This window comes from Brachypodium distachyon, chromosome 1 (genome assembly GCF_000005505.3).
Source record: "Brachypodium distachyon strain Bd21 chromosome 1, Brachypodium_distachyon_v3.0, whole genome shotgun sequence".
NCBI classification, from domain to species: Eukaryota; Viridiplantae; Streptophyta; class Magnoliopsida; order Poales; family Poaceae; genus Brachypodium; species Brachypodium distachyon.
Window position 1 is genome coordinate 74085725 of NC_016131.3, and position 66247 is coordinate 74151971.

General features: G+C 47.4%; 12 protein-coding genes across 17 annotated transcripts in view; 7 read left to right on the forward strand and 5 right to left on the reverse strand.

The window, feature by feature from the left end:
• Positions 1-209: 209 nt before the first annotated feature.
• On the reverse strand, positions 210-3637 carry LOC100826699 (molybdate-anion transporter). Its single transcript, XM_003558932.4, has 8 exons — positions 3264-3637; positions 2987-3131; positions 2715-2883; positions 1632-1902; positions 1281-1543; positions 982-1197; positions 744-858; positions 210-637 (listed from the first exon to the last, which is right to left on the reverse strand). Exons 1-8 carry the CDS (start codon positions 3412-3414, stop codon positions 594-596), a joined length of 1374 nt encoding a protein of 457 aa, XP_003558980.1. The 5' UTR covers positions 3415-3637; the 3' UTR covers positions 210-593.
• A 9084-nt stretch (positions 3638-12721) lies between these two features.
• On the forward strand, positions 12722-15570 carry LOC100823654 (putative F-box/FBD/LRR-repeat protein At3g49030). Of its 3 annotated transcripts, none has more exons than XM_024461389.1 (5): positions 12722-12963; positions 13468-13580; positions 13680-14486; positions 14602-14760; positions 14857-15570. In XM_024461389.1, exons 2-5 carry the CDS (start codon positions 13485-13487, stop codon positions 15187-15189), a joined length of 1395 nt encoding a protein of 464 aa, XP_024317157.1. In that variant the 5' UTR covers positions 12722-12963; positions 13468-13484; the 3' UTR covers positions 15190-15570. The 3 variants fall into 3 exon arrangements, with proteins under 3 accessions (XP_024317157.1, XP_024317155.1, XP_003562194.2); XM_024461387.1 differs by having other exon boundaries at positions 13472-13580; XM_003562146.2 differs by having other exon boundaries at positions 13475-13580.
• A 509-nt stretch (positions 15571-16079) lies between these two features.
• LOC100823956 (cytochrome P450 84A1) lies at positions 16080-18177 on the forward strand. The gene is made up of 2 exons (XM_003562147.4): positions 16080-17193; positions 17352-18177. The coding sequence occupies exons 1-2, from the start codon at positions 16213-16215 to the stop codon at positions 17985-17987; spliced, it is 1617 nt and encodes a 538-aa protein (XP_003562195.1). The 5' UTR covers positions 16080-16212; the 3' UTR covers positions 17988-18177.
• A 964-nt stretch (positions 18178-19141) lies between these two features.
• Positions 19142-23086, reverse strand: LOC100824264 (trihelix transcription factor GTL1). Its single transcript, XM_010231997.3, has 3 exons — positions 22166-23086; positions 20201-21620; positions 19142-20074 (listed from the first exon to the last, which is right to left on the reverse strand). The coding sequence occupies exons 1-3, from the start codon at positions 22498-22500 to the stop codon at positions 19700-19702; spliced, it is 2130 nt and encodes a 709-aa protein (XP_010230299.1). The 5' UTR covers positions 22501-23086; the 3' UTR covers positions 19142-19699.
• A 6989-nt stretch (positions 23087-30075) lies between these two features.
• LOC104581897 (stress response protein NST1) lies at positions 30076-34128 on the reverse strand. The gene is made up of 4 exons (XM_010231009.2): positions 33851-34128; positions 30711-31893; positions 30545-30628; positions 30076-30443 (listed from the first exon to the last, which is right to left on the reverse strand). Exons 2-4 carry the CDS (start codon positions 31756-31758, stop codon positions 30355-30357), a joined length of 1221 nt encoding a protein of 406 aa, XP_010229311.1. The 5' UTR covers positions 31759-31893; positions 33851-34128; the 3' UTR covers positions 30076-30354.
• A 507-nt stretch (positions 34129-34635) lies between these two features.
• Positions 34636-38965, reverse strand: LOC100824568 (heat shock 70 kDa protein, mitochondrial). Its single transcript, XM_014897171.2, has 6 exons — positions 38701-38965; positions 37670-37743; positions 37489-37567; positions 36843-37412; positions 36111-36731; positions 34636-35599 (listed from the first exon to the last, which is right to left on the reverse strand). The coding sequence occupies exons 1-6, from the start codon at positions 38761-38763 to the stop codon at positions 34973-34975; spliced, it is 2034 nt and encodes a 677-aa protein (XP_014752657.1). The 5' UTR covers positions 38764-38965; the 3' UTR covers positions 34636-34972.
• Positions 38966-40198: 1233 nt separating this feature from the next.
• On the forward strand, positions 40199-47259 carry LOC100827718 (protein HLB1). The gene is made up of 14 exons (XM_003558936.4): positions 40199-40673; positions 42752-42871; positions 42963-43032; positions 43210-43320; positions 43553-43636; positions 43784-43834; positions 44359-44388; positions 44485-44547; positions 44670-44735; positions 44878-44994; positions 45622-45657; positions 46270-46389; positions 46460-46630; positions 46830-47259. The coding sequence occupies exons 1-14, from the start codon at positions 40348-40350 to the stop codon at positions 46938-46940; spliced, it is 1476 nt and encodes a 491-aa protein (XP_003558984.1). The 5' UTR covers positions 40199-40347; the 3' UTR covers positions 46941-47259.
• Positions 47260-48800: 1541 nt separating this feature from the next.
• Positions 48801-50018, forward strand: LOC100828029. The gene has a single exon (XM_003558937.4). It carries the CDS (start codon positions 49211-49213, stop codon positions 49766-49768), a length of 558 nt encoding a protein of 185 aa, XP_003558985.1. The 5' UTR covers positions 48801-49210; the 3' UTR covers positions 49769-50018.
• Positions 50019-52843: 2825 nt separating this feature from the next.
• On the forward strand, positions 52844-58627 carry LOC100824880 (kinesin-like protein KIN-14E). Of its 3 annotated transcripts, none has more exons than XM_014897250.2 (20): positions 52844-53221; positions 53485-53783; positions 53870-54041; positions 54120-54193; positions 54282-54459; positions 54546-54655; positions 54742-54841; positions 54923-55009; positions 55097-55273; positions 55447-55720; positions 55805-55966; positions 56059-56274; positions 56356-56393; positions 56500-56663; positions 56756-56881; positions 56996-57121; positions 57201-57272; positions 57479-57541; positions 57629-57691; positions 57779-58627. In XM_014897250.2, exons 1-20 carry the CDS (start codon positions 52972-52974, stop codon positions 58322-58324), a joined length of 3297 nt encoding a protein of 1098 aa, XP_014752736.1. In that variant the 5' UTR covers positions 52844-52971; the 3' UTR covers positions 58325-58627. The 3 variants fall into 3 exon arrangements, with proteins under 3 accessions (XP_014752736.1, XP_014752739.1, XP_010229314.2); XM_014897253.2 differs by having other exon boundaries at positions 54123-54193; XM_010231012.3 differs by having other exon boundaries at positions 52844-53218.
• Positions 58628-59606: 979 nt separating this feature from the next.
• Positions 59607-60801, forward strand: LOC100825178. Its single transcript, XM_010231013.3, has one exon. It carries the CDS (start codon positions 59855-59857, stop codon positions 60611-60613), a length of 759 nt encoding a protein of 252 aa, XP_010229315.1. The 5' UTR covers positions 59607-59854; the 3' UTR covers positions 60614-60801.
• A 479-nt stretch (positions 60802-61280) lies between these two features.
• Positions 61281-63765, reverse strand: LOC100828332 (probable RNA-binding protein EIF1AD). The gene is made up of 4 exons (XM_003558938.4): positions 63509-63765; positions 63341-63416; positions 63116-63242; positions 61281-61783 (listed from the first exon to the last, which is right to left on the reverse strand). The coding sequence occupies exons 1-4, from the start codon at positions 63623-63625 to the stop codon at positions 61609-61611; spliced, it is 495 nt and encodes a 164-aa protein (XP_003558986.1). The 5' UTR covers positions 63626-63765; the 3' UTR covers positions 61281-61608.
• Positions 63766-64957: 1192 nt separating this feature from the next.
• LOC100828637 (germinal center kinase 3) overlaps positions 64958-66247 on the forward strand; it is a 9500-nt gene continuing 8210 nt past the window's right edge. The window contains exons 1-3 of one of the 2 annotated variants that reach the window (XM_003558939.4): positions 64958-65327; positions 65898-66152; positions 66224-66247. The exon at positions 66224-66247 is cut by the window's right edge and continues 101 nt beyond it. In XM_003558939.4, coding sequence (XP_003558987.1) covers positions 65097-65327; positions 65898-66152; positions 66224-66247 — 510 coding nt within the window. In that variant the 5' untranslated portion in view covers positions 64958-65096. The remainder of the gene's footprint in view (positions 65328-65897; positions 66153-66223) is intronic. The other variant, XM_010231014.3, reaches the window with a different exon arrangement.

The window sequence follows — 66247 nt, forward strand, 5'->3', positions numbered from 1 at the left end:
GGGTGTTCAGCCTCAAGGACGGCACGTTGGAGAAGATACAAGGGCTAATGCAGCGCCACCGGAGCTGGCCGCCGCCGGCGTGGTTCACGCCTTCCATTTGATGATGCTTTTGAGTTCGCATTGGAATTTTTGCACTCTATTCCAATGACAGTTCACTCTGGAATTTTGTACTACTGCCGTTTCAGATGCTTTGAATTCAGTGCAAAAAATGAGACAGGGCAGAAATTCATTGTAGACCAATCAGATGTTTGTTATCTGATGTAATACAATTTCAATGAATATATCGATAGCATTTGAAACACAGATAATGCCATGCTGATGAATGGACAACAGGAATAGCCTATAACAACTAATTCACCAATCTCTCTTATCTTGGCCCTATAACTCAGATGCTTTGCTTGTATCGCCTTTCGTGCCTTAGCCAATAATCAATCTACACTAGATAAACAAAGTTACAATGAAAAACAACTGGTTTCTACTCCTCCAGGCTTTTCGTACTTCCATCTTATTCAGTAGCCGGGTGGAGAAGAAGACTCAGGAGTACGGATGGCGTCTTTGTTCGTCTCTGACTTGCTCTTGATTCTGTTGGCCTTTTAAGGATTTAGGGGCTCATCTTCCACGGTCATCTCTTGTGCTTCTGCAAGTACAGTTAGCAGTTACGGAAACTGTGAATTGATATGTCCACCAGAAAGAGCAATGCTGGTTTCATCTTTGCTGATGGAAATAGAAGAAAGAGAACATACTTGTTGATAGTTTGTGTAGGTCAGCAACAACCATTAGACGTCTCTGCAGGATTGCTGCGATGAAGAGGAAGATGGAGCACATGCCAAACATGACGGTGATAGGGAACGCGTTCACCTGCAAGGTGACATTTATAATTATTAGTAGTTCTTAACTGAAACCTCTTGTGTTATTCTTGCCAAGAGCTTTTGACAGATCAGAACGAATGGATTTGGGTAGAAGAAGAATATTTTTACTTACATTGTACAGTACCACACAGACAAATAAGTTCAGTGGTATGCGGAAGAAATTCATGATCGTGCTTCTTGCCTCCTCAGGAATATATTGTGATCTCATTTTCATGATAGATGGCCAGAAAATGCCAACACATGATTCAAAGGTACAGAAACCAAGCAGCTGTAGAGAACCCCCAAATGAGATGCCGCCTCCTTTTACTGAAGAAGGTGACACTAGAATCTGTCGCAGATTAGTTAGAAAAATAATATCAGCAATCTTATAAGGTACAGAAACAAATGAAAAGTAGCACTCTGTGGTCTTACGCTGGTGGCAACGGGGAGGAAAAGGGTGACGGCTGATACTGAGAACACTATCTGCATATAACCTTCAACCTTCATTTTCCGGGCTAATAGACGTGAAGCAATGGAGCTACCCAACATAGATGACAGCATGAACGTAGCAAATATAAAGCCATGAGGGATGTCTTCCTCGTTTGGGCTCAATGCTGGAGTCCATAAGAAGACAAAAGTGTACATCGAGCCTTCAAACAACGACTGTATGGCTCCTAGCAACGCAATTTTTTCATCTGTAGAGTTATGGATAATGTTAGAATGCCAGTGCTAAGTTAGGTAAGTATCTGATTGTTTTGCAGTCTGATGATGTGCTAGGTATACCTGAAGCAATTGCTTTAGCTGCAACCTTGAACTGAGCCATCAAGTCCTTGCTTTCAGATGAATCTCCATAGTTTTCACTCCATGAGGACATTATGATAGCCATGCCAATTGCAAGGAAGCATGCAGCAGCATCGAAAGGAGCCACAGGACCAAAGCCCAAGTTGTCAGCAAGCAGGTTTGCAAACAGCCCAGCTATAATAGCAATTAGACCATTTCCCAGAAATATAGCCTTGGAGAATGTGATCGACAACCATTGCGGGTCATAGCCTCTCTGTGAAAACAAACATCAAGGTGAGCATTCACATTGCCGGTATCAATACAAGGTATACTAATGCATAATTTGCAGATGACACGGACCAGTTATTAGTTAGTATTAATCAATAGTACAGCTCCATGCCTCAATCATGAGCAGAAGAAGAACACTAAAATTTTGTGTCACATGCTGCAGATACTCTGCTGGATCCTTGGATTCTTTGGGATAATTGCGTATGTACTAGATTAATACTGACAGGCGACAGCACACGGACGAATAAAAGGACAAATCCCTGTAAGACAATCCTAAAGAGCTTTATTAAAACTGGGCCATGCTTGTTAAATGGCCACCCATCTGGCTACGGCAAGTTGGCAACCACCTGACCTGATCCACCGACACAACAAGGACCAGTGATGAAACAAAAATAAACAAAACATGGTGGATTTGAGCAAGATTTCAGTCTTTTTCAGATCCTGACAGAGTGACGTTTAACTGGGGTACTGTCTTGCTCATACACATGATCTCTAATTCTCCAACACATAATGTTCCTTTTTTATATATGTGCTTGTAGCATGAGCAGTCAAACATCCAACACACTCTAATACTTTATTCACTAATCACTAGGAATAAAGGGATAAGCAGCATTACTTAAATAAGGTCAACACATTCCAAAGATGCATGCTTTGTACGCATTCTAGATACAGGGGAGCAAACTAAAAGGAGAATTCCAGCTTTGGATTGAAGTTAAAGGCAGCCCAGCTCAAAAAGCATCACCATCAGTTGGACTGAGAGAGAGAGACACTAGTGGCAAGCAGATCTGGGTTGGTTACCTTGTTGTGCTCAGCGACGAGCCATGACTCGAAGGCGGAGAAGAGCAGCGAGGTGGCGATGCCGCCGAGCACGCGGCCGACCATGAGGACCCTGTACTCGGGGGAGTGCTTGGTGATGCAGCTGAGGATGTAGGTGATGCAGTAGGTGATGCACGCCCTCTTGCGGCCCCTGCATTCGTTTCCATGAACCAATTGGGAAACCGGGGGCATTAATTCCAGGAGGAAGGAAACGAACGCGTGTGGGGGTGATGGAAGATGAAGAGAGAGCGTACTGCTTGTCGGCGAGGGAGCCGACGATGGTGCCGAAGAGCATGGAGGATCCGAAGCCGGCGATGAAGAGGCGGCCGATGTCGCCCTTGTCGAAGCCGTACTGGCTGTAGAGGTAGTAGACGTAGGGCCCTTGCAGCCAGTCCCCGGCTGCATCACCATCAACAAACAATCCGTTCAAAGAAACCCACAGCATTGATATTCCAGATCTGAACAGCGCTGACGGAATTCAGGACAATCAAGGAGGGGGATTTTGTGGGGAGGGAGAAGAGGAAGGCGTACACATCATGAGGGAGTAGACGAGGACGTAGTTGTTCTTGAAGGCGTTGAAGGCGGTGGTGGTGGCGACCCTGTCCTTGCCGCTCTTGCCGAGCTCCAGCCCCGCCACCACGGCCGCCAGCGCCCCGAACACCACGTAGTAGAACACCTCCATGGCGGCCACCCTCCAGAGGCCCGGACCCAGAGGCAGCAGAGAGAGAGGGGATCGTGGCCTTGAGGTGGGGGAGAAGAGCAGTCCGCGATTCGGCCGGCGCGGGGTGGTGTGCCGCCGGGCGGAGGCGTGTGGATTTATACGCGCGTGCTCTTCTTGTTGGGGGGAATTCGGGCGCTTCCCTCTTGCCGTTGCCGGGACCCGGGGGTGGTGCGGTGCGCGTGGAGAAATCCTGGGCCGGTCTGGCCTCTGGGCAGCGGGGAGTTGAGTGGAGAGTGGAGTGGTGCGGGTCGCAGTGAGCAGAGGCCGAGTGTTGGCGCGCCGAACCTTCTCCGGCCGGGTCGCACTCTCTCTTCTCTCATGCTGCGAGCGGGCCCCGTCGAATTTACTCATTTAATAACTCTCTGGTAGTGGTAGGGACTTGCTCCCTCGGTCCGCGAAAAGTGCACGCACGGGGTTTTCCAAAAAAAATTAAGCAACCTGCGACGAGCCAAGTGCATGAAAAAATGTTATTAGGTTTGATTTTCGTCTAACAAGAAAAAATTGTTTTTTCTTAACTTTAAAATGCTTTGGAAAAAAATACATTCTTTTGTGGACAAATTTGAAACCCAAACATACACTTATTTTGCGTCCGGAATGATGATATTCGAGACAGAGTTGGGGTAGCACCGATTGCAGAGAAGCTTGTTCAGCATCGTTTAAGATGGTTTGGGCATATCCAGCACAGGCCTCTAGATGCTCCAGTGCATAGCGGATGGCTAAAGCGTGCTGGAAATGTCAAGAGAGGTCGGGGTAGACCAAACTTGACATGGGAGGAGTCCGTAAAGAGAGATCTGAAGGGCTGGAATATCACCAAAGAACTAGCCATGAACAGGGCTGCATGGAAGCTTGCTATCCATGTGCCAGAACCATGAGTTGGTTGCGAGTTTTTATGGGTTTCACCTCTAGCCTACCCCAACTTGTTTGGGACTAAAGGCTTTGTTGTTGTTGTTGTTGTTGTTGTTTAAAATGCTTTGGAAAAAAATATACATTCTTTTGTGGACAAAGTTGAAACCCAAACATACACTTATTTGTGAATGGAGGGAGTAAAGCCAGACTAGTCTGGTGCTAATGAGTGGCGACAGCCGGTGCTCTCCGGCCACCTCCCCTAGGTGTTCCATCTCGATCCAAATTTGGGGAATTCTATTTTCTTTTTCTCCAGTCTGCAGCTCAAGCGTTCAAAATTTATTGTTCTTTGTTTGGGTAAAACAAGCAATGGGCGATTTTTGAGAGGGAAAACATGAGGATTCCATCTCATGGGTACGGGGAGGGCAAAATACGGGTTAACCCAAACCCTCCCCTGAGCTGGATTTACCATTTCCCCCAGCTGTTTGGAGGGTTTTTTTGTTGTTTAGGAAACTTGCATTACTCTATCCGACATTATGAGTCGAGAAGAAGTACAACTGATATTTACAAAAAGAGGTGCAAATGTGAGCATAGGTGTTTTTTTTAGTTGTCGGCGGCAAAAACATGGCCTCTCGTGTCGGTGGTTTTGCGTTTCCGACTTCGGCAACGCCTGACAGTCTCAGATCGGAAACTTATAAGAAGATGCTTACCAAGCACCACTGAGACGTGGAGGAAGGTAGAAGGTCTAGTTGTTGTCGTCTCCAATGTGATGATGCGTCGCCGCTCAAAAACAAAACTTTAGGAAAGCAAGAACATGTTTACAAACACCAAGCATAGTCTTCCCTCCGTCTCGACGCTATACCAGCTGCTGAAGCCGGAGAAGGGTAGAGGGACCATGGTGAATGTTGTGTTTAAGGTTGTGTTGTGAGTTTTGACACAACGCTGGTCACAAAGTTTTCGGTAAAATTGTCAAGAGCACGTGAGGGTAGCAAAACAGAAAGAAAGAAAAAAAGTTTTCCTAGGCGGCCAAAAACCTCAACAACCTATCAATTATTCTCTCGGTCCAAAAAATACAAGCACAAGTCCTGATATGAGAAATCCAAAAAAGACAAAATAATCCTTGATCTCCCGTTACAAGTCCCTATGCCAAAACTTAAATTGATTCTTACTTGTATTTATACTCAATGTTGGACTATATATAGTTGGGAGTGAAGCTTACAGAAGTTCTTTCAATCCTCCCAAATATGTTCTTGCATTTATTTTTTCTTAATCGAAAGAATACCGAGTTAATGGCAAATTTCTGGCACGAGAAACTTAGTCGCTAGCCAAACATACGTACCGGCTACATGCATGTTCCAGCTCGGGGATGGAAATTGCTATGGATCGATATGAGCCGCCGGATCCGACGACGGTCAATCCGCGGGATCTCGAGTCGACCATGCATTTTGCCCCGGCCCGTACGCGCGTCGACGCACACCCAAACCCTGCTTCGCCGAACCACTTGATTAATCCACACCCAGCATATCCTAGCCTAAGCTACGCGTCGGTCGGTCGGTCTGTCGGCCGTTCAGTTGTGCTCTAGCGAACGCACGGATGGACCACTCGATAGTCGATCCAGATGTACAGCGCACAACGCCGTGAAAATTTGAGCATGCCGACGAATCCAAATGAATGGAAAATACTTGGTTACTGATATTCTTGATGGCGATTGGCATGCAAGATGCAACGACTCTGCAGGTCAATTTAATTCAATTATTATTCCCTGCAGCGATGCATGATATGCTAGGTTGGTCCTAGAACTACTCCTCTCCTAGCAAAGATCATTATAATCCAAGACATGGAAAATAATTAAACTTTGGGCCTGCATCGATCTTAATTCGGCCGGGCTGAGTATATATGTGTCTCTGCATACATTGATACATAAATGCATCGTCTTCCGTGGAAAGAGTAGAATTTTTTTATTTTTTTTGATATAGGGTGTGCTGCTCGCTAGCGACGTACGGATGGACCACCCGGTCCATTATTCGATCTACAAACTCAATTAACACAGTACTGCATGCCATTGGACTGGCACTGTGAAAATGCTTTGGCTACTGTATACGGATGGATGGATCTCTGATGTTCTGGATGGCGATTGGCATTGATTCAAGTTGGCCATGCATTGCAACGACTCGATCTGCAAGCACGGGATCGATCCAGATCGATTGTTAATTATCAATCCAGGGGATCAGAATATGGAAAATTAAGCTGTGGACACATCACACATGCTCGTGAAAAAACTTCGATTAAACGCGCGTGTCAAAAGGAGCGCCCGTGCGTGAGTTGTACGTGTCAACTACTACTAGCAGCAATGTATATGTGCTGTATTCAGTATTCTAGAATAGCTAGTAGATCTGGACTGCCTGAAACGTGTCTTTGCATGCACCGTGTTAATTCGGTGAAAGAGTTGAATTGGAGGTTGGTTGGATCAGTTCTTGATTAAAAAAAAGGTATATACTTGTGACAAAAGTATATAGTACAAAAAAAAATACTTGTGATCACATCAGTGACAAAAGTATATACAAATAAAAATACTTGCGATCACATCTAATTCTACATTGCATGCATACTGACTGGCGAACAACAAGCGGTAACATTAATTGGGGGATCTAAAAGGTGCCCGGAAGGAAAACCCACGACGCACAAGCAAAGATCTCAAATGCTCTGTTCGGAGGGCTTGTCGTCTGCGATCTCAGGTTGAACACTTCGCCCGTGTCCACGAAATAAATCCCGTCCTCCTCCCCCGCTTTGCTTGCGGGGATAGACTTGCTGAAGCGCGTGGCCGCCTAGCCCTCCCGACACGGGCACCCACGGGCACCCACCTCCCGCCTCGAAAACCTCCACCTTGCTGGTGATCATATTGGTGTCGCCGACGGACAGTCCTACCTGACGCTTCACCATAAGCAGTTTCCCGCGTGACTCAACCAGGTACCATAGAGTCGCCATGAAATCTTCGTGGTCGCATGAAACATCATAATCAATGCCATCATCAACTATGTACTCCTTGACGTCATCTTCGTCCTCATCAACGGTGATCCGTGAACCAGAATCGGAATCGCTATCCTCCTCTTCGCCCTCAGCGTTGTTCGGATGCACGGCGACGCACTTGGTACCGTCAATAGTGGGTGCGCCGTGGCTATCAAAGGTGATGCCGAAGGAGTAGAGCTCCTCGGCCTGCGTGATCCCATAGAGCCTGCCTCCGAGGAACGCGAGGTCGATGATGCTGACAAAGAAACCAGCTTCCTGTGTCGGTTCAGGTAACCACACGCCTTTCCCTGGCCGGACAAGAATCATCGGGCGGCTATAGCTGTTGGTCCTGAGAGCGACGAGGCCGTCGGGGAGCGACATGTCCATGAGCGCCTTGCGGACCTCAAACTCCGCGGAAACATCGGCCAGGACTGCGTCGAGCTCAGGGAGCTGCACGACTGCATCCGAGGAGAGATTAAATAAGGAGTAGACGCGCTTCTTGTCGCCCTGCTTGGTTTCATCAATGGAGTCGCAAGCTAGCCAGTTGTCGGTGGAGCCGATGCAGCGAAGCCCTCGGTGAAAGGGGAGAACTCGTGGCAGGCGCTTTCGAAGGGTTTCAACAAGAACCCCAACGGGAAGACAACCCTGGGCAGAGAGTACGGAGAGGGCACCAAACGCCACGAGTAACACACCGCCCGGAAGCTGGCGCAGTCCGTCGGGTCGCCTTTGAGGCGGGCGATGATGTCGCGTAGGAGGTCTTCCGGGAGTTCCGACCACGGCGGAACGGACGCCATGATGCTCGGTATCTGATTTTGATGCTTCTCCAAGGGTAGATCGATGCTTCCTGGTGGAACCTGTGCACCGGGAACTACGTATATAAAGTAGCGCGGGTTGGACCCGTCTCGGAACTCGAGTCCCGTTCCGTATCGATGTAATGTCGTATATTACGTTGTATCGACGGCCGATCGGCCGGCCACGCGTTGTGTCTTGCCCAGCCCATCCACCGTTCCACGCACGCAGGCTGCCACGTGGCCCCGAACTGGGATTAATTGGAAAAAGAAAATGGTTTTGCTATATAGATTGCCTGATTTTTAGGTGGAGATAAGTTGATTTATAAGCCGTTGGATATGTTTCATGCTTTAAAATTTGGAATGGATAATGAAAAGAAAGGTAATACATACTAACAAACGGTTTTGATTTATCAACTTAGATCTAAACCATTTGCTTAAAAATCAAACAACTTAGATATAGTCACACCCAAAAGAAAAACGAGGCCCGACCCGGGAACTACTCTCTCCGTCTCATATTAAGTGACTTTCTATTACATGTATCTAGACGTTTTTTAAGCATAGTCGTGACTAAAAAATATTAAGGCCGTCGTCCGGTGTCGAAGCACCCCATGCCAGACCGACCCATGGCAGGAGCTCTCTCTCTCTCTCGTCTAATGGCGCACGAGGACGACAAGCGATGGCCTGATCCCGACGGTGTGGTTTCGGCTCGTGGCGTGGGTGATCCTAAGGGTGGACGGAGGACGACTAGCTGATTGTTTCTCTTTTTTTTATACTCCCTCCATCCTGAATTAACTGACGTGGATTTAGAGAAGAATTCACGTCAGGTGATTTGGGACGGAGGGAGTACAAAACTGTAATTTCTTTGCCGAAGCCTTTGGCTCACGGCTTTTGCATTTGGTGACTGAGACCAGCGAAATAAGCCTACGACAAAGACTTTGTCGAGAGCCCAAAAAAAGGCAACGATACGGTAGGGTAGATAGTTATTTGTCGTGTGTAACTAACACAAAAAAGACTGTGTCTCCAGTTGTGCCAGATCCTTGATTCGGTCGAGGTGTCACAACTACTCCGTCCGTTCGGGTTTTATAAGGCCTACGCGGAATTTCATGCCGAACTTTGACCGAAAATTACGATGGTAATATGAAATTATTGTGGCACAAAATAGATATTGTTAGATTCGTATTGAAAAACTCTTATAATGATATAACTTTTATATACATATATTAAATATTATTTGTATAATGGTTGGTCAAAGTTTGACACGGATTTCAATAGGGGCCTTATAAATAACCCCAACCGAGTAGTACATAATACATTACTCATGCAAGCTCAAAGCTGACTCTCGAATAATACGCGTTAGAACAGTTGGACACTCTTGACACGTCTTATAAAGCATGTCAAAGGTAGCAACTGAGAGGACAACAAATATATCTGACACGCCCGCACAAAAAGCGTCAGAGAAGTTTCTCACCTCTGACATGTTAGCAGTACTGACGCTTCTTTACGTAAGACGCGTTAGAGGAAACCATAACTTCTCTGACTATTTTCTCCAAAGAAGCGTCAACTGTGTGCATAGGGAGATCTCTGACAGTTGTTTAAGGCAAAGCGTCAGTGTCCTTATGCTGCTGCACCGACCACATTTTTTTTTGTGAATTGTCTGCATCAGAGGTCCAATGTACTCGAGGATGATCATCACAAGAAACTCTAAAATGGATTGACAAATTCATAAGAAAAGATCGGATAGCATTGCATATATATATAACGATCGATTACAAAATGCGTCCGTACAATAAAAGAAACAAAAACTAATACTATAACTAGCTAGCTAGCTAAATACATAAACGACGCCGGCATGCGCTACATTATGCAGCATCGTCTCTATCGTCGTTACGGTCCTCCTCACCGTCGTCATCGTCAGAGTATGCGTGCATGGCGTCGACGGCGGCCCAGTACTCCCCGACACTGCTGCACTCCCCCGGGGTCCAGGCCTCCAGGTCGTCCATGAAGACCAGTCCTCCTCCTCCTCCTCCTTGACCTGCGGCGGCGGTGGAGGCGGAGGCGTGCCACCCTTGTTTGTGAGGGTGGAGACGTAGAGCGCGGCGCCGAATCCAGGCCACTGGCCCAACTCAACCCGGTCGCTCTCCAGCAGGGCAGCCTCGAGCATGGCCGTCTCCTCCTCCTTGGTGCGCGGTGCGGGCGCCACCGGCTCCTCCTCCTCCTCCTCCTCCTCCTCCTGCTTCACGACCACCATTGCATGCGGTGGTGGAGGTGGCGGTGGGGCGGCATTCCTTGCCGGGACCCCGGCGAAGAAACCCCGACAGCAGAGGTCGTGCTCTGCCGTGAACCATGCGTCCCAGTAGGGGGACTCCTCCGCGAAGTCGGGGTCATCGCGGAGGTCGTCCGGGAGGTGCTGGCGGCAGCGGCGGATCTCCATCCGGCGAGCTCGACCGGTCGCCGGGACGGAGGGCACCGGAACCCGCTCGGAGCTCAGGTGCCACCCGTGTGACAAGTGCACGTCGGACCACGGCACTGGGATGCCGTGCTCCCAAAAATAGTCCGCAGGCGGACGTCGACGTACCGCCAACGCTCCCGGCGGGCCGACGGCGTGATGCGGAACGGCGTCAGAGGACGAGGAGGAAGCACATGGGGGCATTGGTTGCGGGCTTCGGAGGACGAGCATGCCTCGTGGTCATGGCGCCTTGCCAGCGGCCGTTCTCTCTTGGGCGCCATCGCTTGGGGCTCGAGCTTGGCAGTGGTCAGCGGTGGCTAGGGTTTGGGAGGAGGCGAGTGGGTGTGGGGATGGGTAGCTGGTCCCCATTTAATATGACCGGGGACACGTGTTCTTTCAGACGCTGCCATGTGGGGACGGGAAGGCGAAAAGGTTTGACCGAGCGGACGCGCGGACCGAGCCGGCACTCCGTTTCTCGGTCGGTGGAGACGCAAATCCGGCGCAGATTTGCGCCTGGAATGCGTCTTCGCGGACGGAAAAGCGGATGCCCGCTCAAATGCATCGTCCCGCTGGACCGCGCTTTTGGTCCGTTTCACGCAAACGGACCGCGCTGGCCCAAATGGATCGCCCCAGTAGAGGTGACCTTACCATCCTCTCCCAAATCCCTCTCCTACTTATCCTTGGGGGCAGCTAAAGGTCACCCTGCGGTTCCTTCGTTGCCTCCTCCATCGCCATCGCGGCCACGAGAAGCCATCGGAGCCGCCAAGTGGGGGCACTACTGCCAAGGAGGCAGAGCCGTGGATCCCCTCGCGCACGCCGGGCAGCACAAGTTCGCCCTGCACCTCCTCCATCATCGTCGCTGTCCCGAGAAGCCAGCAAAGCTGACAGGCAGGGGCGCCGACGCCGCAGCAGGCGGAGCCGTGGATGCCGCTGCGCGGGCCGGAGGCTCGAGAGTCGGACAAGGACATGGCAGGGTCACCGGCGGCCAGTAGCGAGGCCCCTCCATCTTTCAGGAGGGAAGCCGAGAAGTCCTGCAGGGCAACGGAGGAGAGACGGAGAGAGGAATTGAATTTCATCTGTTTGATTCCTTCTTGACCTCGGCTCCTCGGTTTTTTTTTCTTTATTTTGCTCAACAATTTCACCATGTTAGATCCACTTCCTGTATAAGTCTTTTTATTTTGCTCAATGAAAATAGTGAAAGTGCACATTAATCATCAATGCAGCGAAACCGTCGAGCTCATTAGCAAACAACCGCAGGGACAATCAACATAATATTACCTGATCTGAGCGAACTGAGCAAAGTTGTGTTCCGTGACAGACCACAGAGAGATGACTTGTATGGCCAAATGTAGAAAATCCAGAGTGCCATGAAGGGGATAATCCAACAATCTAGCTCACCAAAAGCCACACTAATACATGCCAAGAACACCACGAAAAGGAAATCCATCCTCAACCAACCAGGAGAGAGACCAAGAACAGCACAAAAAGGAAATTCATTCTCAACCTCTGTGTGTGTGTGAGAGAGAGAGAAAGAGATGGGGATATGGGTGGGTGGAGAGAGGATGGTAAAGATCCGCAGAGGATCATGGCTAATTATAGTGGGAATGGCAAAAGAATGAGGGGAGGAGGATGGGAAATGGCGGGACGTGTCGTGACCAGCATGCAGATGTTAATTACTCGATGACTCTTTTTTTTAGGGGGAATTACTCGATGACTAAGCGGCGGCGGAGCAGCAACTGGAAGAGAATTTTTTCCCTGCGCAGGCTGTAATGAACGTCTTGTGGTGCCTTGGTGGGCTACGAACATGGCCTTTGCGCTCACGAAGCCTGGAAGCGGACGCGGTGGGCTGGGCCGCGATGACAGGAGCGGGCGAGCGGAAACGGGGTGTCGTAGGAAAAAAGACTGACGTGGCATCAACAGGAGGAGGCTGGAAAAATCAGATAGTGGGGAACCCCATTTCGGAATATTGTTTAGATACATGCGTATTTGAATAAAGATAACGTTGCGACACTAACGTAGACGGAGGAAGTATGTGCTAACCCTTATATTTTGCTCCGTGGATGATACTGCTAGTGCTGCTACACTCTTTCGTAGTTGATGCTTAAGCAATTTGTTTTAGGATAACTATACGAGTGCTTTTCTAGAGAGGAGAAGAGAGAGGCTACGTTCCGCTCAGGTTCAATCTCGTTCAGGCGTCAAGTAGCCTTGGGCCTGAGACTGCCTTGGGGAGCTTAATGGACTATTTTATTTTGGTCCCAGCTGCAGTCGAATCGAGATGCCGTCAACGACTCAATCTCGTCCTCGCTCAAAAATGAACAAAAAAAAATCTGCTATCTCCTTCCCATCCGGTGGGCGGTACGGCTGCATCGATCGCCGGAATCCTTCAGCCACTAAGCGGCGCGCCCATACGCAGCAGCGAAACGGGTAGGTACTTGACAGAGGTTTACTTCCTTTTCTTTCTCTCGGTAGTTATTTCCATGAAGGTTCGGAGATCAATTGATCTGCCGGCCACCAGAGTCTGGATAGATTAGGGTTTTCTCATGGGATCAGCGGGCAGGGCATGCATACTCTTCGAAAACTAGGAATCATAGTTCATAACTGGAGAAGATTGCTTACTTACTAGAGAGAATTCAGAATATTGTTATGGCTTGGAAAAACCTTAGAGAAGCTTGCATACATATTAGCTAGAGAATTCTGAATCAACATTACTTGGACTGAAAAAAAAAACAGAGTGCACTACTAAGTGCAATGTGTTTGAAATTCTAGTTAACGAAAATAACTACCTTCACAGTCCGCTTCATGTCAAAGTAATGCCAGGTGTATGTGTTGTTTTTTCTGAAACCAAAGTAGGGTGTTGTTTTCATGGCTGAATCTTGTTATGACTGTATAACAGTGTTGACGTTTGTATATATGGACCTTGTGTTGAAGACAGCAGGTAGAGATTGATGGCAAAGAGACAGATGGGTTCAGAAAACACCTGCACGCATAGAACAATGGTGAAAAGAAAGGGATCAGGACTTCAACTGGCCAGCCTGCCAACGGTATACATGATCTACAACAGCACATCACATGGCAGAACAGGTTTTGCTGACTATTCTTCTTCAACAATCTATATAATGCAATTTATGCCCTTGCTGTAGGATATTCTCTGCAAGATACTGTCACAGTTGCCGATCAAAGAAGCCGTCCGCACGAGCATACTATCGGCACAATGGAGATATGCCTGGTGTTGCCACTCAAATCTAGATTTCAGTTTTCGATTTGAGCAAGAGTCTACTGAGGGAGTTGAGTCAGTCCTACAGCAACACAGTGGTCTGGTTGACAACATCCAGTTTGTAGGTCCATTTGGAGATGAACAAAGGGAACAGATAGAAAGATGGGTGAACTTTGCTACCGCATCGAAGGCGAAGCAGCTCATTCTCGATTTCTCGCCTGCCCGCCCGAAAAAACTAGAACCATGTGGCTTGGATTTGCAGCTTCTCGATGAGAGCAACAGTTTACACTTGCGAGCTATAAAACTCTGTCGTGTTTCTCTGAAGATGCCCCTGGTTTTCAAAGGTTTTCAGAAACTTAGATGGATTTACTTAGCAGACATGGACATCACCGATGAGGGCCTCAAGTCTTTGATTTCCAACAGCACTGTCTTGGAGTTCCTTGGTATTGCTGGTATTACAGGGCTTCGGACATTACAGATATCTTCAGACACACTTCAGCATTTGCAAGTATATGACTGCCACCGGCTTGGAGAAATGGAGCTGAACATTCTTGGTCTGGTAAAACTTGAGTACAGAGGTCCACGGGTTCTGTTATCACCTCCTGGAACTTTGCTTACGACGAATATACGCATGGAGCTGGTCGACGCCTGCTCTCTAGAATGCATCTTCATCGACCTTGGTAATAATGTGCCTGATCTCGAGACGCTGACTGTAAAATGCACCGAATGGAAGGTTTGGGGATAATATTAAGTTCTAGATTTCTTCCAATTTTTGTTTGATATTTGCCCGAGGCGAGTTTCCTTTCTTAATAGTTCGTTTACTTTTGCTATTTACTCGTGTGATTCAGAGGCCTGAATTGCCAAGAAACCTGCACAGCTTTGTTCATCTGAAGCACCTGAGCATGGAGTTGAATATCGCGGGTAATATTTGGAACAGGAAGACTGACATCCTCGATTTTGCCGTCCTTCTGGTTGCTGCCCCTTTCCTGGAAAAGCTTGGATTCCATGTAAGTTGTGCATTTCTGGTCTTCAAATTAACATGTATTCACATGAAGTCGATCATAAACCAAACCCATTAGCAAATTGAGTACTGTTTTACACAGATGTTTGTGGGATGCGAGCATCAACGGTACAGCACCGAGGAAGGGAATGTACGGAGCCCTCCTTATTCGGAGCCCCACATCCATCTCAGGACGGTCGAGATCACGGGGTTCTACGGCCAGAAAGACCAGCTGGGGCTGGCGCTTCATATCCTGGAAAACTCTGTCGTGCTCGAGGAGATGGAGATAAACCCAAGCCCTGCAGTGCTAGCTGCTGACCGTCCCTGGCTTATGGGGGTTCCTGCTTATGTCATGGACGGCTGCCAAGTCGCCCTCCAGTTCCTCCGCGGCAGAGACCACCGGAATGTTGTTCGTGTCGTCACAAGCTCCGACTAAAAAAGAAGGGCCGGTTGTTGTAGAAAAACATAGTGTAGCAAAATCGCGCACATTGTCGACATCGAAGCATTTCAAGTGCACCTTGTACAGGTCCTGCTTACGGTAATGGAGTGTGCATGCATTACGTACGTTTGAAACAAGACTTATTAGCTAGTTAATGGTCTCCTGTCGGGCCATGATCGGGAGCACTGCACTTTGAGATCTCTCCCACTCTTATGTGCAATTATTTGCACTGGAGATTGGTTTGGCTTTAGGTGCTTTTGTCTACAAGATGGTTCCATTGCTTTAGTTAGTGCAGTCGGTTGTTGCCTTACTGAACAGTGCCAGTTTGATTCCTTTCCTGTTTAAGACAAATGACATTTCTGCTATAATTAATTCATAGAAGAATGTTATCTTCTGTCACTCACTTATATATTGCCCAACTCAAGTTTGCGACAACACGAGGATGGCTATATAAGTATGTATGTCGGCGTGCATGAAAAAAGTATCTGAAATTCAGAAAATTAAGTTCGATTTGGTTACAACTCTGTCACTTTAATTCTCAGGGTTATATATAGAGGTATGTTTAGATAAATAATGAGAGAGGGGAGTGTCCCGAAACTGAAACCAACTTATTTTTACACAAATGATCATGCTTTTTTAGGAGAGTGCGGTAGCAGATGAGAAAGGATCATCATCGGGCCATTGTTATATTTGCCTAACAAGTGATCAGTAGGCTTTTGAGGCAGAGGAGGAAAGTTTGCGCCACCAAGTAGCTCAGTAGCTCTACTGACCGGGACTGAAGTCATTGTCTTTATACAACCTAAAATCATTCCCATCAGAATTCCATATAGAAAAAGGTGATCATTCCCATCAAATCAATGTGCTGATCGGATCATCTTTCTGCGTAAACAAAACTGATCCCGATAAACTTTATTCGACTACAAATAAGCTCCCCGTTCTTATTCCATTTCTCACTACACCAGCAAACCAATCCGCTTAAGCTTTTAAGTAAGCTCCAACGACGACGGCCGGCAAACAAACATGATGGAGCAGTTTCTCCAGGAGTACTCGTCATCCCTCGTTCTTCTCCTGTGGCTCGCCCTGGCCGCCACTCTGTCCGTCCCATTGCTGCGCCTCCTTCTGACACGCCGGGGCCCGCCGCTGCCGCCGGGCCCTTGGCAGTGGCCGGTCATCGGCAACATGCTGATGATGGGCCAGCTGACTCACCGTGGGCTGGCGGCGCTGGCGGGCCGGTACGGCGGGCTCTTCCACCTGCGCCTGGGCCGCGTGCATGCCGTGGTGGTCTCTTCCCCGGCCCACGCGCGCGAGGTGCTCGGCGTCCAGGACGCCGCCTTCTCCAACCGCCCGGCGAGCGCCGCCGTGGCGTTCCTCACCTACGGCCGCGCCGACATGGCCTTCGCCCACTACGGCCGCTTCTGGCGCCAGGTGCGCAAGCTCAGCTCCGCCAGGCTCTTCAGCCGCCGCGGCAGCCGCGCCGCCCGCTCCTGGCTCGCCGTCCGCGACGAGTCCGCCAAGCTCGTCCGCGCCATTGATGCCGAGATCTCGGGCTCCGGTGGCGGCGAGGCTGCCGTGGACATTGGCGAGCTCTTGTTCGTGCTCACGAAGAATGTCGTGTTCCGTGCTGCCTTTGGAGACCGTGGGCGGAGGCAGGAGGACGAGCTCGGGGAGCTGCTGCGGGAGTTCTCGGAGCTCATGGGGGCGTTCAGCGTCGGCGACTTCATCCCGTGGCTAAGGTGGGTCGATGGCCTACGCGGCGTCGATGAGAGGCTGCGTAAGGCCCGGGCCGGCATAGACGAGCTCCTTGATAGGATTATTGATGAGCATTTGGAGGGGAAGAAGAAAAGCAAGGATGACGTGGATGCTGACATGTTGGATGACATGCTCGAGTTCTTCGAGGAGGACGATGACGACCCGGCCGCCGGAAAGAAGGATGGCGGTGATGAGCCGCACAATGACAAAGGCCTCCGGCTTACCAGGAACAACATCAAGGCGATTACAATGGTACTACATGACCGGCCTATATAAATTGTCTCAAATTATGGTTTTTTTTCCTTCAGAAAGTAATAAACATTTTCAGACTTTGCATTACATCGATCGATGCACATGGCCAGATGTCTAAAAATATCATGTACTTGCGTTAATTCAAGTCATGTATTCAGGATTTCATGTTCGGCGGGATGGAGACGGTTGCGGCAGCGATGGAGTGGGCGATGGCGGAGCTGCTCCGGAGCCCCGACAACCTCCGCCGCGTCCAGCAGGAGCTCGCGGAAACCATCGGCCTAGACCGCACCGTGCTTGACTCCGACATCAACACCGTGCCAGACAGCCTACCCTTTCTGAGATGCATCGTGAAGGAGACTCTCCGCCTCCACCCGCCGATCCCGCTCCTCCTCCACGAGACCGCGACCGACTGTGTCGTGGGCGGGTACGCAGTGCCGAGGCGCTCCCGCGTGATCGTCAACTTGTGGGCTATCGGGCGCGATCGGTCGGCATGGGTCGACCCTGACACGTTCCGACCAGCGCGGTTCATGGCGGAGGCGGCCGAAGTGGACCTCAAGGGCGGGAGCTTCGAGCTCCTGCCCTTTGGGTCCGGGCGCAGGGCGTGCCCGGCGATTGTGTTTGGGCTGTACGAAATGGAGCTCGCCCTTGCGCGCCTCCTCCACGCCTTCGAGTGGGCGCTCCCCGCTAGTGAGGTGCCAGAGGATCTCGACATGGACGATGTGTTCGGACTAAGCGCGCCCCGCGCCGTGCGGCTCCGTGCCGTGCCCAAACTCCGACTCACTTGCCCGCTATGACAGTTAGCGTCATGAGAGTTGTGAGCTTTGAGAGACAGCTAATTTACCACCGAATATCGGTATGCATGCTGCTCGTACATGTGATGCAATTTTTAAAATAAATTGGCGGCCCACGTTCAGCCCGGCTGGGATGCATGGCTTCAAATGAAGGCCTGGTTAGTAATCACAAAAGAAAATCATCCTATCTGAACCCTTTGCTTTGTTGGCCGAAATTTTTCTCTTTCGAATTTTTGGTCCGAACCTTACAGAAAACAAGGCAAGCAGCGGATTTGGCAAAGGGCAATGTCACGTGATTTTACAGAGTCTTCGCAAAAAAAAAAAAAGGTGATTTTACAGAGGAGGGTCGTTATCTGCCTTGTTTTTCCGCTCACTGCTACAGATGATCCCCCGCTCTTGAGCCCACCCAGACCAGATCCACGACTAGTACAAGCAAATTGATTGGATCGAATGCACACAGTTTTGGTACGTCCAACTTCCGGAATAGCTCCATCGACGTACACCGCTGCTCTTGATCTTTTAAGTGGCCGTAGATGTGTGTTGCACGATCGATCGTAAGTACCAGTACGTATCCACCGTCGCTTCATTCCTTCGACACGATCTATCGACAAAAGCTGAACTCGCCTCACTTGACATATCTGTCTAGGACACATCTCTGCTCTGCACTCTGCAGCTTAACCGCTCTTCCTTCAGACACGTATACTCACTCACGCTCAACTGATTTTTGTCTGCTTGCCAAATCTGGGCCAAACATCGGGAAACTATTCAGAGCATCCTAACCATCCATTATCCAGGCCTCTCCAACTCCAAGTCACCGAAGAAACACCACACACTCTTCGTAACAACTGACCATCACTAATACAAGCACTCCGCGCATGTTCGGTTGACAGGGATGTCAGATATCTGTACCAATCTGGTAACTAATTTCGCATTAAAAAACAGAGCTACTAGTGATAGCTGATCAGCCCCACTTGGCCTAATAAACAAAAGATCTTAACACCAATCTGAAACTTTGGACCCTACTACCTAGAGAATAAACCACAACTGAACACATATTCTAATGCAACTGTCAAACCTTCTGTTACGTTTTAAATTCCACGGATGAAGAATTAAAGCAGCCTCTGCTACACGTACCAAGAAAACTCGGAGCCGGAATATGCGGTAAGGTATTTTTCACATTTACCAAGTGTACAGTTCTGGACAGTCACTGACAAACAATTTGGGGAGAGAGAGAGACAAAAAAGAAAAGTTACACAACACATATGCTGAACAGTAATGTCCTTTAACAAAAAAAAAGTAGTATCCTCAAGAAAAAAAGAAAAAGAAAAAGAAACTAATTCCCGCATGAACGTCCTTAATTTACCATGCATGCATAATTTTACCTATGGTGAAATGTGACACATGTACACGATATATGTATACCCCGATGGCCCGGTATATATGTGCATGAGGAGGAATGGGAACTTGGAATAAGTAAACAAGCTAAAGTTTGGAGCAGCTTTCTCTGTGGGTTTAATTTAGGTGTGTTTTTCAGGTCGATCTACAGGTTTTTACTTTTTTGCCTAGCATTCTAGCAACGACAAGTGGGAAGGCTTTTTGTAGATCCAGATGTACTAGTATGTGATATCGATCGAGATCGGCAGCAGCACCTGGGGCACCATACATGCATGACCGTTTGTTCCTTGCTTGATTTGTAGCTAGCGGCCAGACGTCACTCACTGGACCATGGCCAAGAACGGCGCCGGCGCCGCCCCACTTGCCGCCGCCGCTGATGCAGGCGCCGCCGGAGGGTTGCCGCCGCCATTAGTGTTCTGATGCTGCTGCTGCTGCTGCTGGCTTTGGAAACGAATGTCGTACGACTGCACCTGCTCGTTGCGGCCGCCGCCAATGGCGTCGTCTTCGTCGTCGCTGTCGAAGTCGTCGTCGTCGTCCATGCTGTCGATGTCGTCCATGTCGTCGTGCATGACCTCCGTTCTGCCGTTGCCGTAGTTGTTGAGGTTGTGGTTCATGGGCGCCATGGGGCTGCCCGCCGGCTGGGGATGCTGCTCCGTCGTCGTCTCCTTCGTGATCATGCCGTCTTGCTTCGACTCCTTCAAAGTATTCATGGCATGCATGGCATCGATTAGAATAACAGAATTGGATTAATGCAACCATGCGTACCCTCAGATCCTAAATTTCTTGTCGTGGTTTTAGTTCAAATCTGAATAATTACGTACCAGCTTGTTCGCCGCCGCTGTGCCATTGCCATTGCTCGCCTTCGCTTGCATGCCGTTGCTGTTGCCATTACCATTGCTGAGATTCTTGCCTGGTCCGTGCTCGACGATATGCGGCGCCGGCGTCTGGGACGAGAGCGGCACGGCGGCGAGCACGGTGACCGCGGTCGGGCTCTGAGACGCGGCGGCAGCATTCTGTGCCTTGGTGCGGTAGAGCTTGTCGAGCTGGTGGAAGTAGGGGCAGGTCTTGGAGTCCACGGGCCGCTGCTTGCTCCGGCTGCTCTCCTTGACCTTCTTGAAGTACTTGTTGATGTTCTCCCACTTCTCCTTGCACCGCTTCGAGCTCCGGGCGTACCCGAGCCGCCGCATCCCCGCCGCGATGTCCTCCCACAGCGGGCCCTTGTTGGGCGTCTCATGGCCGCCGCCGCCGCCATTGCCGTACCGCGCCTCCATCTCCGTCCGAAGCTCGATCAGCGCGTGCACCTCCGCCTTCGGCCACCTCGACGCCGCAGCCGCCGTGTCCACGCCGCCGACAGCCACCACCTCGTTGCTCTGCGCCGGCGACGTCTCTGCCCGTGCCGGTGCCGACGCCGATGCCGGCGCCGACATCGGCATGACGACGTGCGGCTGCTGGGGCTGATTCCGCGGCGTGGTCGGCTGCAACGGCGGCGCTGGCGGCGGCCGTTTGAGCATGGCGGCCTTGGTCGCCGTCTTCGTCTCCGGCGGCGGTGGCGGGAGGACGGCCATCTGGCCGGTGACGCGGTGGATGAAGGAGACGACGGCGGCGTCGCGGGCGGCTGCGGCGGCGCGGTCGCGGGCGAGCGCGTCCTGCTCGCGGGCGAGGCGCGCGGTCTCCCCCCGGCGCCAGGACTCCTCGCGGGCGAGCCGCTCCTGGTCGCGCCGCTCTATTGCGTCCAGGAGCCGCTGCTGCATCGCCTCCTGCCGCTCCATCACCTGCCGCATCATGCCCTCGAAAAGCCTCATCGTCGCCTGCTTCTTCTTGCCGCCGCCGCCCCCGCTGCTAGTAGTAGTAATGCCGCTCCAGTTGCTGCTATGCCGCTTCCGCTTCTTGGAGCCCTCCGCCGCAATTTCGTCGTCATCAGTTTCCGACCCATCGGATCCTCCCAGCGAAGACAAGCTCGCGCCCGGCGCTGCCATGGCGCATGTAGCCGTGGGGAGCGGCGGCGAGGGTGCAGGGAGCTTCGAAGGCGGTGGCGCGAGGGCGGGGAGGGGCGGCGGGTGAGCGGCGGAGGAGGAGATGGAGATGGAGTGGAGAGCTTCAAGCTCGGAGAAGAAGCGGTAAGTCTTGCCATGTGCGCGGCCGGCGCGGCCGTCCTTGGTGCGGCGGTAGTACTTGTCCACGTTCTCGAACTTCTCGCGGCACTTCTTGCCGCTCCTCTTGTACCCCATCTCCCCGATCCTCCTGCACAAACCAAATTATCAGCCTCCTGTTAGTACTTCCTTCCATGATTCCATATGCATGTCAGTGTTATGTTTACTGCCATCGCCATCAACATCTGCATGCCTGAGCTAGTTCCATGATCAGGAATTCGCGTTCGTGCGCATGTTGCTCTCACGGGAAAGAAAGACACGTTTTTTTTTTGTGGGGAAGCAAATGGAAGGATTAATTAACTGTTTGGGGGATTGGGATTGATGCGTACTGCGGCGCTCGGATCTGACGCACGCAGATCGTGAAAGGAGAAAAAGGAACTGAAAAAAGGGGAAGAAGGAGAGCGATGTGCGTCCGAATTTTAAAATTGGGGAATTCAGAAGCAATCGATTCGATCCACTCCCACTGTATGCTCGATCGTGGCCAGGCAGTTCTTCTTGCGGCATGCGTGCATGCCACAAGAACAGCATCTCAGTTTAGTTCTCACATGCACATCTAGCTAGCCCAATTGAAACATGAACAATTCGATGCAAACATGCATAAATCTCTGCACGGGGTTGAATTGGGTAATTAATTACCTGGAGACTTGTTCCCAGAGGGGCCCCTTGAGCGCGGCTTCGCGGAAGGCGGCGTCCATGTCGGACCGGATCTTGAGCAGCGCCAGCGTCTCCTCCCGCGGCCACCGGTTGCCCCCCGCCGCCGACGACCCGCCCTCCTCGCCGTCCAGGCTGCCGGACCCGGACGCGCTCGCGGCCGCGCCGCCGCCGCCGCCGAGCTCGTCGGCCGCCGCCACCATCTGCTGCTGTTGTCCCGGCGCCGGCGGACGGCTGCTGATGGGCGACGGCGCCCCGGCGGGCCCCCGCCACACGGCCGGCGAGAATGGCGGCATCTCAGGCGTCGGCTCCTGCTGCATGCTGGGATTAACTGATGAATTGGCCGTAAAAGAAAGGCGTAGAGATTCACTGCTGTTAGGCAGCAGCTACTAGAGTGGAATTGAGGTTGAGATGAGCAGACGAGGCTGCCGTGCCATGGCGCGCGTGCAAGAAGAAGCGCGCACAGGCACAGCTCACACGCAGCACACAGCACAACTGGAAGAGAGGGAGAGGGAGCTGGCGAGTGGCGAGGCAAAAGGGGAAAGGGAGAGATCGGAGAAGAAGATTTTGCGAGGATTAATTGGGACTTTGGGAGTGAGATATTGCTAGTGTTCTGGCTTGCGCTAGGCTGGCACTGGCAGGCAGGAAGAGATAGTGTATCTCATCTCTACCAGCAAATTAAGGGGAAGGTGAGAGGAGCTACAAGGTGCATGCGGCCATGGTGGTGGTATGTATGTAGTGGTACTAACAGCGGTTACTGTGGAAGCAGCAGGTGTGGGCACTAAATATAAAAATGGCGGTGTGGATCGCCGAGATCGAGCATGGGCGCAGAGTGTGAACTTGTGAAGAAGTTGAGGAAGAAGACGACGGGTGAGAGTGAGAAGAAGAGACGAGATGCTGCGCTGTCAGGAAGGTTACGTACGCTTACCTAGCTTTGCCGCCCGCCATGGTTAAAACCTCGGACTACTACTACTACCAGGAGGTCCAGGATTTACGAGGCGTGCGTTGCGTCGTACCTACCGTACCGTGCGATGCCATCCGTCCGTTCCCATGCATCCGACGGTGCAGAAGAAGGCACGAGCAGCTCGGTGGATGTTGGATGGATTCGTGTAGCTAAAGCAGACAAGGGCACGCTACCACAGCTGTACGGTGGGACCCAGCTGAAGAAGGCCCAACGTGCATGCATGGGCGCATATCGATCCATCGATCACAGGTCACACGCAAAACGTTCTTTGGTGACTCGTAGTAACATGCAACGCAACAACGCTTTGCTGCGTTTGCATGGTCCATCTCTCCGCCTGCTGCCGGTACACCGTTTCTTTTTGCAACTGTGTGCATGTTGGACAGATAGTACCAAAGTGGCCGCATATATATATACACACGCACGCACACATGCATTACTACTCGGTTGAAATCAACTGCGTGTTTATATAACTAGCACTCGTATAGTTGAAATTCCTTATTCGGATACGAGCCATATCAGATCTTGTAAATACAAAGATTTAACCATAAATTATTCTATTAATGTATTCTAAATGAATTATATTAGTAGTATCAACGTCTTAATGAATTCTGAATCATCAAGATGCAACGACTCATTTAACAATGTACTTGGATTTCGAAAACATGATAGTATGATGCGTTCTCATTGATTAGCCAAAATCTGTTGATGTGAAATTGTGCTACACTAGCTAGTTTTACTACTAGCACTAAGTGGAGTACAAAGCACGTACGTACCACCGCTCCAATCCAAAGATGCGTTGCCTGATTAACCATTTAATCATCTCGACACCATGTTGAGAGGGGAAAAAATTAAACAGTAAAGGTTACGGCAACGGAATTAATAAAACGCACATGCACTTGTCCACCATACATGCATGTAGATGTACAGGAGTACATGCTGTCTAGGAAAAAAAACCATGGAGCCTTTTGCAAGGACAACAAACATGCATGTTCCTTCTCTTGATTGATCGCCTTTTCCTTTATGCTAAATGCTGCAGCTGCACGCGCATGCTTTTTTTCTTTTGGCCCAAGGGAATAAAATGAAGGTACACGCGTATTTTCATGCATCGCACAAAGGATCATGCGTCCATATCCCAAGCGGGAGTGTACCCAGAAATGTTTCTTTCTCTAATTGGGCGGTAACTATTCTTAGAAGTTGAGTTTCAAAATAAAACTGTGAATATACTACGTAACCCTAGCTGTTCCTAAATCTAAATATAAGATGTTATAGTAGCTTTTTTTTTATAAGTTTGATCAAGTTTATAAAAAATATATACTCCATCCTAAAAAGGATGTCGCAAATTTTTCGAAATATGGATGTATCTAAACATGTTTTAGTGTCTACAAACATCCAAATTTAAACAAATTTCAGACATCCTATTTAGGACGGAGGGAGTATAATATTTACAATAGAAATACGTAAATGCTTATACTATGAAAATATATATCATGGTGCATTTGATGAAAGTAATTCGACATTGTAAATGTTGGTAGATTTTTCTATAGAACAAAGCGTAAACATTTTATATTTATTTTTGAAAATCAAACATCTTATACTTAGGAATAAAGTGAGTACAATTTCATACAGCACTGAAGTTTAATTAAGACTTTGAATGGATGTTTATATTGTGTGACTTAAGGCGTCTTGTATAGCAACTAATTAAGCTATCTGTATATGAATACATTAATTATTAATCATTGTAGAGCCATCGAGACGTACGCGCCGACAAGACACATGAGGAATTATTTCATCATGCGTGCGATATCGATCCGTGCTGTGCAGCGTACGGTAATGATTGATGCATGCACGGTTCCAACTTCCAGGCTAGCTAGCTAGAGAGATGTAATTAAACTAACTAATTAATAACATTAATAAACTCGATCCGATGAATTTTCTTTGCTCAAGAAGAATCAAGCTGCCGGTGCTAGACTGCTACCGGTAGCTAGCTAGGGCCGTTCATGCATCTGGATAACTGTTTTTTCTTTCTATTTTATGAACTCTGGATAATTGTTTACTCCTAATTAGTTACAGGGGGGCACAGTTGCGTGCAAGAACTACTCCCCAAATTATTGGTAGTATGTTATTACTAATTAATTAGGCACTCGTACGTACATACGCAACATCTTATACTATATGGATACTAAGGGCCCATGCATGGGGTAGAGTTTCTGATCAGTCCCATCATCGATCGGTTTACTAATTCTTGGCTAGCTAGCTTGTTTCAGGTTTTTGTAAATCTCGATTACGCAAAACTTCACCAGGAATAAACAAGCAGACACGTATTTTAAGAACCTGAATTAGATACCGATCACGTGCAAGTGCAGGGTACGTACTTATATAGAACGTATGTACAGTCTGGATGCATGTATATATTAGCAGCTGATTGGATGGATTGATGTATATACAGCTAATTTTGGTCGAATACCTAATGATGTAAAGCTAGCTGGCTGGCTGGCTGGTGTCTTTTCGCCTAACAAGAAAAACAGGTGAAATCAAGAGGCTTTTTCGCTGTCGCCCACACATGCATGTGTCGATGGATGGATCCCTTGTTGCCGCAAGAAAGTTAGTTCCAACTGCCAGATGATTATATATGTACGTACAGCTAGCTGTTATTCACTACCAGAAGTGATGAGAACCGCTAATATTGTTGATACAAGCAAGCCGTATACTTAGGCACTCGTGGTTACATATACAGATCAGCTGTTTTCTTTTATGGTGCGTCCAGATCGACCACGCCAAAATGCGTGACATGTTATGTTTTAGAAGTAGACAGTGATCTAAAGTTAAAAAAAAAGTTAAAAAAAGGACAAAGAGAGAGGAGGTATCCTTATTTCTTACTCCCTCCGTTCCGACAAGTATTTAGAACCGAAGAAAATATTAAGTTTGTATATAGCTATGTATACCGATCAACAACACACACCTGTTTCCATGAGTAATACGGAGATTCCTTAAATAGGGAGAGTTGGAGTTTAAAGGCTTAATTTCGACGAATGTATATACCAGGAGTTAAAGGAGTAGTACATACTCCAGCAAGTCGTATACGGAGTACATGCCTGTATTTTGTAACGAGAAGGCCGGCCGGTATCGGCGACCGTATACCGTATAAATCGGTGCTCCGATCCACGAGTAAAAAAACCCTGTGGTACGTGGTGGCAAATCAAGGACAGCCTGTAGCCCCCCTGTACTAGGGACGTACGTGTACCGCGTTTCCTCTCTGGAAGCGCCAAGAGAGGAGAAGATGATGATGAGAAGGAGGTAGCTAGGTGACGAAACACTTTGCCGTCCTCATACGTAAATGCTCCGGCCCAAACTAAGCGGTTGTTGGTACTCGTACGTACGTGGCAAGTAAAATGCATACGGCGCCGCCCCGGGCCTGCGTCCATGCATCCGTCCTACGTACGTGGTCCTCGGGAACTGGATCTCACGCATGCATGCAGGTAAAAACTGGCTAGCACATCGCCGCATGGATCTCGATCGAATCGGTCACGAGCAGTAAAGAAATGCTACTCGATCCAGTAGCGTTTTACTCCTACTGGCAGCAGCTAGCTAGCGAGGCGAGGCGGACTGGCAGTGGCAAGTGGCAGAAGACAAGACAGCAGGGAGAGCAGGTGGATGGAATGGGAATGTGTGTGTAGTGTAACCCGGCCCCCGATCGTTCGTGCTGTGGTCCTCCCAGAAAGCAAAGCAAAGCAAAGGCCAGAAACAACGATTCGTCCGTAACCCAATCCGATCTTTTAGCCCACAGGGCCCCATCGAGATAGCATAACCATATCTCAGCTAGCTGTAATCAGGATGGCCTCATTGACCTCTCTCGAGTCTGAACCTCTGCATCTGCATGCATGCTCTCAAATTAACCTGCACTTAACTAATCACTGACCGGCTCAATGCACGTGTATGTGCGGCCATTTATTATGCTCTTAGCTTCGACGCACGAGCATACCGCATACGTACGGTACGGGTGCCTTTGCTGTGCCAAGCTTTCCATGCATCATTCGGTTCGGCGGCAGTACCGATCGCCTTTACGCTGTGCTGCCAAGTTCCTTCAATTCCTTCCTTTGCCCCGGCCGGCCCTTACCCTTACCTACTGGTTGATCGCACTTTGTTTCGTGCTGTAATAATGATACAAAAAGCCGTCCTGTTATCTTCAAGAAAAGTCAGCGCACAAACATTTTTTTTATTCTTTTGCCGGTGGCAGAGTCTCGCGAGTTCTGGCTGGATCCGAGGATGATAGGCCCCCAACAAAACAGATATCAGTACTACTCAGAAACGAGAATAGGCCGCGGAAAGAGGCCAGGCCCAAGTATCTCCCACCCGATCACCCCATCATCAAGAGTTTCCATCCAACGGGGAGCCCAAGATGGACCGCGCCTTATTTTTCGGCTCCTGCACCTGGAAATGTCGGTCTGGAGTACTTTATGCATGCATGCGAAATTAACGGGTGCCAAAATTGATACGAGTGGTATTAATTATATCCTCTCATCATCTCGATCATTTCCTCTAGGTGAATGCTTGCTTCACTTGCGCCGGCCACGCGCAACACGTGAGAAAAAAAACCGAATGCTGATAGATAAACATGCGGTACTACTGCATTCCTACCGTTTTATATAATCCACGTACGAATTACTTGCTACCATGTTTACATACTTTATCATACTATACCACAGCTCGATCACACGCAATGGATGTTTCCCATATAAAACGCTGGTTAATTAATTCGCAGAAACGAATCAATGCATATCTAAATCTGCGGGATCATCTCCTTCTCTCATCCGTCAATCCCGATCCACTCAATCAATCAACAACCATATGCCCTGATACATGCAAGAATTTCGATCGATCCCCGGCCATAGTACGTACAGGATTTCTTTGTTATTGGGATATAGGTGAACTCTTTAGCTTGGAGGAGGAGGATCAGTCAATCATGTATTGGTTTCTCATGACTGGATCTCGATTGGCTTGGCTGCAGCCTGCAGGGCCGGGAAGCTCTTATCTCTAGCTAGCGGCAGTGGCAGCCCCGGGAGGCGCCGCCGGAAGAGCTGGGGAGGAAGACGCAGCGGCCGCCGCCGCAGCCGCTGTAGTGGCAGGCGTCGCTGCAGGCCCTGTTGGCCGACTCATCGTCCGGGTCGCAAAGCTCCGCCACCGCCGTCACGCCGCACCCGTGGTTCGACGCGTAGTCCCCCACCCACGCAGACCCTGCACAAATGCATACGGAGCATATAAACAAGCTCTCTTTCATATAGTCCCTCTGTCCCAAAATAAGTGACAAAATAAGTGACGTGGATATGTTTAGATGGACTTACTGGTGACGGTGGTCAGATCAGCGGCGGCGACTAAGAGCAGGAGGAGCAGAGCCATGGACATGCTGCTGCTGCAACCCATATATCTCCAGGGGGAACGATCGATTCGGTTCTACTTTGGAATTAGAGCAGCAGTATATACTCGATCGATCAGATCTATCGATGGATCGATATGTGATCGACGGGGTGTGTGTATATATATATATATATATATTTGCGTGGGAGAAGATTGGGATGATATGTTCTATTCGAACAAGGAATGCATTAGCTTCTTTCCATGCACGCAAGGGAATTATGGAAGGAAAGGCGTCATGGCTCGTTACGAATAGTCCAGATCGAGGCATTCATATATATCCAGATATATCTTGATCAACGGTATTGTGCGCAAGTAATTAAGTAAATCCCGTTTGGTGATTAATTGGAAACAGGGGATGATGAGCGTAATTAATTAATTCCTTCAAAACAAATGACGAATTAATTAATTCCTTCCAAAAAAAATGAGGAATTAATTAATCCATTCATTCCTAAATAAAACATGTTCTAGATCTGTCCTAAGTCAAATTTTTTAGAGTTGACCAAATTTCTAGAAAAATCTACAAACATGTATAACCCTACTTAGACTTGTTAAATCCCTCATGACATACATCTTCACAATATTTCTTCAAATATAATTATTTAGTACTGCAAATATTAGTACATTCTTTTATAAAGTTGGTCAAACTTAGAACAAAGAGTGGATTTATAGCTTGTAACAATCTAGAACATTTATTAATATTTAAGAACGAAGATAGATAGTAGTAATAGAATTTTACCGCGATATTGATTTTGCATTCATGTGAGGGTCTCCGTAACATTGTGAATCTCCGTAACATCAGTCGCGTGGGTTGCAGCTTGGTTGGCCGTTGAGCAGGCCCAACATACGTTTCGGCCCAGACCCAGGCGCGCAGCATGAGCAGAAGCAACGAGACGTGGATCAGAACCAGCCCAACATACGTTTCGGCCCAGGCCCAGGCGCGCAGCATGAGCAGAAGCAACGAGACGTGGATCAGAACCAGCCCAACATACGTTTCGGCCCCAGCATGGCCCATCCGTTGCTGTCTGTCCAGATCGACGCGGACGGATCCGATGGCCGCCTCGGCATGCAGTCCGGGCCTCAATTTACTGCTCTTCAATCGCTTCCCTTTTGACAGCAATGGCTTCTCTCGTGCTCCCACGCAAAAATACTTCCAGAACCGAGGTGCAGCACCCCAACAAACGCCGCCTGGTAGCAACTAGCAACAACATAATGGAGCTTCTGCGAGACAACCAACAGAAGGAGGCACATGAATGAAATACTGAGTTGGACTTCTTTGTATAGCCTAGCTCAAAACCGATATAAATCCATACATTCCAAGCCAACAGTATTACTTTTGCAGATCGGTCAAACTGCCAAACTATGTGCAAGTATCACTTCTTTTCGTCCTTTGGACAACCTATGCTTTGTTTATCTTCAAGAACTGAAAATGAGACGGGACCAACTTCAACAGACTGTACCAAATTATCTGCATATGTATAGTACTATAACAAAATAATAAATACTATGGCATGCATGGGTATTGGTTGAAACAATTAGGCTTCAACATTGAAGCTTGAAGCCTGGCCAGTTTATCCAAACAAGTTATTCTTATAATTAATTACATCAGAGTAAGTCTACAACAAACCCACAGCACCAGGGTGAGTGGGTAAAAACAAAAGGGAAAATAAAGGAAAAGGAATTTCATGGCAAGAGAGAAGCCTGAACACAAAGGGAACTACTACATAAGCAGAATACATGTGATGTATACTTGCGATTCTTTTAGCTCTACAGATTTCTCCAGGACATCTCATTTTTGGCACTACCGCTGCAAGGGGGGCTGCTTCGAAGAACCATTTGGAGAATTTTTGCCCAAAACATTCAAAGCCTTCATCCGTTGCAGCTCTTTACCTGCAGTATACTGTTAGTGTGTGCCACTAGGTGTATTGCCCTTTTGAACTATAAGCTTCACAAATAATAAGAAAGCAAAAATATGGAAAGTGATATATCACCTTCCTCCACTAGGAGGTGTATTGCCCTTTTCTCCAACTCAATTGCATGCATGCTTCGACCAGCAGCTGAGAGTGACCTAAGCACTGTAAGTAAGGGGAGGAAGTCAATAATCAATGAAAATAAATATAATATATACATTACTACGGTGCTACACAGATGTCTTACTTTGCATATAACCCTCCTGGCTTGACTGATTACAATTCTCCAAATATGTCTGTAATCGATTATATCTCTCGCTCCAGTACGCGTTTTGGTTGCTTGGCCTATGGGCATCACCTTGAACTAAGGTGTCTGGAGTAATAGCTGGCTCATTAGCAGAAGGAACTGGCAGCTCATTAGCAGAAGGAACTGGCAGCTCATTAGCAGAAGGAACTGGCAGCTCATTAGCAGAAGGAATTGGCAGCTCATTATTCTTAGGTACAGTTTCTGCAATTGTTTTTGATGGAGATTCAGGTGGCACTAACTCTCCAGATTCGCCAATAGGAGATGTCATTTCAGAAGACACTTGCCCTCCAGATTCAACAATAGGAGATGCTACTTCTGGCTCATTGATCTGATCATGTTGCACCATCTGCTGTTCCTCTTTCACTTCTATTTTGTCTAGTCCATTACTCTTCAACTCTTGAGAAGAGTTCACTTTACTATGTTCAATTTCCACATTTTTCTGTTCCTCCTGCTCTCTTTCATTGCCCTTGAACTCTTGAGAAGAGACCACTTTTATTTTGTCACCTCCGTCACCCCTTAACTCTTGAGAAGAGTTCACTTTATTATGTTCAATTTCCACATTTTTATGTTCCTCCTGCTCTCTTTCGTTGCCCTTGAACTCTTGTGAAGAGCTCACTTTTATTTTGTCTCCTCCGTTACCCTTTAACTCTTGAGAAGCGATCACTTTACTATGTTCAATTCCTACATTTTGCAGTTCCTCCTGCTGTCTCACATTACCCTTCAACTCTTGAGGAGAGTTGACTTTACTATGTTCAGTTTCCAAATTTTGCTGTTCCTCCTGCTCTTTTGTTTTGTCTCTTCCATTACTCCTCAACTCCTGAGAAGAGTTCACTTTATTATGTTCAGTGTCCACTTTTCGTCGTACATAAACATTCTGATAAACAGGACTTGAAGGAGCATCAGAATGCAGACGTTTTGTGCCCACAGCCTTTAAAGAATCTTCAGCGGGACCTTTATCCTTTGGCAGCGGAGAAGTGCCTTGAGACATTTTTACGATGATTGTACCCTTGTTTAGCAGCTCATGTGATGATGCTATTTTTACCGAGGATGCTAATTGATTGTCACTAGATGGAATAGCTCCTCCGAGACGATTCTACATTATACTCATCAACTTCGATTGAACCTGCAATAAATGAAATGCTTTCCATCAATAGATGGACCACAAAGATAATTAGAAAAAACCCAACTGCTTAAATAATGGCAGAAAAAAAGAACTTGAAGGTTCAATGATATATCATTCATGGTTCAGAGTTCAGACTATTGCCTTGCAGGTTCATAAAATCAAATAGTCATTTCATATTTGGACTTCAAGTTTGAAACAAGGCGACCAATGCTGAATGACTACAAAGAACAATGTTCTATTATTTAACAGAAAAAATATAATATAAACTGAAAACGTAAGGTATGAACATTGAGTTATCTTTCATATTATGAAGTTTCAATTAGATGTTGAAAATTAAAATTGAACTTCTACTGTTATGTTTGCACGATATTTTGTTAGTAGCTACAAATCATGATCACACAAATAATTTCAGATACAGATCCTATGGCAGTGCCTCAGTGTCACAAAATGTGCATATTGTTGGACTAATTATTGGTCAAAAATTAAAAGGTTTGATTTTGAACAATCAAATAAAGACATATTATATGAATGCACAATCAGACATTACAAGCACTTTGTTTTAGACAACAGTTAAAAAAAATTCCATATAGTATCTAGTTCATATATTCTGTTAGATACATCCTCTAGAGAAAAAGGGTTTTAGTATGATAAAAAGGCATAAGGTCATTCTCTTTAGTATAAGAAAAATAGAGGATATGTACTTCTATTAAGCAAAAAAAAAAAAAAAGGAAACACCCCGATCTAGGCACCTAGCAAAGAAACTAGCATTAGGTCCAATCAAAATAAGCAAAAAATAAGTATCGCTCTAATAAAAATGAACATCAACCACATTTACATATATCATATATATAGTGCACATGAAGTAAACTGTGCAAAATCCAGCATAAATAGCAAAGAAAGACCTGGACAGCAGTTACCTAGAATGGTGCCCGTTCACATCCACAAACAATCAAGCCAGATAATCAAAGCGGAAAATACACCAAAGCAAATTATATTATAATGACGGAATAATGAAATAGAGATAGGCGAGAAATATCATCTTTTCAGTACTTAACTGATCATACCACATCCCCTATGGTAGCTACCACCTAAAATGGCAGTGTGTTCACATTCACAAACAACTAAGTAGGATAGTCAAAGGAGGTAATTAAAACACCAATGCAGGTTGTAGTGATTGAATAGCTAAAACAACACTTGATATGGATCACATGGTGCTTTACAAGCCTTCCTAGTTCTGTTATTTTTATCAAGCCATGGTTCTTAAACCTTTGCATAAATAGCAAGTACTACGTGAGTCAGTGAGTGCATGCAAGAAGCGAGTTCAACAAGCCGTCACATACTTGAAGTACATCGGAGAGCAGTAAATAAATCACCAACGTAATTTTTCTTCTTCATATAAGAAACCCACAAATGTAACTGGATTATGCCCATCATTCCAATTGAGAACTAATACATAAACAGATAAATAGAAATTTTAAATTGGTACCGCAAAACACTTGACAACGGATTATTTCCTCATTAACTTATGTCCATTAGCAACTAGCAGTTCAGGTGTTTAACAATAGGAGACAAAATAATTCTTAATAATGTCAACTGACACTTCAATATAGCGGTGTACACACTTAAAACTAACCAAAAAGGTAACTGCTCAGAACCAAGACAGAAGTATGGTTTATTGCTTTCAGATTTGATAGAACAAGATATGCACGGACACTACGAGGTTCTCAGCAGTCCGAGGCGATAATAGAGCAGCCGAACTAAACGCCGGGGGTTGCTGCTCCTCTGTAATGGGGTCCAAGCTCGTCCAATCTCTACGGGATTTGTAAGTTCTAATCGCAGACGAATCGACCGCGTGCCAAAGGGGGGGTTCCCTTCTTCCGCTCGCGGGGACAGGGAGGGAGAATGTGGGAACAGCAAGGCTTGTTCGAAACAAACGGGGGGCGGAATAAGGACTCACCCGAGATCAGTGATGCCGGTCCCGGGCGCGTATTCGATCGGGAAAGAGATACGCGCACGCAGTACGTACGGCGGCGAGCCCACGTCGGGGCGGGCGCAGTACGAAGGCGCGCCTGCGAATGCGGTTTACCGGCAGCTGCTCGGTGGGACGGGGCCGGGAGGCGGCCGGAGCAGCGGCGCTTGCGCAAACCCTAGAGCGTGCGTGCGTTGTAGCTCTCTATCGCTCGCCTCGGAATGGAAACGGGAGGAAAGCAGGGGAACGGTTCGTGAGGAAGGGGAGAAAAACGGGGGTATTTCTTCAACTTTTAACCCCAACTTTCCTGATCTGATAATTTGACCTTTCCCAACTGTAGGAAGGGGAGAAAAACAGGAGAGGAATGTCAAATCATTCCAGTGGTAATATTTGTCATTTTTAGACAAAGTTTGAAGGAGGTTTGAATTCTACTCTAGTTCAATCAGACCGTGCTGAAGAGATAGGGGCGAAAGTGATCGAACGGGTCACGAGAGAAAAACGGTTGCAGCTAAAGGGCGGTTTGGACAATTGATGTGGGCACAGATGATAAAATACCAGCAAAGTTGGGACGAAGTATCCACTCCTGCAAATCGTCAAAGCATCAGAGAAGAAAGGGCATGTTAAGAGATTTCGATGTTGTCAAATAGTACTCTTACTAGTTACTACTTACTACTGTACAGACCAACTAGACGGATTGTTTTTCACCAACAGCTAGCTGATAAAAACATGCAGGTACACATCGCGTAGTCTAGCCACCGGCACACAACGGCAGATTTGATCACACACCCCAATTTACATTACACTTTGCCCCGTTCTACATCACCAGCATGTTGAGTCTGAAGCGAGCAAATTACCAAAGTGCAATCTAAAGCGATGCATATAGACAGGATAAATTTATCTCATGGAATGTGGCAGCAGGGATAACGGGGATCACCCCCTAGCTTCCCCTTAAGAACATGTACCCAACCTCTTGGTCCCCGTGAGGCTTAACTTGTTCGTTAGACAGAAAAACATAGAAACTTATTACAGGACGCGCGATCCTACTATCTCGGGGTTCATCAAGATTATCTATCTCTAACACGCAGATAAAGAGTCAGCTAAAGTGGCACTTCACTTCTTGACCTCCTCGTACTCGGCCTCCGGAGCCTGGTCGCCTCCACCCTGCGATCCTGACGGCGGGCCACTAGCCTCGCCGCCACCAGACATGTGCTGCCCAATCTTCGAGACTGCCTTGTTGGCCACTTCGATCTTGGACTTGATCTTCTCGATGTCATCCGAGGCCATCTCGGTGCGGAGGTCAGAGATGGCTGTCTCGATCTCAGACACGACCTCTGCGGGAACCTTGTCCCTGTACTCTCCCAGGCTCTTCTCCACGCTGTAGATCGTCGTGTCCGCGGTGTTTCTGATGTCGATGAGAGCTTTCCGCTCCTGGTCCTTCTGGGAGTGCAGCTCAGCCTCCTGGACCATCTTCTGGATCTCGGCCTCAGAAAGACCGCCAGAGGATCGGATGGTGATCTGCTGCTCCTTTCCAGTTGCCTTATCCTTTGCAGAGACTGTCACGATCCCGTTGGCATCAATGTCGAATGTGACCTCGATCTGTGGCATGCCTCTTGGTGCAGGTGGAATGCCAACGAGATCAAACTCGCCAAGGAGTTTGTTGTCTGATGCCATCTCACGCTCACCTTGCAAGACACGAACACCCACTTGTGTCTGGTTGTCAGCAGCAGTTGAGAACACCTGCACAAAGCACAGACATGGATAAGTAGGCCTCCAAAACAATATGGAATGCGCATATTATAACAGGACGTGTGAACAAAATCCTTGGAAGTTATTATAAACAAAAGGCAACAGGTTATATTCTGGCTGCGGAAGCATAACCATTGATGCTATTGAGAAGCAGCAAGCTAACATTTGATTACACAGATGGAAATAAAACTAACCATCCGAGGGCATGATTAAAAATGATTCAAGGTTCAACTGTAGAGTGACGGTCATAACAACAATGTAAGAGTAAGCACCTCCAAAGAAGGTCTCTTCACACCAAGTCGCCATATAAATCATCTCAGAGACATAATGAATTAATGATACCAAACAGTCACATAGAAATGTGATATTTATGTCACAAATGTACAAAACAAAAGGCAATATAACTTGTGTGGTAGACAATACCATGGTACTTAAAAGCAAAACCATTGAAGTAGTTATGCTAGAGTACTAGTTAAAGAGGAGTTAAACAATTGCTACTAACCTGACTCTTCTTTGTGGGAATTGTAGTGTTCCTGTTAATCAATCTGGTGAAGATACCACCAAGAGTCTCAATACCAAGTGAAAGAGGGGTAACATCAAGGAGAAGAAGCTCCTTCACATCTCCACGGAGAATGCCACCCTGAATAGCAGCACCCATGGCCACAGCTTCATCTGGGTTGACTCCTTTGCTAGGGGCCTTACCAAAGATTTCAGAAACCACTTCCTGCACTTTCGGAACCCTTGTCATTCCACCAACAAGAAGGACCTCATCAACATCCTTAGTAGTTATACCAGCATCCTTCAAACAGTTCTTGCATGGGTCTCTAGTCCTCTCAATCAGATTATTCACCAAAGATTCAAACTTTGATCTTGTCAATGTGATATTCAAATGTTTTGCTCCAGAGGAATCAGCCGTGATGAATGGGAGATTGGTTTCAGTCTGGGTTGTTGATGAGAGTTCAATTTTTGCCTTCTCAGCTGCTTCACGCAGCCTCTGCAGAGCTAATCTATCCTTTGACAGATCAATGCCTTCAGTTCTTTTGAACTCACTCACTAGAAACTCCAGTAGGGTGTTATCGAAGTCTTCTCCACCCAGAAAAGTATCACCATTTGTTGCTTTGACCTGACAGCAACATAATCAACGGATCAGGGTCAGAACTGAAGTACTATGTAACATAAGGTTAGTCACTAGTAACCAGAATAAGAAACGAGTTGTAAAAAACTGAAAACTGACCTCAAACACTCCATTGGAGATTTCTAGAATGGAGACATCAAAGGTTCCTCCTCCAAGGTCAAATACAGCTATCAAACCCTCCTTGTTGTTAGTCCCGTAAGAAAGAGCAGCAGCAGTTGGTTCATTAATGATCCTTTCGACATCAAGTCCAGCAATACGGCCAGCATCCTTAGTGGCCTGCCGCTGAGCATCATTGAAATAAGCTGGAACAGTAATCACAGCCTTGGTAATAGACTTGCCAAGGTAAGATTCAGCTGTTTCCTTCATCTTGGTCAGAACAAATGCACCAATCTGGCTCGGTGAATACTGCTTGCCATCTGTAGTTTCAACCCAAGCGTCTCCATTTGGAGCCTTCACAATTTTATATGGAACCATTTTCATCTCCTTCTGTGTCTGCGGGTCATCAAAGCGCCTTCCTATCATACGCTTTGTGCCGAAGAAAGTATTCTGTGGGTTGGTCACTGCTTGACGCTTGGCTGGAGTTCCCACGAGTAGCTCTCCCTTCTGAGAAAATGCAACAACTGACGGTGTTGTCCTGGTGCCTTCTGAGTTCTCAATCACTTTTGGGTTCTGCAATTGTAGGTTTAATCAAACAAAATGTGGAACAGAAGCAGCAAATCAAACATTACAAGATTTTGCCACACACCTTTCCCTCCATAATAGAAACGCATGAATTAGTTGTCCCCAAATCAATGCCAATAACCTCATGTCCAGTTGGTTTTGCACTGACGAATAAAAAGCACACAAAAAGTTATATGCACAGTGTAATAAGGATCTCCATCTCCACTAAACTGTAAATAGAGCAAGATATGATTGTTAACTGTTACCTGAAAGTTCTGGCAAGACTACCCCATCTTGAGCACACGTTTGCAGCAAAAGTCGATTGGACGTTAGCAGTCAGCTGAAATGTGAACTAACAGTCAGAAGGTAACATGGCACAATCTAGAAATAGGTATTCAGCCTCATCAATGAAATTAAGTTCTACAGCAAATCTGGTGTTTTAGTGGGCAAATCTATCCGGAGTAAAAAATAAATAAAAGGCAGCACTCTTTAAATGGAAGAAAAATGGTATGTATTCCTTAACCACAAGTCCACAACTAACCCTTGGTTACTGCATCCAAGTTTCAGGCACATTAGAATGGGTTTGTGCTCATTTATGCACTTATTATAGCATGTCTCTGTTCACCCCACCTACGAGCATGCAAAAATGTTCCAAAGGATTACAAGATTTAGCAAGGGGTGATCTTTATTGCTACGTGCTGATTAAAATATCGGAATATACACTCGGAGGATAAATTCCGTCCCCTGCGTCGTCTAGGATGCACACAGCACATTATTAGTTTATTACAAAGCTGAGAAACTCGGGTTAAAAACAGAGACAAAAGCATGCAATGTGCCCAGCACTGTACATGTCAATAGCAAACTAACGACAGTCCATTCATGATCCATGCATGTAGAGAGCAAAATCAGTCACCTTTTCAACCAACAGAGAGATAATACATCCATTTCCGGCCAGTTACCGGTAACAGACATGCTACAAGATGGAAACCTGTACTCCTACCGCATCAGATCAGAAACTAGAGAAGGCAACACTACGTTAGCAGCACTAACCTAACCAGTACACGATCCCAGATACTACTGTCACGTAACCACACATAATCGAACAACCAGCCCCTTCGTATTCGATCAGACCCGGCAAAATCATACCACGCGAACCGCGCCAGTACAGAATCGGAGAACAAAAAATCCACCGATAGCGAGCGTAACACAAAACCAGAAGCCCACACCAGATGATCAACGCGGACGACCTGGGCGAGAGTACACTGGGGCGAAAAAGGGGAGAGGAGCAGCAGCTTACGGTGCCGAGAGGCGACGCGAGGTCTCGGCGGCGCACGGCTCGGAGAAGCAGCGATGCCGCCATGGCGGGGTGACGGAGAGCGACCAGCGAAGAGCGAGGGGTTTAGGGTTTTGGGCGAAGCGGAGGAGGACGAAGGTGCCAGCGAGCGGCGCGAACTCCGGGGTACGGTGGGGGGAACGCAACGCGGCGTTGCTTGCTTTTGTGTAGGCAGTCGCGGGAGGGGGAGGCCGTGGAATGCTCTAGAGCCTTGTGGCTCCAGCCTCCAGGCTCTATTGCCGTTGGTGGAATGCTCTAGAACGGCCTGCGTGTCTGGGCCGGGCCGTGTAGCCGGGACTTTTCTCATGAAATTGAATCCGGGACTTTTCTCAACAAGAAAAGTGATATGGCCGGGACAAATGTTTTCACCTACCACACCATACCATGTATGCACGGCCAGCAATATATATACATGACCACCGGTCCATTGAGACTATGTTCTCACAATACACCATGTAAGTTATCGAGTTCCATTGCCTTTGATTTTCACTCATACGCGAAGTGTTGGTTGCAAGAAAACAAAGGCAAATATGGGTATCTTGAAATAGGAGGCATCGAGAAAGAAATGTCTAGTATCATATCGAAGCGTCGTTAGCGATAAGCCTAGCATGGACAAAAGCACTCCAAAAATCTGAGAGTATGCCATCATAAATGTACTCAACCGGATTCTTGGGGTGTTTGAAGGCAATTTCATAGATATGGTGCCTGAGAAAATACAAACTCTTTGGCGGAGATTGTAGCAAGACAATGCCTTGTCTTCTCTAGTAGTAGAGATATGGGTTAATTGGATCTATGCCATTATAATTTTCACCGGTTGGAGATATGACATTACAAAAACTTGACTGGAGAAATGCCGTTCTAACTTTTTTATACCTCTATTCATGCCATTTTGTCCAATAACATCACGTATACCGTCTAAATACATATAGCCATAGCTCTATACGAACATTTATTTTTCCCATCCCAAGTCAAATAGTTTTATTCCTCTTATTCCCCACGCGTTCCTCATATCCCGTCCCCAACGGTGGACTCATATTACTGTTTTTATTTTCTGTAATTTTTATAGATTTTTCTGAAAAGATTGAATTTTGGGCCAAATTTGAATTTTTTTTAACCTTTATGGCGCTTGGAAGACTCGAACGTACTGCTGAACGTCGTAAATAGAGGTATTATGGTAAATACTGTTGTACAATTATTGGTCTTAAGTGGACAGAATGGCATGGATAGCGGTATAAGAAAATTAGAGTGGCATTTTTCCAAGTCAAATTTTTTTAATGACATATCTCCAACCGGTGAAACAGAGAGTGACATATATCCAATTAACCCAGACATATCGGCACTTTAAAAGCCTGAAAAAAATGTCCCAAGAAACACGACTTCAACACGAGATTTGACGCAATTTCATACGATAACATCACGTGATTGTTTCATTTCCGTTTAGCACACGGCCGCTTCACTGACTGTGGGCCGATTCCCTTTTCTTCCCCAGTCCACCTTCATCTCGCCGCAGTTCGAGTGTTGGACTCGACGAGTTCCTTCTCTTGGCACTTCACGGCGTCTCCGTCCCCTCTCCTCCCAGATCTCCGGCGCTCCCAAACCCCAACCTCCCAGATGCCAGAGATGGAGGAGTCCGCACAGCCAAAGCCCGCTGACCCATCGGAGCCGGAGCACCCCAACGGCGCAGGGGAGCCGGTGCTGGAGCCGGAGCCGGTGTCGCCCGACGCGGAGGCGCCTTCGGCTGCGGAGGAGGTGGCGGTAGTAGAAGAAGAGGCTCCGACGAGATCGGCGTCAGCCAAGGACGCGGAGACGAATGCGGAGGGCTGGCGACCCTACACCATGGGGGAGCTGCTAGGGGAGGCCGCGGAGGCCGCCGCCGCCGGGAGATCCGCGTTCGCGGAGGAGAATGGGGTTGGATCTGCCGCGGCCGACGGCTCCAGGTTAACTTTCCTCTACCTCCTTGTTCTCTGCCGAGGAATTCAGATCTCAATCGACGAAGTGATCGAGCCGTGCTGCTGCGGCTAGATTCACCGCTCGTAGTGTTGGTTTGCTTTGTTAGCTGTAGAGCTGAGTTTAGATCTATGCCGTCGGTGTGAATTCTGGTGCCGGTGCTTACCCAGGGTAGTCGTTGCTGCATTGAATTGCTTAGCTAGGGCTTGCAATTGCTTGGCCAACTCACTTGCTAGATGTTTCAGGCTCTGTGTCATTATCAAATCGGTTAACACAAGTTCTGTGATCTCTCCCACGTGAATTGTATTTCATGTTCCAGCCTTCAATCATTAAATAGCCGTAGCTCCATAACGTTTGGAGTTTTGACCGAATTATGCTGTTTCAGATGGCTGGTGCTAGTAGTCATTGAGAATTCTATAGCCTTATTGTAGCAATCTAATATACTAGGATGATTGAACGGTGCAATCATCTGTCTTCATTTGTAGACACTTGTTCCCTTTAATATGAATGACTTGATTTTTCTATAATTTTGCTGCATTTCATAAGGAAAACGCTAGAAAATAGTACTACCTTGTATCTAGGGATGCAAGCGGGATCCCGTTTAACTGACTTCCTGGTTCAATTTTGTGCAAAGTTGTCTTGAAGATTTGGAGGTTGTCGTAGAAACGGATATATGCAGGATCACATTTGCATCCATACTCGTATCTAGCTCCCAGATGGTATTTAGGGCATGAGTGACTGTGCAAAACTTAGTTGAGAACCTGATTAGGGATTATGTTGTCTTTGAACATTTTGGAAGTGTTTGTTACTTTCTTTGACTAAGGCTGACCATTTTGCGACCCCATTTGCTCCCGCTCCCTAAGTAATAACAAAAAAAATTATCCGCTGCCCTGCTGGATCCTCAGGAGCAGATTTGTGCTTGGGTGTGAACACTTCCTCATTACAGTTGTTTCTTATTGTTTGTACGAGTGTCCACAGTATGATTTTCTGTTATCAATTACTCCCTCCTTTTCTTAAAGCATGGCGTATTTGTCCTGTGCACTTATACCAAGGAAGCCTCTTGTGCACTTATTTTGGACTAGTTTGCCCCTCTGATACCAGCTTGGGCAGCTGCGCTACGCAATTAATCACCACATGAAGCAGCCGCAGTAGTACTACTGGACTACTCGTCCTGGCCCACGCGCATGCAATTGAGCACTCCATGTTTCCACATGCGGCACGTCCCTTGGTCCCATCCGCTGCAAGCTTTGATTTTTTTTCACGAACAGAGGAAGAGCTAGAAGCAGCCGGCGTTGAACATGGAGGAGGATTGCTTGCTATTCATGGAGGCGGCCATGAAGGCGAAAGGGCAGTGGGCGTGCCAGGCTCAGGCTCACCGCCCGCGGCCATGCCAGGCATGGCTGCAGCAGAGGCAACCTCGAGAGCCATGGACAAGCTAGCGGAAGCAACCTCGATGAGCACGTGCAAGCCAGCCATGGACAAGCTGGCGGACGCAACGACAATGCCGCCCATGGACAAGCTAGCGGCAGCAATGGTGCCGGCCACAGGCGCGGACTCTCCTGCCGCTCGCGCTCTGCATACGGAGTCGCTGATCACGGAGTCTATTCTCAGAGCAACGCTGGCCACGTCATGCGCATTAGGGCTTTGAACCAAGTGGAAGAGGCAGGAAAAGAAAGGGAAAGGAAAGGAGGAAGGAGATCGAGAGAAAAAAGGAGGAAGACGATGCCGTGATTGGCAACAGAAAGGAGAGATTTTCTCTTGTGTGCATTAACGTGTGCATGCGGAAGATGAGGAGAGCGCGGGCCCTGCGGGTGTTTTCCCGAGAGAGATTTCAGGGGCAATATCAGGAGATCATTGACAAAAAACGTCGTGCGCCGTTCTTTGAGAAAAAAAGTGGGGAAATTTTATACACCATGCTTGAAGGAAAGGAGGGAGTAGTATGGTGGATTTGTTTTCTGCCAAAATTGGAATAATAGAATACAACATTTCATAGCCTTTGGTTGTTCAAATGTTTTTGAAGTATCCATAATAATTGTAACACTTTCCTAGTTAACTTTGTCCATTTCAGCCAGGACAACCTGCGGCTCTCATCCAATAATGATGTTGCCATGGACTTGATAAATAGTGTCACCGGAGTTGATGAGGAAGGCCGCTCTCGACAACGTATTCTTACCTTTGCCGCTAAAAGGTTTTTTGTTTATCTCAACTGATTAACCTAATCTTGTCGTAGTATTATAATTAGCTCAAACTTGCATGTTTCTTAAAGATATGTTTTGCAGATATATTAGTGCCATTGAAAGAAACCCAGAAGATCCTGATGCATATTATAACTGGGCCCTAGTCCTCCAGGTAAAAGTGTAGTTCTTATTTACCTCATGTACCCGCTCTTACATTACTTAAAGATGACTATTGCATGGTTTCATTCTGTCCCGTAAAGCATGCGAGTGAAACGAACAATGCATGAAAATGAAAAAAACAATGAGAAGGGTTTTTGTTATTTAATAACCCTTTTAAACACTATTGCAGGAAAGTGCGGACAACGTGGATCCTGATTCTGATTCTTCGAAAGATTCATTACTTGAGGAGGCTTGCAAGAAGTATGGTGAAGCGACACGACTTTGCCCAACACTGTATGATGTACGTTTACCACTCGAATACTTTTATTAGTTGATGTTGAACTTGATTGGAAATTACAAAGAATTTTGGCCTCGTTGTATCCAAAAAGAAATGGTGCCATGTCGTGCATTACTGATTTAATATTGAACCCAATGAGATGCTATTGAATTTCGTTTATGCATTAATGCCTCGTGCCCACTTGCTACTCTGTGGAAAATATCACAGCTCTCAGGCATCTCTTCTATCCTTGTAGGCATATTACAACTGGGCTATTGCAATCGCTGACCGGGCCAAAATGCGTGGACGTACCAAAGAGGCTGAAGAATTATGGCATCAGGTCCTAAACTATGTTAATAAGTTTTTTGCATTCTATAATGGTTAATTTTTAATCGTTATTTCAGCTCTTATGAAGAATATTCTAGTATTATATTGTTTTCAAACAATGGATTTTGAGGAGTTAATGTGTGCTCATCTTCTTTTTCAGGCTATAATGAACTACGATAAGGCAGTCCAGTTAAGTTGGAACAGCCCCCAGGTCAGTACGGACTCTCTTAACTGATTGAGTAATACTACTCTTGTATTTGAAGTGTTGTGGTAAATAATTCACCGCAGGGAACCATTAAGATGCATGCAAGAGTCATAAAAAAATACAATGAACACAAATGCATACCATCACCAAAGATGAACCGTGAGCTTTACTCCATACTTCCACAGCTATAAGGTTGCACTGCAGAAACGTCCTGAAAGGCTGTGCAGCATTCCATGTCAATCTTTATGATTTCTTATGCATCCACTGGGAAGAAAAATCAATAGCTCACACCTACCGCAGATGACCTATCTTAAGAGATTTTGTGCCAAACTCATTTAATAATTCTACTCATTTTTAATGCCAAACTTAAATAATTTTGAAATCATCATGTTTTCTAATGTGAAGTTAAACTGTTCTGCCTTTTGTACTGACTTCTACATTTAACAAAGCTATTAACTGGATATTCGTTAAATATATGTCTGATCTTCATTTGGCTTCAACTATTGTTTGTCTGTTTCTTTGATTTGCAGGCCCTCAACAATTGGGGACTTGGACTACAGGTACTGTAGTTTATAAGTGTTCTATCAGATTTTCTATCTCTCCATCCATACATTATGCCTTTTCATTATTGTCAAGAGTATGAACTTGTGATGCAGGAATTGAGTGCGATTGTTCCTGCTCGAGATAAACAATCAATCATAAAAACAGCTATAAATAAGGTAGGCATAGTTCTAAATTCTATTATTGGGGAAATTACTTCTGAGTTCTGACCAATGTCTTTATCAGAAAATGTATCTACAAGAAAATGCCGAAACTAAGTTTCTTTTGTTTTGTTACACAGTTTCGTTCTGCCATCCGGTTGCAGTTTGATTTCCACCGGGCTATTTACAATCTTGGAACTGTCCTGGTGCGTTTTCTTGGTCTATTTATGACTGGAGTGTGGAGAGCACTTATTCAACTTAAACACATGTTAGCTTAATTCAGTTATGTACTTATGTGATAAATGGTAACAGCAGTCAATGTCCTTGTGTTTTTCTTTTATCCTACAGTATGGCTTAGCAGAGGATACCTCGAGGTCTGGGGGTCCAGATGCCTCTCCTAGTGACCTGTACAGTCAGTCTGCTATTTATGTCGCAGCTGCTCATGCATTGAAGCCAAACTATTCGGTGCGCAGATCCCTTCATTTTCCACTGCTGCCTACCAATTTCTTTATTTATTATTCAGGAAGCTTCAGATATGGCATTGTACTTCGAAGTAATTCAGTCAACCTGTGTAAAAAATGCTAACATGGTTCTATTATCCCATTTCCACAAATTGTGAAACTCTTACTATTTGTCTTGATTGTGATGAACATTGGTTGTAATGAGCATGATGTAACATCACATTTATTGATGTAGAACTGTTTTCTCGCCGTCCATTAATCAATCTTTCCAGGGTTGTTGTATATGCATCTACTCCCCCCGATCCTAAATTGTTGTCGAAATATTACATGTATCTAGACGCCTTTTAAGAGTAGATACATCCATATTTGGATAAATTTGAGACAAGAATTTAGGATCGGAGGGAGTACCTTTTTTATATGCTTCCAGTTTTCAGCACCCAGCTTTGATAGCATCTTATTACCTTCCAGTGATACTCAATTGAATGAATTTTATTCTTGTCATATGGGAGAGTGTGTGTGCCTTGCCTTATATTGTGATGTGGCTATAGAATCTTAAATTTCATTTGTTGATTAATGAATATTTAGGCATAACAGTTGTCAACACCTACTGAAATTGCTTTGCACAATGCAGGTTTATCGCAGTGCTCTTCGATTAGTCCGCTCAATGGTATGTTTGCATGCTCTATGCTTTCTGTTTTGCTTTACTCTATAGTATCTACAATTCTAATATGTTTGTTTGAAGTGTATTTTAAGTAGCATGTCTTGTATTTGACTACGGTTGGTGGTTGGTAGATCATAGATGAACCTGAGTTGTTCTGTTATGTTGCTATTAGCCAGGTTCCAGGGCTAGCTTTAAATAAGAACATATGATCCTTGTTTCTTGCAAGCTATCCATGATATCTTAAACGTCTGCATAGTTAGTGAAACACATTTGACTTGATTCATTGTTTGGCACAAAGCGGAACAGAGAAGCTAGCACAATAACAAAGCCTGTATCATGAAATGCCTGCCTTTTTAAAAGATGATTCAGCAAATTAGAATGTAAACATTGTGAACCTGTGAGGTTGCCTCTCCATTAAAAATTGTAGTTTTCCCTTAGTGTGTATCCAAGTTACTCCTATCTATCTTTGTCTTTATATTTATCTATCTTTGTCTTCATATTTTCCATTTTTTTGGATACCTATGCACATGACAGGCGAGTCTCAGTTTAGATTATCTCTTGTGAAAATCTAACTGTGGTGTTAGTGACATCGTTGCTTAACCGCTGTGTGCTTTACAGCTGCCTTTGCCATATTTAAAAGTGGGATATTTGACTGCCCCTCCAGCAGACGATCCCATTGCGCCGCATAAGCATTGGGAGAGGTCACAGTTTATCTTAAACCATGAGGAACTCCAGCAGGTAGTTGTTTTACTGATAACACATAAACCTGCATATCTTTCTTGTCACTGACTTCGTGATCGCAAATCAGGCCAATGCCTCAGAAAGCTCTCCACGCAAGTCGCTTGGGCATGTGGAGAAAAGCAAACGATTTATTAAAGTAAATGTCGTGGACATAGTTTCAGTGTCCACTTGCTCTGATCTAACGCTGCCGCCTGGTGCTGGTCTCTGTATAAATACAACCCATGGGCCTGTGTACTTGGTATGACCCTCTTCTACTCTTGACTCCATGCCTTGCTTCAGATTTATCACGTTTACATGATTTTAAAGTAAGCAATGTAATGTATCCTTGAAAGTTTATTTTACGCTCTCCCTTGCCCCAAGCAGAAGAATCATAGGAAGAAAACAAAAAACTGTGATTTTACAGCTCACTATTCATGTTTCCCTTTTCACTATGTCAGGTTGCTGATACCTGGGAATCTCTCGATGGTTGGCTAGATGCTATACGCCTCGTGTACACCATATTTGCAAGAGGGAAGAGTGATGTCCTGGCGGGGATCATCACTGGTTGATGTCTCGTTTGTATCTGGGTTACTGTGCAGAGTGACAATACTATATCCGGCAATCTTGTCAATTCAACCAACCCACAGTTGATGTTTTCATGTATCTCCTTTGACTGCTCCGATGTGATTCTTTTGGTTTTGTTTCACAGCTTCTGTAGAGTAAAAGTATTTACCATCCCAATTATAGGCGACACACCGTTCTGTCTTTGTAAAACATGCCCGTGACCGTGATGCCATGACACCTCCTTATTACAGTTGTGGTATGGAAGTTCTACCTTGTGCTGCATTATACCAGAAAAGAAACCGCACATTGTATAGCAGCGTCTGACATATTGATATCGTTGAGCACACACATTTTGTTTGGACTTTTTTTTTTACCGAAAACTGTAGGAGAGTCATTTGTTTGGACTAGGAAGTACGCATGCCAAAATTATCTGGATGAAAACTGTTCTTCCCCCAACGTGACAAGGCCCCATGCGAGGACTTAAAACAAGCTGACGAACACCATAACTAGTGGTAACATTTATCGTTGGTGTCTGTCTGTTTCATGTCATCATTGGCCGTGCAAGTAATCGGAGGCCCCCTCTTTGGTCTACGGGTACGTACGGTACGCACAGGCTCCTGCTGTGTCCCTGTAGGCGTACTCTCCGCTTGCTGACTCGCCTACAGTGTTGCTGCTAGCTTTCTCGCCCGCATTAACGTGGGGTCTGGCTCTCTAGTTTCTAGCTAAGCTTGTCAGGGATCTCTCTGTTTGCCGTGGGGTTGGGGGCCGGGCAGCCGCTGGCAATGGCATATGCATTCTTCTCGAGCCTGACTTCAGATCGAGATGATCGACCGACCAGCCCGAGTCTAGACGTGTAGAGTGTAGTATCAGTGTGCACGTCCTGATATACAGTGGAAAAAACTCTCCTCTAGTGGAAGCAAGCAGTGGAAATGCTGTCGCGGGAGTGAGAGATGGAAAGATTCTCCAGGTTGACAGTACTGAACGCATATGACAGACAAATGCTGTGCCGTGCGTGCACAAATCTGGCAAAAGGCTAAAAGCCAGTAGCTTAGCTGCTGCATACGTAAAGGCTCTTTCCTCATCTCTCTCAGCCTTGCATTGCAGGGATGACCATGCATGCATTTGGGAAGAATGACCCCCTTGATACAGTGATCCCGGACGTACGTACGTTCCGTTGCCTGCAATTGTTGTGTGTCGACGGACAAGATAAGGCCGGATCACAGGCCACACAGTTGCATAAGGTGCTTTGTTGATTTGTTGGGAGCAGAGCAGAGCAGCATGGCGCCGTGGCCCCGCCGAACCTCCCCCCGTATGGCATGGAGACGAGAGATCAGAGAAGCCGGCAGCCAATCATTCACGAGCCCCTATGGGCTATGGCATGGACGGAAACCACAACTCACCACAGCCGTCCGTTGAGCACACACGCCTATATACGGCCTCCCCATTTCGATGCAAAAAATATACTACCGGCGTGTCCTCTTCTTACTGCAAGTAAAACGGCCGGCGGCAAAGGAAACATACGCATGGCAGGTGCATTGCACCCCGTGGGGAAAAAGCAGCATGGAACGTTCCTCCGCAGGCCACTGTCGCTATCTGGAACAAAATTCTTCAACAATCTATATATGTATAGCCACCACGGATCGTCTCTGTCTTCTTCTTCTTCTTGTCTTCTTAATTAACCAACCGCCGCCAGGAAAAAGGGGCTCGATCGATCGGAACCAGACGATCCACATCCTCCGCCGTCATCATCGAACCCAACTTGCCGCCGGTCGACTCTCCAAGTTGGGAGCGCTTTTTGCATCAGTTTGGTCGTGCATGCATGTAACAAACAATTAACACCTCGAGCAGCAGAGATCGACGGTCCAAAACTCATAATGCTATTCCCGTAATCCGATTGATCGACCCGAGCAAACTAAAGTGTCCTACACTCGTAAACATTAACCGAGTTACCAAGGTGGCAGTATTCTTCCACGCACGATTGAACCGAATCGAATCGAGCTGAATCGCGGCCTGCTGCAGTCTGCATCTACCTGGAGATTCCGAGGGACTTTCCTCGTGAGCAGCAGTAGCGGCTCAGCGGCAGAAGAGCTCTCGTTTTGGACTTCCTTCCTCCCTCCCTCTGCAGTTCCAGCTCCCAGAGTCCCAGTACTCCCAAGCCCCCACGATTTTATATACTGCGGAGCCGATTCATTTTAGAACGAGGGGCCGAGTAAAGCAGAGCAAGAAGCCAAACCCCTGTCACGCACGCACGATCGAGGCGGAGGATCATCGAACGATGGAGATGCCGCGGTGGCCGCCGGGCGCCGGCGCGCTGCGGTTCGTGGGCATGCTCAAGCAGCCGGAGGAGGAGGCGGCCTTCGAGCTGCACGAGAGCGACGTCGTCTGGCCGGCCGGTGACGGGTGGGCGCCCGAGGTGCCTGCGCCGCGGCGGCAGCGCCACGCCGTGCCGCAGAGCTTCGGGCTGTCGTCGCTCCTCGCCGAGGGCGGCGGCGGCCTTGAGCAGCAGCAGGTGGGGGTGGGGGTGGCCGTGCCGGTGAGCGCGGCGGCGGCGGGGAAGGGCCACGGCGGCGGCGCGGCGCCGAGGCAGTCGGCGCCGGTGAGGGTGCCGACGTGGCCGGGGAGAGCGGCCAAGGGCGGCGCCGAGAAGGCCCGCGAGTCCGAGGAGGAAGACGAGGACGATGACGAAGAGATGGTGCCGCCGCACGTGGTGGCGGCGCGGCGGCACGCGCGGTCGTCGTCGGTGCTGGAGGGCGTCGGGCGGACGCTCAAGGGCCGCGACCTCCGCCGCGTCCGCAACGCCGTCCTCCGCCAGACCGGATTCCTCGACCTCTGATCCTGAACCCCCTCAACAGCCAATCTCAATTTCGATCCGCCAGACCGCCATGATCAACAACAGCTTTGAGAATCAGCTCCTGCCATTTCAGCAGCCGCCCTCTTAATTGTAATCTTCAGGGTGAAAAAATCGAGCCCTTGTCTATCATTTGTCGGTGTCTCAAGACACCTGTATTGAATCTCAATACCACATTCAATTTCACTGGCTCTGGATCTAACCTGCCTTCGACGCATTTGCTGCTGCTGCTGAATCCCGTTCAAGTTTAGCCGTTTATTATCACTCCTACTTATCTACTCGAGTTGTAAAACCTAAATGATCCAGCTACCAAGCGGCCTCTGACTGACAGAACTGAATTCTTTTCTCTGAAACCAATCCCCAGATACTAGTTGCCAGGGTGTCTGTCAACCAGGGTCTCAAACAATGCCAGATTGATTAGCCATTTAGCCCCCATTGTGAATTTGTGATAGTCCATGATCAACTGGGCACATGATTTTGACATAGTCTGATAGGCACTTGATTAAAGAAGCCCCTGATTTTGACATGAGCGATGCATAAACATACTATAAACCCTGCACCACTGAATCATCATCAACCAACCAGCCTACAGCTATATATATATAAAAACACACCTTGATAGAGCTAGCATCTGCAGCTAGGGTGGTTGTTTCACACCAGCACTATGCATCTATGATGCAACTCAGCTAATCCTGTACTTGTTCAATCAATCACCATCAGTTATATATTTGATCTGTCACATGGGGGGTCGGGGATGGAATCCAATTGGCCTCTCACCTAGCTCAGCTATCCCAATCATTCTCGCATTCCACCTCTTCCCTCCTTCTATGTGTGAGCCACTGCTGCTGCTGTTGTCCAGTGGCGTGGTGGCCCTGATGGGGTTGGTGGCGCACGTACACTTCTGGTGCTTATTTTTGTCGCCCAATTGCGGCTTGACGGCCTGATTGTGCTTTCAGAATTCAGAAAGATAAAATAATCAGAATCCAGATCCCTATGCTCTGTGCCTGCTTGTCTGCTTCCCAGTTTCCAAGCTTTATTTTTTTCTTTTTGTGCTGGACACCGTGTTCATGTCCTTTTTTTTGAGTTTCTTAAACCTTTTATGCTTAGTTTATTAAGCACTAGATACACTGATTATCATACTCACGGCTAAATTTTCAGGACATGGGTAATTTTTTGTGGTCATGATTGTGGTACACTTTTACTACTGTGGACAGTGAAATGACAGAACAAATCATGTGCTATCTGCCTTACTGGAAAAACAACAAGGAGGATTTGGTTGCTGTCAGGTCAATCCAGCAACCAGTGCCAAAATCCCTGTGCGGAGAAGACTTTGATAACGCGCTGCTGGATAAGTGTCTGGTTTTGAAAATTGGAGGTCGAAAGAATTTTTTTGAGTGACGGCAACGAACTTTGCAACAAGTTGATGAATGATGAAAATATACTCGCTCCGTCCCAAAATATACTTCGCAACAAGTTGACTTAAACAGTATTTTTATCTTTTCCTTAATTATTTGGCGATGCTTGGAGGATGGTTCTCTTTGTTAAACTCACTCCGTCACTTATTCTGGGACGGAGGGAGTAGTTGATTTGATATGCTTCTCATCTACACACTTCTTTTCGTATTGATGAAAGATGAAAATATACTCTCTCTTTTTTGTTTGAAGGGATTTGTAATGTTTCCGATGAATCAGTAAGGTATTATATTCCGGAATGGGTAGCCAGATCGGCCCTGGGCCGTACGTAAAAGAACGGAGACCAGGTGTGAAATCCAATTGTTAACATGCCCGGCCCAGGTGTCGCTTTTGCGCCCAGGAGGAGCGAAATCCAATTGTCAACATGCCCCCCTTTTCTTTTCTTTTACAGCACAAGAAGCCTCTGAAGTCTGAACCCCGTCTTTCTCCAATCTCCATACAGAGTCCGGATATTTTTTGCCTTCCATGAATCTCCTTTCCGATACGAATCCCAGCTAAGGGCGCTGCCTGCAATCGACCGCATACTACACGATCCAAACAGGACTCAACTTTATCGATCTAATCTGGAATTACACGATATATCCAAACAAACACCAGCGGCAAATTAAGCAGCTAGCAGATCCATGGCGGGGAGTCCTTCTTCTCCATGTGCTGACCTCTTCCTCGAGCTCTCAGCACAGGTCATAGCCCGCATCTCGTTCCCTGACGACCATGCACGCTTCCGCGCTGTTGTGCCGCTCGTGGCACTCGGCCATTCGCCAGCACGCCGCCGGCGCCAAACAGCAGCTGCCGTGGCTTCTCCGCAAGGATGGCGTCGTCATAACCCTTCCGGATCACCAGCTCCACGGCTAGCTGGTTCGCCCTCTGCCGCGCCGATGATGCCGACGGGCAGCGACGGAGCTACCTCTTGCATAACCCCTTCTACAAAGCCAAGGCCACCGTGCCGCTCCCCGGCTTGGACTCCGTCATCGGCAAGTTCTCCGATCGTCGGTTCGAGGTACGAAAGGTGCTCATGCGGATCCTTTCGGTATTGGACTCCAATCCATACGGGAATCCGAGACGGTCCCGATCGGCTGTAATTCTGAGTCAACTCGACATAGTCCAATGTAATCACCTGAATGAATGCTCCCGACGCCCTTTTGACCTGTCGTTTTCCCTTCTTCTGTTCGTGCCCATGAAACGATGACATGGAACAGTGCTAGTATTTATTCTCTCATGAACATTTTTACTTTTTTTTTTGAGAGGATGAACACTTTTACTAACCCTTCCCTTTCACAGAAAATGTGATGCTCAGTACGATCTGAAATGCTTTCGCCAGCGATGGATTTTTGCCGTGGCGTGCATACTACTTGCAGCTCTCTCCTGGGCCTGGGCAGCAAACGCAAACTCAGCCCAGAAACGGTTGACATGAAAGTCAGGTTCTGCTAAAAAAAAACCCAATGTTTTACTGGGCCAGGAAATGAATGGGCTTTCCGGCGGAAACGAAAACCCCGGGCCAGATGAGAGCCTACAGGCCCAGGTCGGATGCAACAGCAACGTTCTCCTCTCAACGGTCGCCAATATGACAGCAGTTCGAATTCAGACCGCGGGTCCAAACACACACAAAAAAACGCGAGACCCAAATCCAAATCCAAATCCGCCCCCGGAGATATCGCCGCATTCCTCCCCTCTCCTCCTCCCGCAGCTCGCAGCAGCCAGCTCTCTCGCCCGGATCCGATGGAAGGTGGCGGCGGCGTAGGTGACGCGGGGGCGGGGGACGACCCCATGGACTTCTCGTGGACGGCGGGCTGGGAGTCGACCGCCGCGGCCTGCCCCGACGGCGGCGATGCGCCTGCGCCCGCGCCCTCACCGGCGCCGGCGCCGCCCCCCGTCCCGTCGCCGCAGGAGACGGCGGAGTCCATGATCCTGGTGGCCGGGCCGCGCGTGGCCGTGATCGGGCTGAGGCAGGGCGACTGCCGCGCAGGTGGTTCTGTGTACATCCCCCAAATTCCATTCCTGTTGCTAGATTTGACACTGTTTAGATTAAACTCAACTGCTTCCCTGCTTGAAACTGGCCGAACTTGCCTTCCCGAGCCACCACCAACCATGTGCTTCCAATTGCTAGAACTAGGGTATTATTCCCAAACAAATGGTACTAGAATCGAAGTAGGTCAAGAAATCGTCATATTACAGTGCGTTGGTAGGTCCGCAGTTTGTCTTATTACCCTTCTGGTGCCTGTGATCAAGCAGATGATTGTGTTATGTTCGTTAACGCCGGTGGATGTGCAATCGAGGGCGGCGATCCCTCTGTCAAGTTTTCTGGTGACACTTTCTTTGAAGGGGGAGATGGCATAGAGACATCTGAGAGCATAGCTGAAGGTGGTGATTATCCATTGCTGTACAGCTCAGCGCGATACGGCGATTTCAGCTATAAATTCGATGGTCTCGCCCCAGGAGACTATTATATTGATCTGCATTTTGCTGAGATAGTACATACTGATGGGCCAAAAGGAATCAGGTCATTTGATGTCTTCGTGCAAGATGAGAAGGCAAGCTCACCAACTTGTTAGACTCGTACTTGTGTTTTCATGATTTCTTTTCACGTTTAGCTCAAACAAAGCCTTTTGGTTCACAGATTTTGTCTGAACTTGATGTGTTTGCGGTCGTTGGAGGCAACAGGCCCCTTCAAGTGCTTGATATTGGGGCTACAGTTGATAGCAATGATGCTATTGTCATCAATTTCAGGGGAGTAAGAGGAAACCCCATGGTTTGTGGCATCTGTGTTCGAAAAGCCCCATTATTACCAGGTAACTTGTTCATTTTAGACACAATGGGTCATTCATGGGCTTGCATTTAGAGAGATAATATTTGGGCTGAACATGCAGCAGCAAAGTCGGGTACAAATGGGAGTATATTGTGCAAAAGATGTGCAACCGACGTTGAGATTTCACCTATTCAGGTTAGTATTCCCACGTTTTCCACAAACTATTGTAGCAAGCATCATATTTGATGTAACCATGATACATGATTGATGTACAAAAATGCAGAAAAGGACAGCTAAATTGATGAAAAAGTATGAGAAACAGATTGAGGAGCTAACCAGCCAATGCAATATGAAGTCCGATGAATGCTCTATGGCGTGGTCTTTAGTAGAATCTACCAATCAAGAGCTTGAGAGACTTAAGATAGAGCTTCACCAAAAGCTTGTGCAAAGCGATAATTTTGGTAAGGACTAGAGTAATGCATGAAATATTATCCTATCTTTGTTTTTCTATATACTCATCATTGTTCTTATGTGTAATCACCTACAGAACAAGTCCTCGGTACACAAACTGACCAACTAAGGAATGTTTCTCATAACTATGAAAATGACAAGAAATTATGGGCTGCTGCCATATCTAACTTGGAAAGCAAAATCAAGGTAATGTAGATTTACTGTCTGCAAATTTCGCAACCAAAGAAACGGTATCTGATTGCAGTAGCATCTGCTTGTATCTTAACATTCAGGCCATGAAACAAGAACATGCATTGCTATCTCTTGAAGCACATGATTGTGCAAACTCGATTCCTGATTTGAGTAAGATGATTGGTGCTGTTCAAGGCCTAGGTAATGTCTGAAGTGGCCTTGTTACACAGCTTCCTCAATTTTTAACAAAAAGTTTCTAAGCATCGTATGTTTTTATTTCAGTTGCACAGTGCGAGGATTTGAAAATGAAGTACAATGAAGAGATGGCCAAGAGAAAGAAACTTCATAATATTGTCCAGGAGACGAAAGGTGCCTTCCCCTTTTTGTATTCAGATGCTTGCACTTATTTATAAAATTTGGTGGGGAGAATGACTCTGGTTATCTCTGTCATTCCAGGCAATATCAGGGTTTTCTGTCGATGCCGTCCCTTAAGCAAAGCTGAGACATCATCAGGTTACAAATGTGTAGTGGATTTTGATGGAGCAAATGATGGTGACATCGGGATTATAAATGGTGGACCATCAAAAAAGACATTCAAGTTTGACAGAGTCTATACACCCAAGGATGATCAAGGTATTATGTTTTGTTATCTTTTACAACAAGTCTTCTATTAATATGTGTATTGTGACCAACTTACAATGAGAATAATGCTAGGTTGCTTGAAGTATATACTTCAAAGTTATGTTGTATCCATCAGTATGCAAAATATTTCGATTGTCTAATATATAATTTGTATTAATGAACAGCTGAGGTGTACACCGATGCATCTCCACTTGTTACGTCAGTTTTAGATGGATACAATGTATGCATATTTGCATATGGACAAACAGGAACTGGGAAAACCTTCACCATGGAAGGGACGGAAAGGAACAGAGGAGTAAACTACAGAACTCTGGAAGAGTTGTTCAGAATCGCAGAGGAGAGGAAAGAATCTGTCACATACAGCATATCTGTCAGTGTGCTTGAGGTTTACAATGAGCAAATCAGAGACCTGCTTGCAACATCCCCGTCATCTAAGAAGTATTCCTGTTTTCTTTTAGCACCCTTCATTTATTTGCTCGCAATACTATCAGCTTGTTGTAACTTGTATACCGTTGCATGTAGATTGGAAATCAAACAAGCAGGTGAAGGATCTCATCATGTGCCTGGCATAGTTGAGGCGAAAGTCGAGAGCATAGATGAAGTTTGGGATGTCTTACAAACAGGAAGCAATGCAAGGGCTGTAGGGTCAAATAATGTGAATGAGCACAGCAGTCGCTCACACTGGTTGGTCACAATCCACATTATTTTTTTCATTTCTTTTATGGTCTACTTGCTTCTGATCAAAATGTTCAACCTATGTCTTTATTTTGCTTCAGCCTGCTTTGCATCATGGTGAGAGCGAAGAACCTGGTTAATGGAGACTGTACAAGAAGTAAGCTCTGGCTAGTAGATTTGGCTGGAAGTGAGCGCTTAGGTAAGACTGATGCGCAAGGTGACCGGCTTAAGGAAGCACAAAATATTAATAAGTCGCTTTCTGCTCTTGGCGATGTTATTTCAGCTCTTGCTTCCAGAAGCAGCCACATTCCCTACAGGTTTGTACTCTTGATAAATGCAACGTGCATCTAACCCATCAGCTCCTGTTTCTCACTGTTTTGATTCTTTTTTCTGAGCAGGAATTCCAAGTTGACACACTTGCTCCAGGATTCTTTAGGTAACTTCACCTGATATTACCAATATTCATTATTTCCGATATGTTTTGAATTCTCGTGCAGCTGCATGACTATTTTGCTCTTTTCTGTTCTCCATAATGGCAATAGGTGGGGACTCGAAAGCATTAATGTTTGTGCAAATTAGCCCATCTGACAATGATGTGTCGGAAACTTTGAGTTCATTGAACTTTGCTAGCCGTGTTCGTGGTATAGAATTGGGTCCAGCAAAAAAACAGGTTGACACTGTTGAACTTCAGAAAGTCAAACAGATGGTAGGTACCAATACTGCCTTTTCCTGAAGCTAACTTTTGTCCCTGCTTGAAGCTAATCTGTTGGCATATATTTCCGGCTGAATATATGTCAGCTTGAAAGATCTAAGCAGGAAGTCAGACTTAAGGATGATTCTTTGAGAAAGCTTGAAGAAAACTGCCAAAATTTAGAGCACAAAGCAAAAGGAAAAGAGCACCTTTACAAAAATTTGCAAGAAAAGGTACGTATAATTGAGGCAAATCTTACAGTTTCCAAGATATGATTCATCTCTTGATTCTCAACTGTTTTTCTTCAGTCGTACGGTTGTACCTGACAGACTTTTTATAACTTGTAGGTAAAAGAGCTTGAAAGCCAGCTAGATTCTAAGACACATTCTCAAATTACATCTGAGAAGCAGCATTATCAGCTTTCTGGAAAGCTTAAGGACAAAGAAGAGATGTGCACTGCCCTTCAGCAGAAGGTATGAGCAAGAGTAGTTAATGTTGTTTATAGCTAATTAATTGGAAAGCCGGAAATGTATCAATGCTATCCTTGTGCAGATAGTGGAGCTGGAGCGCAAACTTCGACAGCAGCACCAATCAGACTCTGAGGTTGCAATTCTTAAGCAAACGGTATGGAACTTGTCTGTAAATCTGTTACTCCCCCCGGCCGGAATTACTTGTCGAAATATTACATGTATCTAGACGCTTTTTAAGCATAGATACATCCATATTTGGGCAAATTTGAGACAAGTAATATGGGTCGGAGGGAGTAGTAATCATGAAGGGGCATTAAAACAGCTTAGATTAATTTCATCGTATACATTTTCATGTTTCAGATTGAAGAGCTGGAGCTCAAGCTAAAGGAACAGGAACAACAAAGAGCAGTTGCAGAGTCAAAGGTATTTTCTAGCTGCATTGTGGTGTCTTTAACCATAGTACAAATTCCAAACGAGTTAGGTGACACTTGTATTCCCCAAAAAATATAGGCAAGGGAAATAGGACAAGAACTGTTAGAAGCACAGAAAACAGAATCAATGCTTCAGAACAAGGTACCTTTTCTCAGAGCTTCTACGTTAATTATACACTACATTCAGGGGGGCACAAATCATGCAGGCATTGACATTTCCATATTTCAGCTACTAGATGTTGAGAAGAACTTGCAAGAGAGGACAACACTCCAACTCACAAACACGACGCTTGATTCCTCCAATTCTGCAATAATGGTTGCTACTACCCCTGGAACTACAACGGCACAACCTATAGTACGAGAGGAGGCAATGAGCGAGAAGGATCATCATCGCATCCTGAGAAGTTCAGATTCTGCTAACAAGCGAGTCGCCAGCAATCCTTCCCTTCCCCCTGCACCCCCGGAGGTTGTCAACGAGAAGAAGAGGAAAGGAGAAGCGAGGAACACGGTGTCGATTGGCGGGGATGAACAGGAGAACAACAACCCAGCTGCTGTCAGCCAGAACGCTGCAAGGAAGAGGAGCCTGCAGGGCGAACCGCGGTCGAAGAGGACGTCGACCGAGCCTCAGACGAAGGCCCTAATGAGGCCAACGGCGGCAGCAGCCTCTCGGGCGGCCAGCGCTGCTGCCGCACAGAAGACGGTTCCTGGCTCGAGAGCCAGCAGGCCGCAGCAGCCGGCAACAGGCGGCAACAAGACCAGAGGCTGGGTCAGGTAGACGTGCGTGCCTGAGACTTGAGAGGCCGATCAGTCGATCAGTGCATGTGTCTGGTGTTGTCCGTGTTGTAGTAGACGCCACTGTTACTGACTGACTGCAGTATGAATATGGACTCTGTCTGACTTGTAGGTCGGCGGTGTTACGGCGTCGTTTGTTGTACTTTGATGCAAAAAAAGGCTCAACTCTTAGCTGAGCCGTGCTGCAGACATCCTGCGGTTGAATCATGACACGTGATTGTATCCTAACATTGCTGTGTAATGACCTATTATTGCCAGGGATCGATTGCAGTTGCAGAGTTGGCTACGGATCCATCATCCCTCAATCCGCCGCGATCGCTCCGATGACACGGTTGTCTGTTCATGTACGCTCCCAGGCCTCAGAAACGCCCCAAGACTCGTCTGGAACGAAGAAATGCTGGGACGCTTATCGATCGGTGCCTTCCGAAACGTCATCCGGGGAAGGCTGAGTAGCAGATCTAATCGATCCGAACTATTTTCTACGGACAATCGGTCGGTCGCATAAAAGCGACCGCCTATTCCAATGTTCCTCGTGAAAGAAAGATATCCTCCCGGAGATAAGATCATATCAAACCGACTTTAGGTTATGCGCCAGCTTCGGATCGGAAAAGTCCTTCTTAGTCCATCTTTACTAAAGCAACAAGCAGGAATCGATATGAAAAACTAGACTCGAGAAATGCAAGCCACAATTACCAAGTGCCGATTAGATTGTTTATCCTTCTTGAATGAATATCTGCAAATCATTCCAATCATAAAATCAATTCTATAGGCTCAATACAGCAAGAGGTAAGAAGAGGAGATGACTGCCTTTACGTTAGGATATGAATGGATTCGCAAAATACATTCTCTAAGAATGTTCATTAGTTGTTTAGGGCAAGATCACCTTATTTGCTGCCCAGCGAGCCCAGGCTGTGGTGACGAGTACCGACTCTTTTCCTCCTTCCGAAACAGAGGCGCATCTGACTTTATGAGTGATGACAGTACTGACGATTCCGCTGGACTCCGGCTGCGCTCGTCGGGACTCGGTTTATGGCCATGCGGCCGTCAGCTGGCAGGCACCGCCGCTTCACTCTCAACGGCGCAGAGTGCGACGCGTGCGTGCCGAACCAAACCGTGTGCTCCTGTCCGGAAAAGATCACGATTCAATTCCCCAAGCCACCGGGAGCAACACGACAACACGGGGGAGAAAGAAAGAAAGAAAGAAATTGAGGCGGCCACGCGCGCCCGGGCCGCTTGGGGCCAACTTATTAAAGCGCAAAACCCCGTGCGCAAGCCCAGAAACCACGAGCTGCCCACGCCCCCGGCTTTGGCCTCTCCCCCGCTCTCCTTTGCTACTACTTCACCGTATATTATACGCTTCCACCAGAGATCACATAGGACAGGAGTAGCTCCACGATCAAAAGCCAAGTAGCCAACACGACGAGAGACCGCAGAGCTCCTGTGAAGAGCCCCAAAGCCAAGGAAATCGTACTACCGGCGTGCGTACGCGCTTGATTGATTAGGCGGCAGCGAAATGTGCCGAGGGACGACGGTGGGCGACGAGGGCGGCTTCCGGAACCTGCCGCCGCTCGGGGGCCGCAAGCGGCTCGACGTCCGCGCCTTCTACCTCCGCCTCTCTTCTTCCTCCGCGGCGGCGGCGCCCGCGGAGCTCTCGCTCGTCTACCGCCCGGCCATCGGCGGGCCCGCGCTGGGGTTCCGCGGCCGCGCGCTGCCCCCGGCCTCCCCCGCGGACTCGACCCTCCTCCGCGTCCGCGTCCCTGGCGACGACGACGCGGTGGCGGCGGCGTACGCGAGCAACGACCGCGTCTCCGCTTCCGAGGGCGCGCGGTTCGAGGTGTACGCGGGGAAGGAGCTGGCGGCGGAGGGCGTCTTCTCCTTCTCCGGTGCCGTCAACCGGGGCGGGTGGCGCGTGGAGTGCCGCCGCGTTACGGCGGCCGTGGTGGTTGCGGAGGTGGTGGTCCTGGCCGAGGGCGGCGCCCTGTTCAGCGCCAGGGCGTCGTCGGCCGCGAGGCGGTGCGCGACGAGGCTGGAGGGGATCCCGGAGGAGGCGTCGTCGTGCGAGTGCGGGACCTGCGCCGACGAGGAGTGGGAGGTGGTCGGAGACGACGACGACTCCGACGATGAGTGGAAGGAGGCGGCGGAGATGGAGTTGGAGTTGGAGACGGAGACGGTGCGGTGGGCGCTGGAGATGGGGGCGTGGGCGGTGTGCGTCGGCGTCGGGCTGCTCGCTACCGCCAGGCGGTTCAGGCGGAGACGCGCGTTGTTCCGGTGACCCCATCTGCAACGTCGTCAAGCGCCAGGAGCAAATTCTTTGTTTTCTTTTTCACGAGTCAAGTGTATTTACCAGAATTTTGTCCGTCCTCTTTTTACTGGTACTCCCTTACTTCCTGTGTTAGTGCAAACTTGAATTAAAACGGCCTATTTAGAAATGGAGGGAGGACACGTGAATCGATCAACAAAGACCTTGCGAATTGCGAGTCTCCCCTGCTTGTTCATACCTAAGTCAGTCAGTTTCTTGTACGCGGTATAGGAAGACGGATTTATTACGCGGCGTTTGATTATGGGACAAATTCATGACTGCGACCGGGTCAATCATCTATACGTAAAAATCGTATGAACATGATATAGACCAGAAAATACAGTTTTCCTTCTTTGTCGTATTGTTGTACTTTTAAAAATGATGATGATCGTCACGATCTTAAGACCTACTAGCACAGTTCTTCGGCAAGTTCGTTTGCTGGTTCCTTATCCAGAAGGTAGCAGACAGGAGCAATAAAACACTTGCGGAACAAGCAAGTCTTCAGAAGCATTGACCTTACCACGTCGTTGGCGGCGGCCAAGTTGGCTGAAACAACCCCCACAAGGCGGATTCGATATCTCTTTCCAGCATCCTGACTATGATCTGCCTAATTCTCCGGCTCAACATCCACAGCTTCATCGACAAGAAACCTGATGAATTGAAAATAATAATCGTGTCGGGCGCCGGTTAATTCTAGTCACACGCGACATATGGAACATGGTCGACGGTACAAGTGATGTGATTCATGTCCTACTACTGCTAGTGAATGTCACCGAAGTACACTGAATATCTTCACAGTTTGGGCAATGCCTGGTGGTTTCATGCCCGGACTTGAGAGCGTAAGTAAATACAGCAAGCGTGCAAGTCCAAGGTAACCAGGAGTTCCTTGGAAAACTTTAGAGGAGGTTTCCCATGTTGATTTTGGGTCAAAAATCACAACATGAATGGCTATTCCTATGTCCGCCAGTTTAAGAATCAGAACCACTTTCTGAATCAGAATCCACTTCAACAGGTCTATTTCTGTTTGTGTTCGCCTCGAGCGGTGGCAGATCATCGTCATCTTCCTCACTATTCAACTCTTCCTCAACCTTCGATGTTGTCCCTGTTGCCCAAGCATTGCTAGTTGACTTGAATATAGCTGGCCTGAAATAAGAAAGATGAGTGAATCAGGGGGCACCCAATCAGATGATGCCAACAGAACAATCCTAGCTTAATCAAGTATTACAGAAAACTATTCTAGGACTCGTGCAAAAGCACAAACAACAAATTGGCACATTATTGAAAGAAGATCAGGAATAAAAAAAAAGAGTAGAATCCTAGTATTTTGCATTAAGGTTATCTTACATCATTTGATTTCAGTGCATCAACTCTCGGTGTCATTTTTCATGTTTACTAGATCAAGCCTGACCTATGTCAAACCATTTAGGGTGTTGAAATGCAGTAGTAACACACATATCGCAGCTAAAGTGAACTGTAACCCAATGCTATGGGTTTTTGCAGACTGCATAGGCGTACATTATACTACTACTAAAAGAACCAAACCAACTGCCACAAACACATGATGCTACCCCATGTATACCCCATTTGGCAAACATGAAGGCATGGCAAATGGATGAAAAATGAAAGAACAAAACCTGGTGGCAGGTTTTCGAAAAATGATCCTGGTCCATTAGGTCATAAATCACACAACAAGCTTACTTCGGTATAGACATACCACATACAGTAACTACTCCCTCTATTTCACAAAGGTTGGCGTAATTTGTTTCGTTAAGACAAAATTTGACCAATGAAAACTCTATTGATATGTGTTTTTTCATACATGAAATTAAAATCAATGGATTCGTTTTTAAAAGTTCTTGCTAATGAGCATGGTTTCGTATCATATAACTTATATATTAATAGAGTAATTCTTAGTCAAAGGCTTGTCTTAACGAAACAAAATACGCCAACCTTTGTGAAATGGAGGGAGTAAAAGTTATCAGAAAGAGGAGAAATTTAGACATATTGCTACGAAGTCTTTATCAATTTGCCCACAGCAACATAAGTCTCACATTGTCTAGAACTGGTACAAGACTAAAAGCTATTGTACATCTTGGGCCACTCAAACAGAATGGTTTTGGAACAAGCAACCATTGCAACCCGCACTAACTCTTTGTTGTAGTATCTATAAATTATTGCTGTTACTTTATGCTTGATGAAGCAAAAGATGAAGCAAATCATTCAGCCTGTTTACAGGAATAACTGCATTGCTGACTTGTGGCAATCTTGCATATGAATGCTACTAGAATAGCAGACGAATGAAAAGAAAAAAAGAAGCAGTTCTGAGGCCTGGTCCTACTGATCATTACACTTGAGTACAAATTTATCCTACAACTTTCATAGCGGGATTTGCATACACCCCTAAGTCCCAATTTTTCACTTTGTCAGTCCAGGGCAATTATAAGACATCAAAGATGAAAGAACCCAGCAACTCACCATTCGCCGGATTTCTCGAGAGCCCTAACTTGGTCATGAAAGAGGACTCGCGACACGACACAGGCTATCTTGCTTCCTGATTCGAGAGCCTCGTCCCTCCCACTAGCATCCACAACCACGAAATTCCCTGCACATTCAGAGAGCACACACAATCAAAACGACAAAGAAGCCAGTCCACTCTTGCATGAGCAACTAACCAGCGCCTAGCAATTACCAATCCCTCACCGTTTTTGATCCAGAAGCTCTTCTGGAACTTTGCCGGGAACAACGCCAGCGACTTCACGCCCTTGCTGTCCAAGACCTATAACAACAGGCAAGATGGCGTGAGAAGCTCGGCCGCGGCTCGACGCAATTCTAAGGGAGCAGGAGACCGGTTGGAGAGCACGCGCGTACCTCGATGAGGTTGGAGCCCCGCAGCGTGACGACCTGCATGATGCTCTCGCCATCCGCGAGCGTGACGGCGGCGCCCTCCTGGCACGCGCGCCGCAGGTTCTTCCTCCCAGCCTTCATTACGCTCCCACTTCCTCGGCGCTGCGCGGGGTACGGCCACGGAGAGGATCCAGCTAGAAGGTCCGGCGGCGGCGAGCTGCGGTTGTTCCTGGGTGGACTCCTCGCTTCTCAGGCAGGCTAAGCTTGACCGAATTTTCCAGCATAGGGTTGCAATTAAATAACTTGGGCTTCAAAGCCCACTTACTGACTAGGCCCAAGAAAATATCATCGTAGGTCCATGGGCTTGATGGGCCACTAATTTTGGTCATATTCATTCAGCTCTTCCGCCCTAAAAAAATAAGGTAATTGTCTCCAATAATAACCTCAACTCAAAGAAGGAAGGAAGAACAGAAAACAGCTCTTGTGTTCATCCTGCACTGCTGTAATCTAGCTCTCTAACCAGCATTATTTCGTTCGCTCTACACAACTCACTGAACTTTGGTTTCTTAAGACGGCCGCTGGTTCCCATGGACCACCGGTGACAGCGTTGCCACGCCCCCACGCATGCCTTTGCGTGGCAGCCCCCATTATTAGCATTCTTTTTAGTTTTTCTGCGTAAGGAACCTCCGTGTTTATTTGCTGTCAAAAAAAAAACCCTCCGTGCTTATTATTCACTGTCCCGACCAATTTACTCTAAATATTAATCTCTGCAAACTCCGCCATGTTCAATTTTTTGGCACATGAAAGCTCCAGCTAGCTTTACCGTGCGTCTCAAACAAGCAAGGGACCCCCGAGTGTCTTAATTTTTCTTTTTCTGGGAAAGGAGGGTCCCGTAAATAATTTAGGACCTGCAGTGCGGCCCATGGTCACGAGTCCCGTCTGCCCATCCACGTGTCCTTAACCAGATCCGGACCGTACGGTCTTGCGAGCTGAGCGGTGGGCCCGCGAGGCGCCGAGCCCGTCCGTTCTGGTACCGGACCGTGGTACCCTCTGCGGCAGTCGGCAAACCCAGGCGCTAGCTGGTCCGCTTCCAACGAGCACGGATTCTCTGTGGCAGGAACAAAGAGGCGCCGCAGTCTGATATAGTACAAGAACCACCCCGCAGTCCGCAGACGATCACGAGGATCTGATATACAGAACCACTCCACAGATGATCCCTGCTGAGTGATCACAGAGGCCAACATCGGGAGGCGGAGATCTCTCACACGGTCACTCCTCCCACCTACCACCGCTTCCCACGCAGTCACTGGGTACTTGGCCCCCACCTGCGCGGACCCCACGCGTCATAGTCTGTAACCCGGCCGAACGACGCACCGGCCTCTCGCGTCCCACGCCCGCCACGTCACGATTTTGCACTTCGTCTCCTTTTCCCCAAAATACCCCGCACCTTTTCTTCTTCCCCCATTCCACCCCTCCTCTTGTCCCCTCGGTCTCTCCAGAGTCCAGCTTCGTATCGCTCGCTCGCTGCTACGCGTGACACGAGTCAACGTCGCCAGCCGCGCGCCGGGGCGATCGCCCGTAGGGTGAGCCCTCCTCCCGCCGTTCCGGGGACATGGTGAGGAGCGGGAGCGTCCGGCGGTCCTCCTCGGTGGCGGCGGGGATGGGAGCCGCGGCGGCAGCGGCGGCTGCGGTGCCGGAGTTCACCGTGTCGCCTGACGACTACCGGCTGCTGGAGGAGGTCGGGTTCGGCGCCAACGCCGTCGTCTACCGCGCGGTCTTCCTCCCCGCCAACCGCACCATCGCCGTCAAGTGCCTGGATCTCGATCGGGTCAACAGTAACCTCGTGAGCTCTCTCTCTCGCGCGCGGGCGCGCCCAACTCTGTCCCCAGTTATTTCTGCCATTTCTCGTTGCAAACTTCGCCTTGATCCTTTTGAGTTGTTCGTTCTGTTAGTAAGTTACGATTACTCTATTCGGTCCCTTTCTGTTGGGTTTGGAAATAACGCCCTGTATACTGTTTTACTACTAGTTAGGCACACTCCGTGAAGCATCCATTACTGTTTTATTTAATATTTAAAGACCACTTTCAATTCTTGTGGGTAGTGCATTTTTTGGCCCCTAGGATGGCATGTAGCTGCGGTGAATTATATGTAGGATCGATGCAATCGTAAATATCTTGTTTGGATGCAGTGTTTTCTAAGTTGCACTGGATCCTAACTGCATCTTGTTTAGCTGGGCCTAATCACCAGGAATACACCACTTGCTTGCTTTTGAAGCTCCAAACTGTACACCTGCCAATGTAAATGGTTTTCATAACGATTGGGGTTTCCTGGTGTTCCTTTTCTCAATGTTAGCAGTGTATTATATTTATTTAGCATCTCACAGTGGTGTCTGATATGTATATGTCCTCTCCAGGATGATGTACGAAAGGAGGCTCAGATAATGAGCTTGATAGATCATCCTAATGTCATCAGGGCTTATTGCTCATTTGTTGTCGATCATAACCTTTGGGTGATAATGCCATTCATGGCAGAGGGTTCATGTTTACACCTAATGAAGGTCGCATATCCTGACGGTTTTGAGGAGCCTGTTATTTGCTCTATTCTGAAAGAAACACTGAAGGCTCTAGATTACCTCCATAGGCAAGGGCATATCCACCGAGATGTCAAGGTTAGCCTTTCTAATGTAGCATTTATTTGTCTAGTTTCATCAGTGCTTTTGCTCACATTAACATTATGCAGGCGGGCAATATCCTTATTGATAGC

Excerpts from the sequence above, each read along its gene's own strand:
- LOC100823654 (XM_024461389.1), top strand. The coding sequence starts at position 13,485 with ATGGCAAAGAGACAGATGGGTTCAGAAAACACCTGCACGCATAGAACA. Across the intron at positions 13,581-13,679 it reads AACTGGCCAGCCTGCCAACG|GATATTCTCTGCAAGATACT; the intron begins GTATACATGATC and ends CCCTTGCTGTAG. Across the intron at positions 14,761-14,856 it reads TGGAAAAGCTTGGATTCCAT|ATGTTTGTGGGATGCGAGCA; the intron begins GTAAGTTGTGCA and ends TGTTTTACACAG.
- LOC100824568 (XM_014897171.2), bottom strand. The coding sequence starts at position 38,763 with ATGGCGGCATCGCTGCTTCTCCGAGCCGTGCGCCGCCGAGACCTCGCG. Across the intron at positions 37,568-37,669 it reads AGTCTTGCCAGAACTTTCAG|TGCAAAACCAACTGGACATG; the intron begins GTAACAGTTAAC and ends TTTATTCGTCAG. Across the intron at positions 37,413-37,488 it reads TTTCTATTATGGAGGGAAAG|AACCCAAAAGTGATTGAGAA; the intron begins GTGTGTGGCAAA and ends CTACAATTGCAG.
- LOC100825178 (XM_010231013.3), top strand. The coding sequence starts at position 59,855 with ATGTGCCGAGGGACGACGGTGGGCGACGAGGGCGGCTTCCGGAACCTG.
- LOC100823956 (XM_003562147.4), top strand. The coding sequence starts at position 16,213 with ATGATGGAGCAGTTTCTCCAGGAGTACTCGTCATCCCTCGTTCTTCTC. Across the intron at positions 17,194-17,351 it reads ACATCAAGGCGATTACAATG|GATTTCATGTTCGGCGGGAT; the intron begins GTACTACATGAC and ends TCATGTATTCAG.
- LOC100827718 (XM_003558936.4), top strand. The coding sequence starts at position 40,348 with ATGCCAGAGATGGAGGAGTCCGCACAGCCAAAGCCCGCTGACCCATCG. Across the intron at positions 44,548-44,669 it reads TAAAAACAGCTATAAATAAG|TTTCGTTCTGCCATCCGGTT; the intron begins GTAGGCATAGTT and ends TTTGTTACACAG. Across the intron at positions 46,631-46,829 it reads CCCATGGGCCTGTGTACTTG|GTTGCTGATACCTGGGAATC; the intron begins GTATGACCCTCT and ends TCACTATGTCAG.
- LOC100828332 (XM_003558938.4), bottom strand. The coding sequence starts at position 63,625 with ATGAAGGCTGGGAGGAAGAACCTGCGGCGCGCGTGCCAGGAGGGCGCC. Across the intron at positions 63,243-63,340 it reads GAGCTTCTGGATCAAAAACG|GGAATTTCGTGGTTGTGGAT; the intron begins GTGAGGGATTGG and ends CTGAATGTGCAG. Across the intron at positions 61,784-63,115 it reads CTCGAGAAATCCGGCGAATG|GCCAGCTATATTCAAGTCAA; the intron begins GTGAGTTGCTGG and ends TTCTTATTTCAG.
- LOC100826699 (XM_003558932.4), bottom strand. The coding sequence starts at position 3,414 with ATGGAGGTGTTCTACTACGTGGTGTTCGGGGCGCTGGCGGCCGTGGTG. Across the intron at positions 3,132-3,263 it reads CGTCTACTCCCTCATGATGT|CCGGGGACTGGCTGCAAGGG; the intron begins GTACGCCTTCCT and ends ATGGTGATGCAG. Across the intron at positions 638-743 it reads CCTACACAAACTATCAACAA|AAGCACAAGAGATGACCGTG; the intron begins GTATGTTCTCTT and ends CTGTACTTGCAG.
- LOC100824264 (XM_010231997.3), bottom strand. The coding sequence starts at position 22,500 with ATGCAGCAGGAGCCGACGCCTGAGATGCCGCCATTCTCGCCGGCCGTG. Across the intron at positions 21,621-22,165 it reads CTCTGGGAACAAGTCTCCAG|GAGGATCGGGGAGATGGGGT; the intron begins GTAATTAATTAC and ends TGGTTTGTGCAG. Across the intron at positions 20,075-20,200 it reads CAGCGGCGGCGAACAAGCTG|GAGTCGAAGCAAGACGGCAT; the intron begins GTACGTAATTAT and ends AATACTTTGAAG.
- LOC104581897 (XM_010231009.2), bottom strand. The coding sequence starts at position 31,758 with ATGTCTCAAGGCACTTCTCCGCTGCCAAAGGATAAAGGTCCCGCTGAA. Across the intron at positions 30,629-30,710 it reads CCAGGAGGGTTATATGCAAA|TGCTTAGGTCACTCTCAGCT; the intron begins GTAAGACATCTG and ends CCTTACTTACAG. Across the intron at positions 30,444-30,544 it reads ACACCTCCTAGTGGAGGAAG|GTAAAGAGCTGCAACGGATG; the intron begins GTGATATATCAC and ends AGTATACTGCAG.
- LOC100828029 (XM_003558937.4), top strand. The coding sequence starts at position 49,211 with ATGGAGATGCCGCGGTGGCCGCCGGGCGCCGGCGCGCTGCGGTTCGTG.
- LOC100824880 (XM_014897250.2), top strand. The coding sequence starts at position 52,972 with ATGGAAGGTGGCGGCGGCGTAGGTGACGCGGGGGCGGGGGACGACCCC. Across the intron at positions 54,842-54,922 it reads TGGTGCTGTTCAAGGCCTAG|TTGCACAGTGCGAGGATTTG; the intron begins GTAATGTCTGAA and ends TTTTTATTTCAG. Across the intron at positions 56,275-56,355 it reads AGCAGCCACATTCCCTACAG|GAATTCCAAGTTGACACACT; the intron begins GTTTGTACTCTT and ends TTTTCTGAGCAG.